This window comes from Oncorhynchus tshawytscha, linkage group LG12 (genome assembly GCF_018296145.1).
Source record: "Oncorhynchus tshawytscha isolate Ot180627B linkage group LG12, Otsh_v2.0, whole genome shotgun sequence".
Taxonomy (NCBI): Eukaryota; Metazoa; Chordata; class Actinopteri; order Salmoniformes; family Salmonidae; genus Oncorhynchus; species Oncorhynchus tshawytscha.
Genome location: NC_056440.1, coordinates 6,182,846 through 6,254,934, shown reverse-complemented (window position 1 = coordinate 6,254,934; position 72,089 = coordinate 6,182,846). Strand labels below are relative to the sequence as shown.

The 72,089-nt window shown below is 42.1% G+C and overlaps 2 protein-coding genes across 5 annotated transcripts in view; one reads left to right on the top strand and one right to left on the bottom strand.

Annotated features, from left to right (window-relative positions):
- The first annotated feature begins 18,576 nt into the window (after positions 1 to 18,576).
- Positions 18,577 to 59,153, top strand: LOC112262502. 2 transcript variants are annotated; one of them, XM_042331242.1, is made up of 20 exons: positions 18,577 to 18,727; positions 21,313 to 21,426; positions 27,039 to 27,155; positions 29,787 to 29,903; positions 31,583 to 31,687; positions 38,627 to 38,743; positions 40,560 to 40,655; positions 45,683 to 46,244; positions 46,385 to 46,439; positions 46,541 to 46,633; positions 46,886 to 49,171; positions 49,343 to 49,499; positions 52,616 to 53,047; positions 53,314 to 53,565; positions 53,677 to 53,931; positions 54,745 to 54,990; positions 55,106 to 55,402; positions 55,573 to 55,833; positions 58,493 to 58,573; positions 58,760 to 59,153. In XM_042331242.1, the coding sequence occupies exons 2-20, from the start codon at positions 21,386 to 21,388 to the stop codon at positions 58,809 to 58,811; spliced, it is 5,622 nt and encodes a 1,873-aa protein (XP_042187176.1). In that variant the 5' UTR covers positions 18,577 to 18,727; positions 21,313 to 21,385; the 3' UTR covers positions 58,812 to 59,153. The 2 variants fall into 2 exon arrangements, with proteins under 2 accessions (XP_042187176.1, XP_042187177.1); XM_042331243.1 differs by lacking the exon at positions 27,039 to 27,155.
- Positions 59,154 to 63,087: 3,934 nt separating this feature from the next.
- The window catches only part of LOC112262501 (interferon-induced GTP-binding protein Mx2-like), a 12,897-nt gene continuing 3,895 nt past the window's right edge, over positions 63,088 to 72,089 (bottom strand). For 2 of the 3 annotated variants that reach the window (XM_024438117.2, XM_042331241.1), the window contains 11 exons: positions 70,998 to 71,132; positions 70,319 to 70,473; positions 70,003 to 70,141; positions 69,666 to 69,864; positions 69,494 to 69,572; positions 68,156 to 68,278; positions 67,858 to 67,990; positions 67,437 to 67,595; positions 65,252 to 65,328; positions 64,836 to 65,045; positions 63,088 to 64,444 (listed from right to left, as the gene is read on the bottom strand). In XM_024438117.2, the coding sequence (XP_024293885.1) occupies positions 64,208 to 64,444; positions 64,836 to 65,045; positions 65,252 to 65,328; positions 67,437 to 67,595; positions 67,858 to 67,990; positions 68,156 to 68,278; positions 69,494 to 69,572; positions 69,666 to 69,864; positions 70,003 to 70,141; positions 70,319 to 70,473; positions 70,998 to 71,132 (1,646 nt within the window). In that variant the 3' untranslated portion in view covers positions 63,088 to 64,207. The remainder of the gene's footprint in view (positions 64,445 to 64,835; positions 65,046 to 65,251; positions 65,329 to 67,436; positions 67,596 to 67,857; positions 67,991 to 68,155; positions 68,279 to 69,493; positions 69,573 to 69,665; positions 69,865 to 70,002; positions 70,142 to 70,318; positions 70,474 to 70,997; positions 71,133 to 72,089) is intronic. The other variant, XM_024438118.2, reaches the window with a different exon arrangement.

Genomic DNA, 72,089 nt, shown 5'->3' with positions numbered 1-72,089 from the left:
GACTCTGACCTGGTTTATGAACTCTCGCCTGACCCCGACCTGCCTTTGCCTACTCCCTTGTTATAATAAATATCGGAGCTCAACAATCTGCCTCCTGTGTCTGCATTTGCGTCTCGCCTTGTCTCCTTATGCTGCATTTGTGGACTTACTAATGCCTCTTGACCTTAGTTCAACTGTCGTACCCTATCAGAACCCACCATATAAGCTTGTTTTACTCCAATGTTTGTAAATAACCTAAATGTAAAAATAAAGAAAATAATTAAAACGCTGTAGAAGATGAAACCATTGTTAAAACTGTATGTTGACGTCGTGGTGGACAGTCCTTCCATGCATAGTATAGTCTAGGGATTTGACCTCCCTCTTTCGTGTAATTTTCCATATCTTTGATTATGTTACTCTGTCCTTTGCTTTCACTGGCTTCTCTTCTCTTCTCTCAGTTTTGGCACATTCATAACATTAACATAACAACCTGCGTCCCACAGCTGGTTTGCCTCTGAAGCTAACCAGGGTTGGTCCTAGTTGGTCCCTGGATGGGAGACCAGATGTAGCTGGTGGGAAGAAAGACAAAAAAAAAAACATGTGAAGAATTTTTTTTATAAATTAAAAATGTCCATGTAAAAAGCATTTTAAAAAATGGTTACTCGTTTTTTTTTTTAAGTGATTGTTTCACACGTGTACTAAAAGGTCAGGGTCTGTCTCCTTGTCTATATGTCTTCATGTGCTGTTAACACTGTGTTTGTAAACCTGTAGTGGTGGAAGGAGAGGTTGTATTCTATGTACTTTCCCCACTGTGGGTGTGTGCATTTCCATCAAGTTGACGTACTGTATACGTGTGCTCAGTTTCCTCACTACACACAGGGAACTGACCCTGAATAGTAGCTAACATTTGAACCCTAGGATAGTAGGGCATGTGCTGACCAACTGGCAGGTGTCTTCACTGACATTTTCAACATGATTGAGTCTGTAATACCAACATGTTTCAAGCAGACCACCATAGTCCCTGTGCCCAAGAACACAAAGGCAACCTGCCTAAATGACTACAGACCGTCCGTAGGCATGAAGTGCTTTGAAAGGTTGGTCATGGCTCACATCAACACCATTATCCCAGAAACCCTAGACCCAATCCAATTTACATACCGCCCCAACATATCCACAGATGATGCCATCTCTATTGCACTCCACACTGCCCTTTCCCACCTGGACAAAGGGAAACACATGTGAGAATGCTGTTCATTGACTACAGCTCAGCGTTCAACACCATAGCGCCCTCATAGCTCATCATTAAGCTAAGGACCCTGGGACTAAACACCTCCCTCTGCTACTGGATCCTGGACTTCCTGACGGCATGGGAAACATGTCTTAACATTGCCAAAGCAAGTGAGGTAGACACAATACAAAAGTGAAATAAACAATAAATATTAACAGTAAACATTACACATACAGAAGTTTCAAAACAATAAAGACATTACAAATGTCATATTACGTATATATACAGTGTTGCAACGATGTACAAATGGTTAAGGGTACACAAGGGAAAATAAATAATTATAAATATGGGTTGTATTTACAATGGTGTGTGTTCTTCACTGGTTGCCCTTGTCTCGTGGCAACAGGTCACACATCTTGGTGCTGTGATGGCACACTGTGGAATTTCATCCAGTAGAGTTGATCAAAATTGGGTTTGTTTTCAAATTCTTTGTGGATTTGTGTAATCTGAGGGAAATATGTCTCTCTAATATGGTCATACATTGGGCAGATGGTTAGGAAGTGCAGCTCAGTTTCCACCTCATTTTGTGGGCAGTGAGCACATAGCCTGTCTTCTCTTCAGAGCCAGGTCTGCCTACGGCGGCCTTTCTCAATAGCAAGGCTATGCTCACTGAGTCTGTACATAGTCAAAGCTTTCCTTAAGTTTGGGTCAGTCACAGTGGTCAGGTATTCTGCCACTGTGTATTCTCTGTTTAGGGCCAAATAGCATTCTAGTTTGCTCTGTTTTTTTTATAATTCTTTCCAATGTGTTAAGTAATTATCTTTTTGTTTTCTCATGATTTGGTTGGGTCTAATTGTGCTGCTGTCCTGGGGCTCTGTGGGGTTTGTTTGTGTTTGTCTCTCTCTCACACAGAGACACACACACTTCACACAGTAACTCTGCCCATGTGTGTACCCACCCACTCCCACTCCCTGCAAACATCAGACCACCCTACTCCGTGCTGTGTGTCAGGGTTCTCCAGTGACAAAGGTTGTGTGTGGGGGTGTGAACATGGCCTTTGGGTGGTTTAGGGTTTCATCCACTATGTGGGGGAGGGGGGAGATTAAGTTTTCCTCTCTGGGGAGAGGGTGAAAAGGACGGGGGAGGGGGAGAGGGCGGAAGGGTTAGTGAACTCTGTAGAATGAGCACAGAAGTCTCTGCTACTGAAGTTCTCGCAGTAGATACCATACTGCTACTGTGTCAATAATCAAATCAAATCAAATGTTACTTGTCACATGCTTTGTAAACAATAGGGGTAGACTAACAGTCTAAGTCTAGGGTAACAGTGTAATGCTTACTTACAGGTCTATTTCCAACAGAGCTACAGATAAATATAAAACATATAAAATAAAAACAGAAATAGTGACACGTAGAAGAAATACACAGTAAATAACAAATAACAATGATGAGTCAAAATAACAACACGGCTATATACAGGAAGTTAGATAACAACGTGGCTATATACAGGAAGTAGATAACAACGTGGCTATATACAGGAAGTTAGATAACAACGTGGCTATATACAGGAAGTAGATAACGACGTGGCTATATACAGGAAGTTAGATAACAACGTGGCTATATACAGGAATTAGATAACAACGTGGCTATATACAGGAATTAGATAACAACGTGGCTATATACAGGAAGTAGATAACAATGTGGATTTATACAGGAAGTAGATAACAACATGGCTATATACAGGAAGTAGATAACAACATAGCTATATACAGGAAGTAGATAACAACATGGATATAAACAGGAAGTAGGTAACAACATGGCTATATACAGGGAGTACCAGGTAATAACATGACTTCATACAGAAAGTAGATAATAACATGGTTGTATACAGGGAGTACCAGGTAATAACATGGCTATATACAGGGAGGTAATAACATGGCTATATACAGGGAGTACCAGGTAATAACATGGCTATATACAGGGAGTACCAGGTAATAACATGGCTATATACAGGGAGTACCAGGTAATAACATGGCTATATAAAGGGAGGTAATAACATGGCTATATACAGGGAGTACCAGGTAATAACATGGCTATATACAGGGAGGTAATAACATGGCTATATACAGGCAGGTAATAACATGGCTATATACAGGGAGTACCAGGTAATAACATGGCTATATACAGGGAGTACCAGGTAATAATATGGCTATATACAGGGAGTAGATAATAACATGGCTATATACAGGGAGTACCAGGTAATAACATGGTTATATACAGGGAGTACCAGGTAATAACATGGCTATATACAGGGAGTACCAGGTAATAATATGACTATATACAGGGAGTAGATAATAGCATGGCTATATACAGGGAGTACCAGGTAATAACATGGTTATATACAGGAAATACCAGGTAATAACATGGCTATATACAGGGAGGTAATAACATGGCTATATACAGGAAGTACCAGGTAATAACATGGCTATATATACAGGGAGTACCAGGTAATAACATGGCTATATATGCAGGGAGTACCAGGTAATAACATGGCTATATACAGGGAGTACTAGGTAATAAAATGGCTATATACAGGGAGTAGATAATAAAATGGCTATATACAGGAAGTACCAGGTAATAACATGGTTATATACAGGGAGTACCAGGTAATAACATGGCTATATACAGGAAGTACCAGGTAATAACATGGCTATATACAGGAAGTACCAGGTAATAACATGGCTATATACAGGGAGGTAATAACATGGCTATATACAGGAAGTACCAGGTAATAACATGGCTATATACCGGAAGTAGGTAACAATGTGGCTATATACAGGGAGTCCCAGGTAATAACATGGCTATATACAGGAAGTACCAGGTAATAACATGGCTATATACAGGGAGGTAATAACATGGTTATATACAGGGAGTACCAGGTAATACCATGACTATATACAGGGAGTACCAGGTAATGACATGACTATATACAGGGAGTTAATAACATGGTTATATACAGGGAGTACCAAGTAATAACATGACTATATACAGGGAGTACCAGGTAATAACATGGCTATATACAGGAGTACCAGGTAATAACATGACTATATACAGGGAGGTAATAACATGACTATATACAGGGAGTACCAGGTAATAACATGGCTATATACATGGTTATATACAGGAAGTAGGTAACAATGTGGCTATATACAGGAGTCCCAGGTAATAACATGGCTATATACAGGAAGTACCAGGTAATAACATGGCTATATACAGGGGAGGTAATAACATGGCTATATACAGGAAGTACCAGGTAATAACATGGCTATATACAGGGAGGTAATAACATGGTTATATACAGGGAGTACCAGGTAATGACATGACTATATACAGGGAGTTAATAACATGGTTATATACAGGGAGTACCAGGTAATAACATGACTATATACAGGGAGTACCAGGTAATAACATGACTATATACAGGGAGTTAATAACATGGCTATATACAGGGAGGTAATAACATGACTATATACAGGGAGTACCAGGTAATAACATGACTATATACAGGGAGGTAATAACATGGTTATATACAGGGAGTACCAGGTCTATCACCTGGACTTAAGGTGATCTAGAGTTGTGTCACCTCGGGTTGCACAGGTGCCATGCTGTTCTTTTCAAGGTGTAAATAGAATGTGTCAATCTACATTTTCATAATCTATGTATGACATGGGATAGACTATTGTGTAATATTAAAGAAAGTATAATTTGTTTCCCCCTATTCCATTTTCTGCACCAACAGGTGAATACTGCGTTGCTATGGAAACCGTCCATCACACCATATTCAGCGGCGCCGTTTCCATGGATACACCATAGGGTGAGGTTGCGGTATGATTGATAACCTCACTGGTCTGCAACCACCCCACCGGTCAGATGACTGGGCACCTTTTCCGATCCTGTTCCCGTTCCACGTAACCTTTCCAAAGAAGCACTTAGTGAACTGGAATATTTACTGCGATTCAGTTTCACTAATGACGACTAGAATTTTCTCTGGACGCAGTTTAAAATGAAACCCTTTGGCACTGACTGCTCTCTATCTTTACCTCTGTGAAGACCAACCATGATTCCCAAATGGCACCATAGCCCCTACATAGTCCACTACGTTAGACCAAGGCCCATAGTAGTGCAGTATGTAGACAATAGGGTTCCATTTGGAATGCAATAGAGTTCCATTTGGAATGCAATAGAGTTCCATTTGGAACTCAGTAGGGTTCCATTTGGAACTCAGTAGAGTTCCATTTGGAACTCAGTAGAGTTCCATTTGGAACTCAGTTGGGTTCCATTTGGAATGCAGAGCAACAGAGAGTTAGGGTGCAGTTTGAACCTGATACAGTTTGGAATGAGGCCCTGTAATTGCTTTACCGTTTCCATGTCTCAACTGGCACTGCAGTTTGCGTGTGTGTGTGGGGGTGTGTGTGTGTGTGTGTGTGTGTGTGTGTGTGTGTGTGTGTGTGTGTGTGTGTGTGTGTGCGTGCAGTGGTGGAAAAAGTACCCAAATGTCATACTTGAGTAAAAGTAAAGATACATTAATAGAAAATGACTCAAGTAAAAGTGAAAGTCTCCCAGTAAAATACTACCTGAGTCTAAAAGTATTTGGTTTTAAAAGTAAATGTAATTTCTCAAATATACTTAAGTATCAAGAGTAAAAGTATCAAAAAATTCAAATTCCTTATATTAAGCAAACCAGACGGCACGATTTTAGTTTTTATTTATTTGTATTTATTTGGTTTGACATAGCTTTGTTTTCCTGTGGGACCAGTGAAGTTCAGGAATGACTTCTGTAGTATATATAGTATTGACAGGAATGACTTCTGTAGTATATATAGTATTGACAGGAATGACTTCTGTAGTATATATAGTATTGACAGGAATGACTTCTGTAGTATATATAGTATTGACAGGAATGACTTCTGTAGTATATATAGTATTGACAGGAATGACTTCTGTAGTATATATAGTATTGACAGGAATGACTTCTGTAGTATATATAGTATTGACAGGAATGACTTCTGTAGTATATATAGTATTGACAGGAATAACCTCTGTAGTATATATAGTATTGACAGGAATGACTTCTGTAGTATATATTTATAGTATTGACAGGAATTACTTCTGTAGTGTCACGCCTTGGTCTTAGTATTTTGTGTTTTCTTTAATTATTTGGTCAGGCCAGGGTGTGACATGGGTTATTGTGGTGTGTTTTTGTCTTAGGGGTTTTGTGGGGTGTCTACGTAGTCTATGGCTGTCTGAGGCGGTTCTCAATCAGAGTCAGGTGATTATTGTTGTCTCTGATTGGGAACCATATTTAGGCAGCCATATTCTGTGAGTGTTTTCGTGGGTGATTGTTCCTGTCTTTGTGTTTGCACCAGATAGGCTGTTTCGGTTTTCATTATTTCATTTCGTTAGTTTTGTAGTTTCTGTATGTATAGGTTTTCCTTCATTAAAATATATCATGAATCATCATCACGCTGCATTTTGGTCCGATCCTTGTTCTACCTCTTCGTCAGAGGAGGAGATAGAAGAGAGCCGCTACATGTAGTATATATAGTATTGACAGGAATTACTTCTGTAGTATATATAGTATTGACAGGAATGACTTCTGTAGTATATATAGTATTGGCAGGAATGACTTCTGTAGTATATATAGTATTGACAGGAATGACTTCTGTAGTATATATAGTATTGACAGGAATGACTTCTGTAGTATATATAGTATTGACAGGAATGACTTCTGTAGTATATATAGTATTGACAGGAATGACTCCAGTGGGATACAGTGCAGCATTCAGTATTCAGACCCTTCACTTTTTCCACATTTTGTTCATTTCAGCCTTATTGGGTCTCCTGAGTGGCGCAGTGGTCTAAGGTACTGCAGTGCTAGCTAGAGATTCTGGGTTTGAGTCCAGGCTCTGTCGCAGCCGGGCCGCGACCGGGGGAGCCATGGGGTGGCGCACAATTGGATTAGGGCAGGGTTCGGGCCGGCAGGGATGTCCGTCTCCCATCACGCACTAGCAACTCCGGCGGGCCGGGCGCAGTGCACGCTGACACGGTTCGCCAGGTGTTGCCTCAGACATATTGGTGCGGCTGGCTTCCGAGTTAAGTGGGCATTGTGTCAAGAAGCAGTGCGGCTTGATTGGGTTGTGTTTCGGAGGACGCACGGCTATCGACCTTCGCCTCTCCCGAGTCCGTACGGGAGTTGTAGAGATGGGCGATGGGACAAGACTGTAACTACCAATTTGGATACCACGAAAAAGGGGTACAGGGGTAACAACAACAAAATAATTTTGTACAGATTCTGCCTTATTCTAAAATGCATTAAATTACAAAAATATCCTCATCAATCTACACACAATACCCCATATTGACAAAACAAAAACAGATTCTTTGAAATGTTTGCAAAACCCATGTTGCGTTTATATTTTGTTCAGTGTAGTGCATAGTATTGGCAGAAATAATTCCTGTGGGACACACAGTGCCTTTGGAAATACTTGAAATTGAGCTCAGGTGCATACTGTTTCCATTGATCATCCTTGAGATGTTTCTTCAACTTGATTGGAGTCCACCTGTGGTAAATTAAGCTGATTGGACATGATTTGGAAAGGCACACACCTGTCGATATAAGGTCCCACAGTTGACAGTGCATGTCAGAGCAAAAACCAAGCCATGAGGTTGAAGGAATTGTCCGTAGAGCTCCGAGACAGGAATGTGTTGAGGCACAGATCTGGAGAAGGGTACCAAAACATTTCTGCAGCATTGAAGGTCCCCAAGAACACAGTGGCCTCCATCATTCTTAAATGGAAGAAGTTTGGAACCACCAAGACTCTTCCTAGAGCTGGCCGCCCGGCCAAATTGAGTAATCGGGGGAGAAGGGCCTTGGTCAGGGAGGTGACTCTGACAGAGCTCTAGAGTTCCTCTGTGGAGATGAAGAACCTTCCAGAAGGACAATCATCCCTGCAGCACACCACTAATCAGGCCTTTATGGTAGAGTGGCCAGACAGAAGCCACTCCTCAGTAAAATGCACATGACCGCCCGCTTGGAGTTTGCCAAAAGGCACCTATAGACTCTCAGACCAAGCGTCATGTCTGGAGGAAATCAGGGACTGGGAGACTAGTCAGGATCGGGGCAAAGATGAACGGTGCAAAGTTCAGAGACATCCTTGATGAAAACCTGCTCCAGAGCTCTCAGGACCTCAGATTGAGGTGAAGGTTCACCTTCCAACAGGACGACGACCCTAAGTGTATTGGCAGGATTGATTCTAGTGGGATATGAACTGTAATTTTGGTAGGAATGATTCCTGTGGGATATGAACTGTAATTTTGGTAGGAATGATTCCTGTGGGATATATATACAGTAATATTGGCAGGAATGATTCCTGTGGGATATGAACTGTAATTTTGGTAGGAATGATTCCTGTGGGATATGAACTGTAATTTTGGTAGGAATGATTCCTGTGGGATATATATACAGTAATATTGGCAGGAATGATTCCTAGTGGGATATATATACAGTAATATTGGCAGGAATGATTCCTGTGGGATATATATACAGTAGAATTGGTAGGAATGATTCCTGTAGGATATATATACAGTAATATTGGCAGGAATGATTCCTAGTGGGATATATATACAGTAATATTGGCAGGAATGATTCCTGTGGGATATATATACAGTAATATTGGCAGGAATGATTCCTAGTGGGATATATATACAGTAATATTGGTAGGAATGATTCCTGTAGGATATATATACAGTAATATTGGTAGGAATGATTCCTAGTGGGATATATATACAGTAATATTGGCAGGAATGATTCCTGTAGGATATTTACAGTCATATTGGCAGGAATGATTCCTAGTGGGATATATATACAGTAGAATTGGTAGGAATGATTCCTGTAGGATATATATACAGTAGAATTGGTAGGAATGATTCCTGTAGGATATTTACAGTAGTATGGGTAGGAATGATTCCTCAGCCTGTCTCTATCATTCAGAGCCAAGAGAACCCACATCCTTTGCGTCATTGCAGTGATTGAGTCATCAGTATAACTTGAGTTGGGGCGTGTGCGTTGGTGCGTGCTTGCATGCGCGCGCGCGTGTGTGTGCGTGTGCGTGCGTGTGCGTGTGCGTGTGCGTGTGTGAAAGCTGAGACAAAGGAACAGTGTGTCTCAAGGTTGGCCTTGGACTAGTTCTTCTGAACTCTTTTCAACTGTGTTACTCTTATCTAGCTGTCAGAACATTTCCATGAATTATAATCCACATAATAATTCACATTTCCTGTTGCTGCAGGATTATTTTCCCTGCTGTGAGAAACTGGTCAAATTATGATAGTACATCTGTATATACACAGTGCTGTTCACACAGCGCAATTGACAGACTGTTTTCTTCAAACATCTCTTGAACAGCACTGTGCATATACAGATGTACTATCATAATTTGACCAGCACAATGAAAGAAACTGTAAAGTAAAGCTGATGTCGGCCCATCTTTTTGTTTCTTCTTCCTTAAGGGAAGAAAAATAACTTCATAATTGAAAATAATGAAACGGTATCAATTTAATAGCATGAGTCCTTTTCCCGGTCATAATATTGAGAAAAGGGAACATACAGAAGTGACTACACGGAGAACGTCCTTTCTGACCTCACGCTGAGAGAGTTAACCCAATGAGTCCTTCCGTAACGTCCGGGTACGTTTTAGAATTCCTCCTTTATTAAAACAGACTGCTGGGTTATATAGTTGGATTCGTCATTCCTTCTTCTGTATCCATAGATACCAACCAGGAGTCTGTGTGATTGACAGGGGGGGCTGGGCTACACTAGCTACATGAGATTCGTTAGAAGGTAAGGGTATAAGAAGCTCACATAGTTGCTGTCACAAAACTCAACATACTTGTTACTGACTAGTTAGATATTAATTCCCCAGTGAGAAAACTATTTATGTACTTAGAGCATTCATATAAATAAAAATTTTATCATGTTTTTGCTTTGACTGAACTTTTTTTTTTTTAAATTGACATTTGTCAATTAAACTCCTGGATGACACTTTTTTTTAATATCAAATACTGTTGTGTTCTACTTGTAGCCCTGGTTGTGCTGAACAGAAAAATGGTGAAACAGTTACTTAATTGTAAGGCTAAATATAATGGCTGGACATGCAGATTAATGGAAGGCAGATAAATGAAAAGCCTCAAGACTGATATGATTAAAGACGAAAAAAGTTTGGCGTCTTGAAAGTGAGGTTCGCGTAAGGAAGATTAAAAGAACGGACGGCGATAGTCTGTTTCTATAATGTGTGACTGTGTGGAAATAAGATTTAGTTTTGTGTGTATGTGTGTATGTGTGTCAAATCAAATTGTATTGGTCACATACACACAATTTAGTAGATGTTAATGCGAGTGTGGCGAAATGCTTGTCAGTGTATATGGAGATATGATTCCAAACCTCTAAGAGACGTTGTGTCACAGCAGAGAGAACCAACCTACCCGTATAAATATGTTTTCGCCTCACCGCGGCTGGGATGGGTAACAGTCTTACTTACAGGAGATCGTAGTAATCTCTTCCCAGGAGCATAATGACCACACACAAAAAGTAGTGTAGCAACACTTGTGTGTATTGCACGATTCTGAGAAATATTCACACTGTGAACTGTGTTGAAAATGGTCAATGGGCAAGTTTGTTCATTTTGTGATGTTTTTGTCACCTGTTTTTAGGGATCTCTGCCTAGTTTAGACTAGCTGAAACCTGGATCTCTGCCTAGTTTAGACTAGCTGAAACCTGGACACAGACGTAGGCCTACTACTTTTAGACTATTGTTGTTAGTAGGAGGTAGTTACATTCTGTAATGTTTAGGGAGGTAGTTATATTCTGTAATGTTTAGGGAGGTAGTTGTTAGTAGGAGGTAGTTACATTCTGTAATATTTAGGGAGGTAGTTACATTCTGTAATATTTAGGAAGGTAGTTGGTAGTAGGAGGTAGTTACATTCTGTAATGTTTAGGGAGGTAGTTGTTAGTAGGAGAGGAGATACAGTTACATTGTCCAGAAGCTGTGGGAGATTCTTGCCTCCTGAAGAGTGCGTTGGCTGGAGAGAGGAGTGACGTACCCAAAGTGGACCTGGACTCTCTCCTTAAGGACCCTGCAGAGCTGGGACTAAAGAAAGACAACTCTGTTACTCTGACAGAAACTCCTAAACACTCTGGACTACATACACACACGTCAACAAGGCACCTAGTTTACGTTTCCTGTTAGTTATCATACCACTTTTTCAAAAGAGTTTGCACAGTAGCATCACCCATCTCTGAAAGGCCTCTTTTCATAAAATCCCCCCAGCCCGACCCACAGAGAACGGCTGCTCTGTTTTCCCAGACATCAATCAGAAGACCCCTGAAACCCGCTTCACGCTCTCGCCGACCACCTCCATCTCTGCTGCTTTCAGCCTTCCGGTACGTGACATCACCCTGCTGTTCTGGACTCCCGGATACCTAAAGGTGAACGCTGGGGTCGCTGCCTGTTTCCATGGCTCCTCCCAGGTCGAAAGGAGGTTCTTTCTGAGAGACCCCACAGGAGCGGTGGTGAATGCTGCTGTAACTGCGGCTGAGATGGGTGCTGTGCAGCGCTGTGGCAGAGGCAAGGAGGGAGACACACACGTTGCACACACGTCGGACGCACACACACAATCACGCACGCACACACATGCAGACACAAACACACACACACAGACAGACACACACACACACAGACAGACATGCAGACAAACACACACACAGACAGACATGCAGACAAACACACACACACACACAGGCAGACATGCAGACAAACACACACACAGACAGAGAGGCAGACAAACACACACAGACAGACATGCAGACAAACACACACACAACCCCCTCACGCTAACAGAAATGTATTTATGTGAAACTAAACATACAGATGTAAGCACATGGACACGTCATATCCGGACACATCAAAAGCAACTTACTGGAAAGCATGCCCAGACACACACACGCACGCACGCACGTGCACGCGCACACACGCACACACAAAGTCTTTGATATGCTAATGTTGGAGGAACTAAACAGTTGGATCCTGGTCATCAAACACACCACCAGTATTGACAGAACAATTACCAGGATTTGTGGGCAACACCGTGCTCTATTGTCTCCTAGACATCGTTTTTCACAACAACCTGTACAAGGTTTTTTTGTTTGAAATACTTTGTGTTGCCTGTAACTATAAGTCCCCCCCCAAAAAAATTACTCATACAAATTTTATCAAATCAAATCAAATTTATTTATATAGCCCTTCGTACATCAGCTGATATCTCAAAGTGCTGTACAGAAACCCAGCCTAAAACCCCAAACAGCAAGCAATGCAGGTGTAGAAGCATGGTGGCTAGGAAAAACTCCCTAGAAAGGCCAAAACCTAGGAAGAAACCTAGAGAGGAACCAGGCTATGAGGGGTGGCCAGTCCTCTTCTGGCTGTGTCGGGTGGAGATTATAACAGAACATGGCCAAGATGTTCAAATGTTCATAAATGACCAGCATGGTCGAATAATAATAAGGCAGAACAGTTGAAACTGGAGCAGCAGCACAGCCAGGTGGACTGGGGACAGCAAGGAGTCATCATGTCAGGTAGTCCTGGGGCATGGTCCTAGGGCTCAGGTCCTCCGAGAGAGAGAAAGAAAGAGAGAATTAGAGAGAGCATATGTGGGGTGGCCAGTCCTCTTCTGGCTGTGCCGGGTGGAGATTATAACAGAACATGGCCAAGATGTTCAAATGTTCATAAATGACCAGCATGGTCGAATAATAATAAGGCAGAACAGTTGAAACTGGAGCAGCAGCACGGCCAGGTGGACTGGGGACAGCAAGGAGTCATCATGTCAGGTAGTCCTGGGGCATGGTCCTAGGGCTCAGGTCCTCCGAGAGAGAAAGAGAGAAAGAGAGAATTAGAGAACGCACACTTAGATTCACACAGGACACCGAATAGGACAGGAGAGGTACTCCAGATATAACAAACTGACCCTAGCCCCCCCGACACATAAACTACTGCAGCATAAATACTGGAGGCTGAGACAGGAGGGGTCAGGAGACACTGTGGCCCCATCCGAGGACACCCCCGGACAGGGCCAAACAGGAAGGATATAACCCCACCTACTTTGCCAAAGCACAGCCCCCACACCACTATCAATTGAATTATCTTAGTATCTTAGTCAGAAGTACGGTGATTGAAGATGTAATTATTTCTTACCACTTCATGAGGTGAAACTTTCAGTTCCAGTTGAACCTTTATTTAACTAGGCAAGTCAGTTAAAACTCTTGGGTGTAGGGGGCAGTATTTTGATGTTTGGATGAAAAACGTACCCATATTAAACTGCCTATTTCTCCGGCCCAGAAGCTAGAATATGCATATAATTGTCAGATTAGGATAGAAAACAGTCTAAAGTTTCCAAAACTGTCAACATATTGTCTGTGAGTATAACAGAACTGATATTGCAGGCGAAAACCTGAGGAAAATCAAACCAGGAAGTGGCTTCTATTTTGAAAGCTCCATGTTCCATAGCCTGTCTTCACTCCATGTAAAGGGTTATCAACCAGATTCCTTTTCCTATGGCTTCCCCATGGTGTGAACAGTCTTTAGACATAGTTTCAGGATTTTTTTTTTTTTAAATGAGTGAGAAAGATCACATTGCGTTATTGTATGGCTGGGTGCCAGCAGCATTTTGTATGCGCAACAGCTTGGAGCAGACATTTTCTCTCTCTCTCCTATTGAAGAAGCTACATTCCCGGTTGATATATTATCGATTATATATTGTAAAAACAACCTGAGGATTGATTATAAAAAACATTTGACATGTTTCCTCGATCATTACGGACACTATTTGGAATTTTCGTCTGCGATGTCATGACCCGAGCCTGTTGATTTCTGAACATAACGCGCCAACCAAATGGAGGTATTTTGGATATAAAAATAATCTTTATGGAACAAAAGGAACATTTATTGTGTAACTGGGAGTCTCGTCAGTGCAAACATCCGAAGATCATCAAAGGTAAGCGATTTAATTGATTGCTTTTCTGACTTTCGTGACCAACCTACTTGGCTGCTAGCTGTTTGTGATATTTTGCCTTCTGAGAGAGATGTTCTTACATAAACAAAAAGCTTTATTTAAATCTGACACCCCAGGTGGATTAACAAAAGCTAAACTGTGTTTTGCTATATTGCACTTGTGATTTCATGAAAATTTAATATTTTTAGTGATTTAATTTGAATTTGGCGCTCTGCAATTCAGCGGTGGTTGACGAAAATGATCCCGCACTAAGAATTTTTAAGAACAAATTCTTATTTTACAATGACAGCCTACTGGGGAAGAGTGGGTTAACTGCCTTGTTCAGTGGGCAGAATGATAGATGTTCACCTTGTCAGCTCAGGGATTCGATCTAGCAACCTTTCGGTTACTGGCACAAAGCTCTAACCACTAGGCTTACCTGCCGCTCTGTTTGTACTGCTGAAATCTAACACAGCCATGTTGGTGATGATGGTGATGATGATGATGGTGGTGTTGATGATGGTGGTAATGATGATGATGGTGATGATGATGATGATGGTGGTGGTGGTGATGATGATGGTGGTAATGATGTTGATGATGGTGATGATGATGGTGGTGTTGATGATGATGTTGATGATGGTGGTGATGGTTGGAAATCGAGCAATCATAAGTCATGAAATGGTGGTCAATCATCATGGAAATGTCCTGCACATTTGTACAGTTGACGGGACAATGACATACACTGTCTGAAAATCCCACGCTATAGGGCAAGGCGCCCTTCGACTGTGACTGGTGGCCGTGTGTTGTCTATTCCATCCAGGATGTGACTGTTTCAATTGGATGGTTATACACTGACCTCTTCAGAGCAGTAAGTACAGTTTGAGCTTATCTATATACAGATGAGTTCTATCGGGACAACAGTTAGAGAGTACATGCTTTTGGTTTTCGTATTGATTAAGGATCCCGAGTAGCCGCTGCAAAAGCATCAGCTACTCTTCCTGGAGTCCACAGGAAACAGGAAACATGACATCATACATAGTACAGAACACTATTAGTCAAGGACTGAAATACAGCAGTTTAAAACATCACACATAGCCTACGTATCAGTATATACACACAATATCTAGGTCTAATTCATAGTTCAATGCAAATTACAATACAAGATATATGAAATGGTGTAACGGATGTGAAACGGCTAGCTTAGTTAGCGTTGGTACTGGTGCAACGGATGTGAAATGCTAGCTTAGTTAGCGTTGGTACTGGTGTAATGGATGTGAAACGGCTAGCTTAGTTAGTGGTGGTGCTGGTGTAACGGATGTGAAACGGCTAGCTTAGTTAGCGGTGGTGCTGGTGTAACGGATGTGAAACGGCTAGCTTAGTTAGCATTGGTTCTGGTGTAACGGATGTGAAACGGCTAGCTTAGTTAGCGTTGGTTCTGGTGTAACGGATGTGAAATGCTAGCTTAGTTAGCGTTGGTACTGGTGTAATGGATGTGAAACGGCTAGCTTAGTTAGCGGTGGTGCTGGTGTAACGGATGTGAAATGGCTAGCTTAGTTAGCGTTGGTACTGGTGCAACGGATGTGAAATGCTAGCTTAGTTAGCGTTGGTACTGGTGTAATGGATGTGAAACGGCTAGCTTAGTTAGCGTTGGTTCTGGTGTAACGGATGTGAAACGGCTAGCTTAGTTAGCGTTGGTACTGGTGCAACGGATGTGAAATGCTAGCTTAGTTAGCGTTGGTACTGGTGTAATGGATGTGAAACGGCTAGCTTAGTTAGCGTTGGTTCTGGTGTAACGGATGTGAAACGGCTAGCTTAGTTAGCGTTGGTACTGGTGCAACGGATGTGAAATGCTAGCTTAGTTAGCGTTGGTACTGGTGTAATGGATGTGAAACGGCTAGCTTAGTTAGCGGTGGTGCTGGTGTAACGGATGTGAAACGGCTAGCTAAGTTAGCGGTGGTGCTGGTGTAACGGATGTGAAACGGCTAAGTTAGCGGTGGTTCTGGTGTAACGGATGTGAAACGGCTAGCTTAGTTAGCGTTGGTTCTGGTGTAACGGATGTGAAACGGCTAGCTTAGTTAGCGTTGGTTCTGGTGTAACGGATGTGAAATGCTAGCTTAGTTAGCGTTGGTTCTGGTGTAACGGATGTGAAACGGCTAGCTTAGTTAGCGTTGGTTCGCGCTAAATAGCGTTTCAATCGGTGACATCACTTGCTCTGAGACCTTGAAGTAGTAGTTCCCCTTGCTCTGCAAGGGCCGCGGCTTTTGTGGAGCGATGGGTAACGATGGGTGTCAGTTGTTGATGTGTGCAGAGGGTCCCTGGTTCGCTCCCGGGTATGGGCGAGGGGACGGTCTAAAGTTATACTGTTACAATGGCTGTGTCTCTTCACTGTGTACAGTGGACTGGACAAGACACGCACTAACGACCCCACATTTCCCCATCACAAGCACTTTTCAGAACCAAAGTACGATAGGTACCATCAAGTACCAGGGAAACCCATTAAACCTTGGTTCTCCACGTCAGTCAATAACATGGTTGACACTGGCTCCAGCTTGGTGCTCCGACCGCGAAGAGGAAAGCCCTGACGGTGCTCTTGCTCCAGCCGAGGACTCTAAGAAGCGTTAACACTGCGGCTTCTGAGAAAACCACCTGGGACTCCCCCACGTCGCAAACAGATGGGCGAGCAACCCAACCTTCCTCCCAGTTAGGGACGGAACAGTGCCCTGAGGAGCCAACCATAACAATAACCCCAGGTTCAGCATCTGCCAGCAGAATGTCTCCTCTCCACTTACACAGAGTTCATATAAGGCTTTTGGCTCCGCTAGGAGATATAAGGAATAAGTGAAGTCACAGTGATTTCATAGACAGAAAGACATGTCAGTGAATATGGTTATATATGTGAATATTAACATATGTGAATATATTAACGTTGAGCTTAATCTGAGCGGCTATAATAGCTTTGGATCCCTGGTATTGACAATGTGACAGCTTCCTGTGACAGCTTCCTGTAACAGCTTCCTGTGAAAGCTTCCTGTGACAGCTTCCTGTAACAGCTTCCTGTAACAGCTTCCTGTGAAAGCTTCCTGTGAAAGCTTCCTGTGACAGCTTCCTGTGACAGCTTCCTGTAACAGCTTCCTGTAACAGCTTCCTGTGAAAGCTTCCTGTGAAAGCTTCCTGTGATAGCTTCCTGTGACAGCTTCCTGTAACTGTAGGTGGCAAGAATCAGACTTCTCCTTGATACTGTCCTAACTTTACTCTCACAATTCAGTTTTTTAAAGCATTTGCACCCAAGCAACGTTTGTATCGGTTTTTCTCTTTATTCAGCCTCTATATCATTTAACATTATAAAATCCCTTGCCATGGCTTCTAGCTCTTGTCCTGATCTAGTCCTAAAGATTGACTGCTGCAGTAGTTTATGTGTCGGGGGGCTAGGGTCAGTTTGTTATATCTGGAGTACTTCTCCTGTCCTATTCGGTGTCCTGTGTGAATCTAAGTGTGCGTTCTGTAATTCTCTCCTTCTCTCTTTCTTTCTCTCTCTCGGAGGACCTGAGCCCTAGGACCATGCCCCAGGACTACCTGACATGATGACTCCTTGCTGTCCCCAGTCCACCTGGCCGTGCTGCTGCTCCAGTTTCAACTGACCTGAGCCCTAGGACCATGCCCCAGGACTACCTGACATGATGACTCCTTGCTGTCCCCAGTCCACCTGACCGTGCTGCTGCTCCAGTTTCAACTGTTCTGCCTTATTATTATTTGACCATGCTGGTCATTTATGAACATTTGAACATCTTGGCCATGTTCTGTTATAATCTCCCCCCGGCACAGCCAGAAGAGGACTGGCCACCCCTCATAGCCTGGTTCCTCTCTAGGTTTCTTCCTAGGTTTTGGCCTTTCTAGGGAGTTTTTCCTAGCCACCGTGCTTCTAAACCTGCATTGCTTGCTGTTTGGGGTTTTAGGCTGGGTTTCTGTACAGCACTTTGAGACATCAGCTGATGTACGAAGGGCTATATAAATAAAATTGATTTGATTTGACTCGCTGCGATTTCAACATGTGCTCCATCCATTCTGTCACAGATTGGCAGCAGTCTGTTTTTCCTGTCTTTACGGTAGTTTACAGACCCAGGGACCTGCCAGCTCTGCGGCAAATCATTGACAGAAGTCTAGCTCCCTCTGCTGGACACATTTAGCACACGCAGATAGTGACAAGACATCGTGGTATTCCAGATGAGTCCACTACTACCAGTTTACCGCTGAGTGGGTGGATCCTTTTTCAATGAGTTGACACGCGTAACAATAAGGAAATCAAAGGTGAAAGTAAAGTTTCACATCTGCCATTTTAGCACACAAAAGGCACATCGGATTCAATACATTACTTTGATTAAGTACATTAAAACTAGATTTTCTTTCTCCTGCGTTAACCTAAATTCAGAGGTAAGTTAAATGAGCGGAGGAAGTGCGTTCACTCTAAGACTATATATTTATATGGATTTCTTCTGAATTAGGTTCCATTGCTTCGTGTTTAAGTGTTGAGACGTCGAATTCTACGCCTCTAGTTGTGTTCAAGTTCGAAAAAAAAAACATATCACAGTCGTGGCTTATTTAAATAACTCAATGATTTCTCCAAAAACACGTAATTGTTCCGTAGCCAGTGATGTAGTTGTAAATCGTGAGGTACCAGAACACAAGGTGAGTGTGAGAGGGGAGTGACCTGGGGAGTTTTGAGGTACCAGAACACAAGGTGAGTGTGAGATGGGAGTGACCTGGGGAGTTTTGAGGTACCAGAACACAAGGTGAGTGTGAGAGGGGAGTGACCTGGGGAGTTTTGAGGTACCAGAACACAAAGTGAGCGTGAGAGGGGAGTGACCTGGGGAGTTTTGAGGTACCAGAACACAAAGTGAGTGTGAGATGGGAGTGACCTGGGGAGTTCTGAGGTACCAGAACACAAAGTGAGTGTGAGAGGGTGTGACCTGGGGAGTTTTGAGGTACCAGAACACAAAGTGAGCGTGAGAGGGGTGTGGGTTCTGAGGTACCAGAACACAAAGTGACGTGAAAGTGACCTGGGAGTTCTGAGGTACCAGAACACAAAGTGAGTGTGAGAGGGGTGTGACCTGGGGGTGTGGGGAGTTCTGAGGTACCAGAACACAAAGTGAGCGTGAGAGGGGTGTGGGGAGTTTGAGGTACCAGAACACAAAGTGAGCGTGAGAGGGGTGTAGGGGAGTTTTGAGGTACCAGAACACAAAGTGAGCGTGAGAGGGGTGTGGGGGAGTTTTGAGGTACCAGAACACAAAGTGAGCGTGAGAAGGGTGTGTGGGAGTTCTGAGGTACCAGAACACAAAGTGAGTGTGAGAGGGGAGTGGGGGAGTTTTGAGGTACCAGAACACAAAGTGAGTGTGAGAGGGGAGTGACCTGGGGAGTTTTGAGGTACCAGAACACAAAGTGAGTGTGAGGGGGTGACCTGGGGAGGGGTGTGGGGAGTTTTGAGGTACCAGAACACAAAGTGAGCGTGAGAGGGGTGTGACCTGGGGAGTTCTGAGGTACCAGAACACAAAGTGAGCGTGAGAGGGGTGTGGTACCAGAACACAAAGTGGGGAGTTCTGAGGTACCAGAACACAAAGTGAGCGTGAGAGGGGTGTGGGGAGTTCTGAGGTACCAGAACACAAAGTGAGTGTGAGAGGGTGTGGGGAGTTCTGAGGTACCAGAACACAAAGTGAGCGTGAGATGGGAGTGACCTGGGGTGTTCTGAGGTACCAGAACACAAAGTGAGCGTGAGAGGGGTGTGGGGAGTTCTGAGGTACCAGAACACAAAGTGAGCGTGAGAGGGGAGTGACCTGGGGAGTTTTAAGGTACCAGAACACAAAGTGAGCGTGAGAGGGGAGTGACCTGGGGAGTTCTGAGGTACCAGAACACAAAGTGAGCGTGAGAGGGGTGTGGGGGAGTTCTGAGGTACCAGAACACAAAGTGAGCGTGAGAGGGGTGTGGGGGAGTTTTGAGGTACCAGAACACAAAGTGAGCGTGAGAGGGGTGTGACCTGGGGAGTTCTGAGGTACCAGAACACAAAGTGAGCGTGAGAGGTGAGTGACCTGGGGAGTTCTGAGGTACCAGAACACAAAGCATGGAAAAAATAACAATTTTTACAATAACATTGCATGCATATCATCGCATTTGCGTAGCGGCATAGAGCAGTAGAGGAGAGACACTTACTGAAGATGCATATATGGGGAACATTTATAGGATCTGAGGAAAATCTGGCCTTTTATAAACACATTTCATGCAATTCTACATCATTTTACATGACTGGAGACTTTGGCAGAATCTTGTTTAATACCGCACAAGTGATCGAAATGGCAGGCTACTTTGACACCGACAGGACTGAGAATCTGACATCAATAAAAACGACCTGGCTTGAATCCATTAATAGCTTAGGTGTGTGGAGACACATATTGTAGGCTACAATATGAGGAGGAAATTATAGTCCTGAACATGCTTTCTGGTCAAACCCCACCTCAGATTTGATTTTAACAACGAGTAGGCTCGATGTATGTGTTGTTGCATAAAGTAATAAATAAGAGCCTTTTCACGGATCCTATTTTTCCTACTACAGTGTCCTGTCAGACACTCAGCTGTCAATCGGAAAATAGTAGCCTGGACACAAACAATAATAATAACGGTACCTTATTTACAAGTACAACATACTTTTTTAAACCAGTTGCTATTGTGGATTATGTGATGTCTTGCTCCAGATAGATGTCATAATTTGACCAGCTTCTCAACAGGAAAATAATTACTGCAGCAACAGGAAATGTGAATTATTATGGTCATTTTTGTAGGAGCTGATACATTTTTTTGTTAGGATAAATCAAGTCTTACATTTTAATGTGGAAATTACAAACTTTAGAAGGCTTTTTAAAAACTCGAATACACTGCAATTTGCATTTGTTGCTTCCCAGGAAATGTATATTTGACAACAGAGTGATCAAATTAACACAGTACACCTGTATCTTGTATCCTCCCTCTAGAATAGATAGACTAGACAAAAAATGTCTAGACCACAAAGACTACGCTGAGTGTCCCGTATCACAGCCCTCAATCATGAGTTCCTCACAGGAAGATGAGGGTGGTGTGGAAAGCAGGTAGGCCCCTACATGCTTTTTCAATTGTAATTTTTTTGCATACCCGTTGTTAATTAAGGCAAACTGAATTGATGATGGCTTACTGGCATGTCACAGCCTCATTCATATCTGGTAATATATTAACAGGAATATTAAATAAAACATGATTGTTATAATTTGTCCGTTTAACATAATGAAAAATACATCTTATGTTTCACAGTTGCAGTAAATAGTAATATTGCAATAATAAGTAATTAACAGTTTATAAACTAGGCCTATATACGGTACCAGTCAAAAGTTTCACAACACCTACTCATTCAAGGTCTTTTCTTTATTTTTTCTATTTTCTACATTGTAGAAAACTATGAAATAACACATATGGAATCATGTAGTAACCCAAAAAATTGTTAAACAAATCAAAATATATTTTACATTGTTCAAAGTAGTCACCCTTTGCCTTGATGACAACTTTGCACACTCTTGGCATTCTCTCAACCAGCTTCATGAGGAATGCTTTTCCAACAGTCTTGAAGGAGTTCCCACATATGCTGAGCACTTGTTGGCTGCTTTTCCTTCACTCTGCCGTCCAACTCATCCCAAACCATCTCAATTGGGTTTACATTCTACATAATCTACATAATAGTGAAGACATCAACACTATGTAAATAACCCATATATATGTTTTATTATATTATTTTATAATGTATATTTTAAACTATGCTGCACCAGATGACCTGGCTTCCACAATCACCTGACCTCAACCCAATTGAGATGGTTTGGGATGAGTTGGACTGCAGAGTGAAGAAAAAGCAGCCAACAAGCGCTCAGCATATGTGGGAACTCCTTCAAGGCTGTTGGAAAAGCATTCCTCATGAAGCTGGTTGAGAGAATGCCAAGAGTGTGCAAAGTTGTCATCAAGGCATTTCAGGTGAAGCTGGTTGACAGAATGCCAAGAGTGTCCAAAGCTGTCATCAAGGCAAAGGGTGGCTACTTTGAAGAATCTCAAATATAAAATATATTTTGATTTGTTTAACAAGTTTCTGGTTACTACATGATTCAAGGTGTTATTTCATAGTTTTGATTTCTTCACTGTTATTCCACAATGTAGAAAACAGTAAAAATAAAGAAAAACCCTTGAATGAGTAGGTGTGGCCAAACTTTAGACCTGTAATGTACATTATAAACCTTTCAGAAATTATTGTAGGTAAACCTTAATAGAAAATTTAACTTAAAAACTATATTTTTCTATTTGTTTCATTAGTCCATTGTTGATAAAACACCCAAAATGTTTTGCACGTCAGCAATCAAGTTTTCAAGATATATAACTTTCAAGATGGCGTAGCAGACAGACATTTGTTTTGTCTTGTCCCGTTCTGTGTATATATAGTTTTCTTTGTATATATTTCATATATTTTTCATATTTTTTAATCTCAATTTCCATCTACGGACTAAACATACTCTCCTGCAACCCGCCTCACTCAATGTGGTAAGGGTCTGCGATTTTTTTATACTTTAGAACCGGAACCCCCATCAGAAGCTAGCCAGCTAACTAGCTAGTAGACAGTCACTGCTAGCGGTCATCACCGTTAACTCGGACACCAGCGCTGCACAGCGCGATATCAACCCAGAGCATGTCCGATTGCTCTTTCTCTACCACATCTCCGGATTCCTACCGCAAGCTCTGAACCTTTACACTGGATCATCGCAGCTAGCTAGCTGCTATCCGAGTGGCTACTCCTGGTTAACGTCTCTGTACCAAAGCAAGCGCCAGTTAGCCTGGAGCTAGCATCGAGCTAGGCCCATCTCCCGGCTATCCGAAGAGATCCATCAGACAATTCTTGGGCTTCGATACCTCTTTTGGCAATTGGCCTGGACCCTTTTCTGCCTTGGGCTTCGATACCTCTTTTGGCAATTGGCCTGGACCCTTTTCTGCCGACTGGTCTGCCCATGTAACTGTCCGAGGGGGTTTCAACAGGCTGTTCTGCTGCAATGTCCCCCGCAGGCCCATCTGCTAGCCTGCTTGCCCCGGCCCGCTAGCAGTCTGATTCGCCGTGTCTCCAGCTTGCCTAGCTAATCACTGGACCCTATGATCACTAGGCTACACATGCCTCTCTCTAATGCCAAAATGCCTTGTCTATTGCTGTTTTGGTGAGTGATTATTGTCTTATTTCACTGTAGAGCCTCCAGCCCTGCTCAATATGCCTTAGCTAGTCCTTTTGTTCCACCCCCCCACACATGTGGTGACCTCACCTAGCTTAAATGGTGCCTCTAGAGACACAACCTCTCTCATCGTCACTCAATGCCTAGGTTTACCAACACTGTACTCACATCCTACCTTACCCTTCTCTGTACATTATGCCTTGAATCTATTCTACCGTGCCCAGAGACCTGCTCCTTTTACTCTTTGTTCCGAACGCACTAGACGACCAGTTCTAATAGCCTTTAGCCGTACCCTTATCCTACTCCTCCTCTGGTGATGTAGAGGTTAATCCAGGTCCTGCAGCCCCCAGCATCACTCCCATTCCCCAAGCACTCTCATTTGTTAACTTCTGTAACCGTAAAAGCCTTGGTTTCATGAATGTTAACATTAGAAGCCTCCTCCCTAAATTTGTTTTATTCACTGCTTTAGCACACTCCACCAACCCGGATGTTCTAGCCGTGTCTGAAACCTGGCTTAGGAAGGCCACCAAAAATCCTGAAATTTCCATCCCTAACTATAACATATTCTGACAAGATAGAACTTCCAAAGGGGGAGGAGTTGCAATCTACTGCAGAGACAGCCTGCAGAGATCTGTCATACTATTCAGGTCTGTTCCCAAACAGTTTGAGCTTCTACTTTTAAAATCCACCTTTCCAGAAACAAGTCTCTCACCGTTGCCGCTTGTTATAGACCCCCGTCAGCCCCCAGCTGTGCCCTGGACACCATATGTGAATTGATCGCCCCCCATCTATCTTCAGAGTTCGTATTGTTAGGTGACCGAAACTGGGACTTGCTCAACACCCCGGCTGTCCTACAATCTAAGATAGATGCCCTCAATCTCACACAAATTATCAAGGAACCTACCAGGCACAACCCTAATTCTGTAACCATGGGCACCCTCTTAGACATCATCCTGACCAACTTGCCCTCTAAATACACCTCTACACCAAGGCTTTTGACTCTGTCAATCACCGCATTCTTATCAGCAGACTCAATAGCCTTGGCTTCTCAAATGAATGCCTCGCCTGGTTCACCAACTACTTCTCTGATAGAGTTCAGTGTGTCAAATCGGAGGGCCTGTTGTCCGGACCTCTGGCAGTCTTTATGGGGGTGCCACAGGGTTCAATTCTCGGGGCGACTCTTTTCTCGTAATATATCAATTATGTTGCTCTTTCTGCTGGTGATTCTCTGATCCACCTCTATGTAGACGACACCATTCTGTATACATCTGACCCTTCTTTGGACACTGTGCTAACAAACCTACAAAAGAGCTTCAACGCCATACAACACTCCTTCCATGGTCTCCAACTGCTTTTAAATGCTAGTAAAACTAAATGCATGCTCTTTAACCGATTGCTGCCCACACCCTCCCGCCCGACTAGCATCACTACTCTGGACGGTTCTGATCTAGAATATGTGGACAACTACAAATACCAAGGTGTCTGGTTAGACTGTAAACTCTCCTTCCAGACTCACATTAAGCATCTCCATTCCAAAATTAAATCTAGAATCGGCTTCCTATTTCACAACAAAGCCTCCTTCACTCATGCTGCCAAACATACCCTCGTAAATCTGACTATCCTACCGATCCTTGACTTCGGCGATGTCATCTACAAAATAGCCTCCAACACTCTACTCAGCAAACTGGATATAGTCTATCACAGTGCCATCCGTTTTGTCACCAAAGCCCCATATACTACCCACCACTGCAACCTGTATGCTCTCGTTGGCTGGCCCTCACCACATATTCGTCGCCAAACCTGCTAGCTCCAGGTCATCTATAAGTCTTTGCTAGGTAAAGCCCCGCCTTATCTCAGCTCACTGGTCACCATAGCAACACCCACCCATAGCACGCGCTCCAGCAGGTATATTTCACTGGTCATCCCCAACACTTCCTTTGGCCACCTTTCCTTCCAGTTCTCTGCTGCCAATGACTGGAACGAATTGCAAAAATCACTGAAGTTGGAGTCTTATATCTCCCTCACTAACTTTAAGCATCAGCTGTCAGAACACTGTACCTGTACACAGCCAATCTGTAAATAGCACACCCAACTACCTCATCCCCATATTATTACTTAACCTCTTGCTCATTTTGCAGTGTTAACCCCATGGACTATTTAGCTCTACTACATTTGCACTATTGTGTTGTTGATGTAACTCTGTGTAACTCTGTGTTCTCAACTAGCCTACCTGGTTAAATAAAGGTGTTCTCAACTAGCCTACCTGGTTAAATAAAGGTGTTCTCAACTGGCCTACCTGGTTAAATAAAGGTGTTCTCAACTGGCCTACCTGGTTAAATAAAGGTGTTCTCAACTAGCCTACCTGGTTAAATAAAGGTGTTCTCAACTAGCCTACCTGGTTAAATAAAGGTGTTCTCAACTGGCCTACCTGGTTAAATAAAGGTGTTCTCAACTAGCCTACCCGGTTAAATAAAGGTGTTCTCAACTGGCCTACCTGGTTAAATAAAGGTGTTCTCAACTGGCCTACCTGGTTAAATAAAGGTGTTCTCAACTAGCCTACCCGGTTAAATAAAGGTGTTCTCAACTAGCCTACTAGCCCCGGTTAAATAAAGGTGTTCTCAACTGGCCTACCTGGTTAAATAAAGGTGTTCTCAACTGGCCTACCTGGTTAAATAAAGCCTACCCGGTTAAATAAAGGTGTTCTCAACTAGCCTACCTGGTTAAATAAAGGTGTTCTCAACTGGCCTACCTGGTTAAATAAAGGTGTTCTCTACTAGCCTACCTGGTTAAATAAAGGTGTTCTCAACTAGCCTACCTGGTTAAATAAAGGTGTTCTCTACTAGCCTACCTGGTTAAATAAAGGTGTTCTCTACTAGCCTACCTGGTTAAATAAAGGTGTTCTCAACTAGCCTACCTGGTTAAATAAAGGTGTTTCTCTACTAGCCTACCTAGTTAAATAAAGGTGTTCTCTACTAGCCTACCCGGTTAAATAAAGGTGTTCTCAACTGGCCTACCCGGTTAAATAAAGGTGTTCTCAACTAGCCTACCCGGTTAAATAAAGGTGTTCTCTACTAGCCTACCTGGTTAAATAAAGGTGAAGTAAAATAAAAATACAGAAATACAACCAGTATGATGCAACTTCAGGATGCAAAATGCATTATTCTGGCTGTATTAATATATTTTGAAAGTTATATATTTTAACTTGATTGCTGATATGCAAAACATTTTGGGACTATATCAACTAATGGACTAATGACACAAACAGCAAAAGATAGTTTTCCTTTGTTTTCCTACAATGACACAAACAGCAAAAGATAGTTTTCCGGTCTCACTTTTCCTTTAATGTGAGTGCTACCCAAACTACACATTATTGACTGTACCTGAGAAACATGAGGTTTGTTCTTCATTTATTTTTCTTTACAATGACTGTGTTCACCAGATTCATGTTTTCATTTATACAATTTATATTACAGCCCCCAGTCTGTGCAGTCAGCAGCATCTCCAGCGCGCAGCTATCTGTCCATGAAGAGTGACCAGTCAATGGGTCAGCCCATTAATTTCAGATATAGAGCTTTGGATGGAGGGTTTAGGTGAGTTTAACATGTTGCACAGGGATGTGGTAATAGAAAGGTCTGAATACAGTTTAGATTCAACTGAAAATGCAAAACAGGAAGATTTGTTTTATAGAATATTACTTTCCCTCTCAATACAAACACTGTTAGGAGGAGCACCATCTGCTTTTAATATTATATTTGTTATTTGTTATTGGCTTTGGTTCTAATTAAGCCATTTCTATTAGACAAGTATTCAGACCCCTTCACTTTTTTCCACTTTGTTATGTTACAGCCTAAAATTAATGAAATTAAACATACAATATAGAAACAATTCTCATCAATACACCTCACATCAATACATAAATAAAACAATACACAATACACCATAATAAATAAAACAATACACCATCATGACAAAGCAAAAACTGGTTTTAAGAAATGTTTGCAAATTTATTTAAAAAAATTAATAAAATGAAATATCACAGTTACATATGTATTCAGACCCTTTACTCAGTACTTTGTTGAAGCACATTTGGCAGCGATTACAGCCTTGAGCGTTCTTGGGTATGACTACAATCTTGGCACACCTGTATTTGGAGAGTTTCTCCCATTGTTCTCTGCAGATCCTCTAAAGATCTGTCAGGTTGGATGGGGAGCGTCGCTGCACAGTTATTTTCAGGTCTCTACAAAGATGCTCGATTGGGTTTAAGTCCAGGCTCTGGCTGGACCACTCAAGGACATTCAAAGACCTGCGTCTTCTTGGCTGTGTGCTTAGGGTTGTTGTCCTGTTGGAAGGTGAACCATCGCCCCAGTCTGAGGTCCTGAGCGCTCTGGAGCAGGTTTTCATCAAGGATATATCTGTACTGCTCCATTCATCTTTCACTCGATCCTGACTAGTCTCCCAGTCCCTGCCGCTGAAAAACATCCCCACATGCTGCCTCCACGCTTCACATGATGCTGCCACCACAGGTTTCCTCAAGACTTGACGCTTGCTTGGTTTGATTTGTCATTCAGGCCGGAGAGTTCGATCTTGGTTTCATCCGACCAGAGAATATTGTTTTTCATGGTCTGAGAGTCCATTACGTGTCTTTTGGCAAACTCCAAGAGGGCCTTTTACTGAGGAGTGGCTTCTGTCTGGCCACTCTGCCATAAGGGCTTTTTACTGAGGAGTGGCTTGCTTGGTTTGCATTACGTGTCTTTTGGCAAACTCCAAGAGGGCCTTTTACTGAGATAGTGAGGAGTGGCTTCCGTCTGGCCACTCTGCCATAAGGGCCTGATTGGATTGAGTGTTGCAGAGATGGTTGTCCTTCTGGAAGGTTCTCCCATCTCTAGAGCTCTGTCAGAGTGACCATTGGGTTCTTTTAGTTTTTACATTTTTGCCCCTTTTTCTCCCTAATTTCGTGGTATCCAATTGTTTTAGTAGCTACTATCTTGTTATCTCGCTACAACTCCCGTACGGGCTCGGGAAGGTTGAAAGTCATGCGTCCTCCGATTACACAACCCAACCAAGCCCCACTGCTTCTTAACACAGCGCCATCCAACCTGGAAGCCAGCCGCACCAATGTGTCGGAGTAAACACCGTGCACCTGGCAACCTTGGTTAGTGCGCACGGCCCGCCACAGGAGTCTCTGGTGCGCGATGAGACAAGGATTTCCCTACCGGCCAAACCCTCCCTAACCTGGACAACGCTAGGCCAATTGTGCGTCGCCCCACGGACCTCCCGGTCGCGGCCGGTTACGACAGAGCCTGGGCGCGAACCCAGAGTCTCTGGTGGCACAGCTGGCGCTGCAATACAGCGCCCTTAACCACTGCGCCACCCGGGAGGCCAACCATTGGGTTCTTGGTCACCTTCCTGACCAAGGTCCTTCTCCTCCGATTGCTCAGCTTGGCTGGGCGGCCAGCTTTAGGAAGACTCTTGGTGGTTCCAAACTTCTTGCATTTAAGAATGATAGAGGCCACTGTGTTCTTGGGGACCTTCAATGCTGCAGAAATGTTTTGGTACCCTTCCCCAGATCTGTGCCTCGACACAATCCTGTCTCCTCAACTCCAACGTCATGGCTTGGTTTTTGATCTGACATGCACTGTCAACTGTGGGTCCTTAGTGTGTACCTTCCCAAATCATGTCCAATCAATTGAATTTACCACAGGTGTACTCAAGTTGCAGAAACATTAAGGATGATCAATGGAAGCAGGATGCACCTGAACTCAATTAAGAGTCTCATAGCAATGGGTCTGAATACTTGTAAATAAGGTATCCTGTTTTTTATTTTGAATACATTTGCAATCATTTGTAAATACCTGTTTTCACTTTGTCATTATGGGATATTGTGTGTTGACCGATGAAGATAAAATGTATTTAACCCATTTTAGAATAAGGCTGTAACGTGACAAAATGTGGAAAAGGGGAAGGGGTCTGAATACTTTCCAAATGCACCGTATGTCAGCTCAATCTGAAATTACTTCTGAAAGACACATTGTTGAGGTCTAATAGAATTCCATCAAAAGCTTAGTTACATTCTAAACCTTTTTATAAATCATTGCAGGTAAACCTTAATGTGAAAGTTACCCACATTAGTTACCCACATTAGATATTATTGACTGTACCTGAGAAACATGAGGTTTGTGTTCACCAGATTCATGTTTTCATTGATGCGATTTATATTACAGCCCCCAGTCTGTGCAGTCAGCAGCATCTCCAGCACGCAGCTATCTGTCCATGAAGAGTGACCAGTCAATGGGTCAGCCCATTAATTTCAGAGATTTTGCTTTGTTTGTAGACCACAGGTGAGTTTAACATTCAAAGGGAAGTATTGATAGATAGAAGATGGGAATATAGTTTAGTTCAAATGGAATATGCAAAACAGGAAGATTTCATGACTGAGAATTATAAGGTTCTTTCACCAAAAAGATGACTGAAATAATTGGCTTAAAGTTCCAACCCCTCATTGGTTTGAATAGTGTGAGCACCATATAGGTAGAGAATATTGTACAGAACAACGCTATATCAGCAAAATTTGGACAAAAATGCAGATAGAACCGCTCTCGCTTTGGTGAAGAACTGTTGCTTGTATCCTGTCCATACAAAGGATGCTTCGCCTGCTTCCTCACACCTCAGTGAAAGTGAGAGTTCCATGGATCGTCCAATGACATTCCAGGAGGCTTTGCCCCATCTAATCCATCTTTAAGAGCTTTTTTTGATTTTGCGTTCATGTTGTATGACAGTAATGTAAATTCACCACACAACAGGAATCTGATTTCAGGAAGTTCTGCTTTACATGGCCATTAGGAATTATTATTATTTTTTAAATTTATTTTACCTTTTATTTTACTAGGCAAGTCAGTTAAGAACAAATTCTTATTTTCAATGACGGCCTAGGAACAGTGGGTTAACTGCCTGTTCAGGGGCAGAACGACAGATTTGTACCTTTTCAGCTCGGGATTCGAACTTGCAACCTTTCGGTTACTAGTCCAACGTTCTAACCACTAGGCTACCTTTCGGTTACTAGTCCAACGCTCTAACCACTAGGCTACCTGCTGGTTACTAGTCCAACACTCTAACCACTAGGCTACCTGCTGGTTACTAGTCCAACACTCTAACCACTAGGCTACCTGCTGGTTACTAGTCCAACGTTCTAACCACTAGGCTACCTGCTGGTTACTAGTCCAACGCTCTAACCACTAGGCTACCTGCTGGTTACTAGTCCAACACTCTAACCACTAGGCTACCTGCTGGTTACTAGTCCAACACTCTAACCACTAGGCTACCTGCTGGTTACTAGTCCAACCCTCTAACCACTAGGCTACCTGCTGGTTACTAGTCCAACGTTCTAACCACTAGGCTACCTGCTGGTTACTAGTCCAACGCTCTAACCACTAGGCTACCTGCTGGTTACTAGTCCAACACTCTAACCACTAGGCTACCTGCTGGTTACTAGTCCAACACTCTAACCACTAGTCTACCTGCTGGTTACTAGTCCAACACTCTAACCACTAGGCTACCTGCTGGTTACTAGTCCAACGCTCTAACCACTAGACTACCTGCTGGTTACTAGTCCAACGTTCTAACCACTAGGCTACCTGCTGGTTACTAGTTCAACACTCTAACCACTAGGCTACCTGCTGGTTACTAGTCCAACGTTCTAACCACTAGGCTACCTGCTGGTTACTAGTCCAACGCTCTAACCACTAGGCTACCTGCTGGTTACTAGTCCAACACTCTAACCACTAGGCTACCTGCTGGTTACTAGTCCAACGCTCTAACCACTAGGCTACCTGCTGGTTACTAGTCCAACGCTCTAACCACTAGGCTACCTGCTGGTTACTAGTCCAACGCACTAACCACTAGGCTACCCTGCCGCCCCATGAAATGATGGCAAGCCATTAGGAAACAGCAGGGACATATAGAACAGGGTACATATATTTCACCTACAGTAAATAACACATCCCTATTTCCTCTTTTATAGAAGGGCTAAGCAGAGGAAAATGTCTGCCTCCACCTCATGCCTCTCCATGAAGAGTGAGAATATAACAGATCACCCATGTACCTTCAATGGAAGGCCGTATCACTGGTAAGTCCTCCACATTGACCAGCTGTGTCTATGGTGGAATATCAAACTGAACTCTTGGCCCCTCAGCCCTTTATTGAGTGGCCACTTGGCTCATACTGTATGTTCGATAGTGGTGTTTGTCAAAATTAGCATTGAGAAGATGTACTCGACATCCCAACTACCAATATTCAAAAATGTCAAATGTATTTGCGAGCCTGTCTTGTAGCATGACTCACTCGTGATCGGAAAAACACACGTTTTTTAATATGCCTAAATACATTTAGGCAAAATTCCTCCCTGCATGTTCTCACTGTGAAACTGCCCCGATGGTCAAGCAAAGGATGATTCAGGCCCAGTGGGAGTGACATTTTTTTGGGGAAATTGGATTCCTGTCTTTTGGCTGATCCATATGTAGTATCAGACTGGGTAGAAAAGAAGTTTGATACTGTTTAAATTGGTGAAGGTAGCTTGAAGTGGACTTCGCGTCACGTGACTAGGGACAAGATCTGTGACTTGCTTTGCTCTTTCGGAGCAGGGCATTACTGCGGTGGCGTTAAGTGTTGAGGTGGAGCAACTGAAATGGAAGATTCTCTGTGACGCCCACCGTTTAGTGCGATGCAGACTCTGTGTCGAGCGTGGTGAAACTGAGAAGATATTGTCTGTCCTTTTTGAGGTTTGAAGCAGAGTGTTTACCTGATAGTCATGTTAGGATATGTCAATTATCCCATTACAGCTTTTGTGCAGAACTCACTAAGGTGTTTCAGATACCAAGCTTATGGTCATGTTGCAGTATTGTGTAGGAGGGAGATTCAGAGATGTGAGAAGTGTGTATGAGGGCAATGGGACAAAGGAATGTATAATATAGGTGGAAAAAAACTGTCAATTGTGGGGGTGTCCATGTTGTTGGGGATCAGAAGTGTCCGGCGCGAGAGAGACAGGTTGAGATTGCCACGGTCAGAGTAGAACAAAAGGTGCCATAGGCTGAGGCAGTGAAGAGAGTAGAGAATGATTGGTCAAGGCTAAGTAGTAGGTCTAGGACAGTTGTCGTGTCTTTGGCATCATTAAATCGATGAATGTTATTTTATCAAATCAATTCTCTGTAATTATTATTACGTGATTAAACTAATCATGTAAATGTAATTAACTAGGAAGTCAGAGCACAAAGTAAAATCTTCAGATTACAAAGTTATAATTTTCCTATTATAACTTTTCAGATATTTTAATATCTGATCAATTAGTCTTCTAATTAATGAATTATTCTTTACCTCACGTTAGTCTCATTCCAAACGTCAGAAATTGTTGGTTATCTGCACGAACCCAGCCTTCACTATGAATCATCTGTACATCAATTGTCTTAATCATTTATTTACTAACTAAATAATAACAGAAATGCATAAACAAACAAACAAACAAACAGTAGATATGGTTACAAGGAAATGATAGGGGATTTTCCCTTGTGAGCTAAGCCGATATGATAAGCTGATATGGCGGCTTGGTGGACAAAAGGAAGTGGGTGTGTACTGAGAAGGGCGCAAAAGACAAAAGTCACTACACAGTTGATAATTATTATAATTGAAATGCTAATCCTTTACACATGAACGCTCACTCATTCGGGAATAATTGCAATCAATATATATATTTACGCTCAGTGTGTCGTCGTGATCTCTGTTTGAATCGTCCGTCTTTCTGTTGCAAAGTTCAAAGTCTCTCTCTCTCTCTCCCCTGAAGTCTTTTGTGGTTAGAGTGGATACTTCAGAGACCCATCCAGAAATGTTCTTATAGAATAGATGTTTTGGCGGTTGTCGATCTTCGCATTCAATGGTACATAATTTCTAGCTGCAGACTAGTAATTCGTATTGAAGAGTTGCTCTTATTCTGTCAGATCTATAGTGTCAGAGTTTAACCACGTGGTATGGTTAAGAATTCAGCAACCATTACAACCTTAGCTTATCTTGTGGTTTTTGTGGTCTCTTCTCAAACTTTAACTCCTCAGCTGACCGAGATAGGCATGGTCTGAAGGGAATTCTTTCAGGTGGGGGTTATATTCGTAACAGTAGGAAAGAGCTGTCCCATGTCGCCAGATCGATGTCTGTGCTCATGGGGGCGGGCCAATGACTTAGTTAAACTTTAAACAGAAATACAATTGTTTCACATTAAAGGTTCAACATCACCTCACATAATTTCACAAATAGTTTCATCTTTACTTTCATTTTATACAGTAATTAGATGCAAACCTCAGAACGGAGGCTCCTGTATAAACAGAGTTATGGTAATGTGGCTACATTGTCTTTCCTGAGGTCACAATCATAAAACAAAACGGACTGGTTGTAGCTGGTTTCTCCACCGACCGTTTACACATTCTCCAAAACATGGATATTGTTCAGTTCTCAGGTTCTGTGATGTAGAAGAAGTTCCTTTGTTCTACTGGGAAACCCCTCTCTATACTGCCTGGCCCTGAGGAAAGTCTCCTCATGGAATTTACGACCTGAGATAACAGAACCTGGGTGTAGGCCGGAGAGAGGTGGTGAGAGACAGGGGGAGGGTACTAGCTATACCCAAAGAGGGCCACGTCATGACACAGTGATATGAATTTGAGCTTCATTAAGGTTGGCTTCTTAGCGTTCATTGCCATGGTTATCAACTGTACTGCAGAAATGTAAATCACAGCGAAAATATGTTGTGGTGGCCAGCTGCAGAGAAGTACTTGAGTGTAAGAGGTTTTACTGCGGAAGAGTTACAATGAATGAATGAATGAAAGAGTCCCGTCCTCCCAGGTCATTAGCCTGGTGTAGTATCAGTAAGGGTCAATGTACTATGGTGGAATGGGTTGGTGGTTTTTATGAAATAGTGTTTTTTATGAGATAGTGGTGGTGGATATATATATATATATAAATATATATATATATATATATATATACATATATATATATATATTATATATAGTTGTAGGGTTAGTTGGTTGTGCAATGTTTTCCTTTAACCCTTTCCTTTTTGTATCACAAAATGTAACATGATTGAACACACACTACTGCACAGTAGGTGGCGGCATGCACAAACTAAATGTTCGTACGCCATGATACCAAAGCAGAAGAAGACTCCACAACCAGCATTTGAGGTTGACTCAATGCTTGCGTTTAAAACTCAAAGTAGACATCCCTCGGCCCTAAACCGTCAGCCCTTGAATGACGTTTTACATCGTCACATGTGAGTGTACCTTACATGTCCCTTGCCCATCGAGGGAGAGTGATGATCAGAGGCAACGTCCTTGGTGGAAATCTTGAAGTTGAGCTTAAAAACAACCAACCTAAAGCTATTAATGTACCTAGTAAGCTAACGTATCCAGCTAGCACTCCTGTCAGGTAGCTAGCTACAGTATTAATGTACCTAGTAAGCTAACGTATCCAGCTAGCACTCCTGTCAGGTAGCTAGCTACAGTATTAATGTACCTAGTAAGCTAACGTATCTAGCTAGCACTCCTGTCAGGTAGCTAGCTACAGTTACCCATAGCTGGCTAGCTAGTTTTATAGTTTGGTAATTTATTCCAATACATTTCAGAATTGCAAAAAATATGTTTATGAATCTAGCAATGTTTTATAGGCTCCTCACTATGAGACTAAGCCAATTTGACAATGGTAAAATCAATGTACAGTGGGGCAAAAACGTATTTAGTCAGCCACCAATTGTGCAAGTTCTCCCACTTAAAAAATGAGAGAGGCCTGTAATTTTCATCATAGGTACACTTCAACAATGACAGACAAAATGAGAAAGAAAAATCCAGAAAATCACATTGTAGGATTTTTTTATGAATTTATTTGCAAATTATGGTGGAAAATAAATTCCAAAGTTGTGGCAAAATGGCTTAAGGACAACAAAGTGAAGGTATTGGAGTGGCCATCACAAAGCCCTGACCTCAATCCCATGGAAAAATTGTGGGCAGAACTGAAAAGGCGTGTGCGAGCAAGGAGGCCTGCAAACTGACTCAGTTACACCAGTTCTGTCAGGAGGAATGGGCAAAAATTCACCCAACTTATTGTGGGAATGTCACGCCCTGACCTTAGATGTCGCTTTTTTTCTTTATATTTTGGTTAGGGCAGGGTGTGACTAGGGTGGGTACTCTCGTTTTTGTATGTCTAGGGTTATTGTATGTTGTCTAGGGATTTGTATGTCATCTAGGGTTTTTGTATGTTTATGTTGGCCTGATATGGTTCCCAGTCAGAGACAGCTGTTTATCATTGTCTCTGATTGGGGATCATATTTAGGTAGCCTTTTCCCTTTTGTGTTTGTGGGTTCTTGTCTATGTGTAGTTGCCTGTCAGCAGTCATTTTGTATAGCTTCACGTTCGTTTTGTTATTTTGTTAAGTTTGTTCAGTGTTTTCATTCTTAAATTAATAAGAATGTACGCAAACCACGCTGCGCCTTGGTCCGATCCTTACAACAAACGTGACAGGGAAGCTTGTGGAAAGCTACCCGAAATGTTTGACCCAAGTTAAGCAATTTAAAGGCAAAGCTACCAAATACTAATTGAGTGTATGTAAACTGCTGAGCCACTGTGAATGTGATGAAGGAAATAAAAGCTGAAATAAATAATTCTCTAGTATTATTCTGACATTTCACATTCTTAAAATAAAGTGTTGATCCTAACTGACCTTAGACAGGGAATTTTTACTAGGATTAAATGTCATGAATTGTGAAAAACTTGGAGTTTAGATGTATTTGGCTAAGGTGTATGTAAACTTCCAACTTCAACTGTAATTAACACTTTATAGAAAATAAAATACAAAATAGAAACAATTCTCATCAATCTACACACGATACAATACAATGACAAAGCAAAAACTGGTTTGAAGAAATGTTTGCAAATTTATTTTAAAAAATTAATAAAATTAAATATCATATTTACATATGTATTCAGACTCTTACCTCAGTACTTTGTTGAAGCACATTTGGCAGGGATTACAGCCTTGAGCTGGGTATGACTACAATCTTGGCATACCTGTATTTGGGGAGTTTCTCCCATTGTTCTCTGCAGATCCTCTAAAGATCTGTCAGGTTGGATTGGGAGCGTCGCTGCACAGTTATTTTCAGGTCTCTACAGAGATGCTCGATTGGGTTCAAGTCCAGGCTCTGGCTGAACCACTCAAGGACATTCAAAGACTTGTCCCGAAGCCACTCCTGCGTCTTCTTGGCTGTGGGTTGTTGTCCTGTTGGAGGTGAACCATCGCCCCAGTCTGAGGTCCTGAGCGCTCTGGAGCAGGTTTTCATCAAGGATATCTCTGCACTCTCTGCTCCGTTCATCTTTCACTCAATCCTGACTAGTCTCCCAGTCCCTGCCGCTGAAAAACATCCCCACAGCATGATGCTGCCACCACCCTTCACAATAGGGATCGTGCCAGGTTTCCTCCAGACTTGACGCTTGCTTAGTTTGATTTGTCATTCAGGCCGGAGAGTTCAATCTTGGTTTCATCAGACCAGAAAATATTGTTTTTCATGGTCTGAGAGTCTTTACGTGGCTTTTGGCAAACTGTCATGTCTGTCTGGCCACTCTTCTGTCTGGCCACTCTACCATAAGGGCTTTTTACTGAGGAGTGGCTTCCGTCTGGCCACTCTACCATAAGGGCCTGATTGGTGGAGTGCTGCAGAGATAGTTGTACATCTGAAAGGTTCTCCCATCTCTAGAGCTCTGTCAGAGTGACCATTGGGTTCTTTTATTATTAATTTTTTTTTTTACCCCTTTTTCTCCCCAATTTCATGGTATCCAATTGTTTTAGTAGCTACTATCTTGTCTCATCGCTACAACTCCCGTACGGGCTCGGGAGAGACGAAGGTTGAAAGTCATGCGTCCTCCGAAACACAACCCAACCACCCCACTGCTTCTTAACACAGCGCCGTCCAACCCGGAAGCCAGCCGCACCAATGTGTGGGAAGAAACACCGTGCACCTGGCAACCTTGGTTAGCGAGCACTGCGCCCGGCCCGCCACAGGAGTCGCTGGTGCGCGATGAGACAAGGATTTCCCTACCGGCCAAACCCTCCCTAACCCGGACGACGCTTGGCCAATTGTGCGTCGCCCCACGGCATGGCTGGCGCTGCAATACAGTGCCCTTAACCACTGCGCCACCCGGGAGGCCAACCATTGGGTTCTTGGTCACCTTCCTGACCAAGATCCTTCTCCTCCGATTGCTCAGCTTGGCTGAGCGGCCAGCTTTAGGAAGACTCTTGGTGGTTCCAAACTTCTTGCATTTAAGAATGATAGAGGCCACTGTGTTCTTGGGGACTTTCAATGCTGCAGAAATAATTTGGGACCCTTCCCCAGATCTGTGTCTCGACACAATCCTGTCTCCTCAACTCCAACCCCATGGCTTGGTTTTTGCTCTGACATGCACTGTCAACTGCGGGTCCTTAGTGTGTACCTTCCCAAATCATGTCCAATCAATTGAATTTACCACAGGTGGACTCCAATCAAGTTGCAGAAACATCAAGGATGATCAATGGAAGCAGGATGCACCTGAACTCAATTAAGAGTCTCATAGCAATGGGTCTGAATACTTGTACATAAGGTATCCTGTTTTTTATTTTGAATATATTTGCAATAATTTTTAAATACCTGTTTTCACTTTGTCATTATGGGGTATTGTGTGTTGATCGATGAAGATAAAATGTATTTAACCCATTTTAGAATAAGGCTGTAACGTGACAAAATGTGAAAAAGGGGAAGGGGTCTGAATACTTTCCAAATGCACCGTATGTCAGCTCAATCTGAAATTACTTTTGAAAGACACATTGTTGAGGTCTAATAGAATTCCATCAAAAGCTTCGTTTACATTCCAAACCTTTTTATAAATCATTGCAGGTAAACCTTAATGTGAAAGTTACCCACATTAGATATTATTGACTGTACCTGAGAAACATGAGGTTTGTGTTCACCAGATTCATGTTTTCATTGATGCGATTTATATTACAGCCCCCAGTCTGTGCAGTCAGCAGCATCTCCAGCACCCAGCTATCTGTCCATGAAGAGTGACCAGTCAATGGGTCAGCCCATTAATTTCAGAGATTTTGCTTTGTTTGAAGAACACCGGTGAGTTTAACATTCAAAGGGAAGTATTGATAGATAGAAGATGGGAATATAGTTTAGTTCAAATGGAATATGCAAAACAGGAAAATTTAATGACCGAGAATTATAAGGTTCTTTCACCAAAAAGATGACTGAAATAATTGGCTTAAAGTTCCAACCCCTCATTGGTTTGAATAGTGTGAGCACCATATAGGTAGAGAATATTGTACAGAACAAAGTATTGATGACGTCTATCCATTACGTACATACCCCAACCAGAAGCCATGGATTACAGGCAACATCCACACTTAGCTTAAGGGTAGAGTTGCTGTTTTCAAGGAATGGGAGTTTCAATTGGAAGCTTATAAGAAATCACACTATTTATATATATATATACTATCACGACGACAAACAGACAAAGCGTCAATACAGGACCAAGATTGAGTGAAGTTCCTTCTATGCTCGATTCAAGGCAAGCAATACTGCCCCTGCATGAGAGCACCAGCTGTTCCTGACGACTGTGTGATCTCACTCTCCGTGTGAGTAAGACCTTTTAAACAGGTTAACATTCTTATTACCAGGACGTGTGCTCCGGGCATGTGCTGACCAACTGGCAGGTGTCTTGACTGACATTTTCAACATGTCCCTGACCGAGTCTGTAATACCAACATGTTTCAAGCAGACCACCATAGTCCCTGTGTCTAAGAATACTAAGGTAACCTGCCTAAATGACTACTGACCCGTAGCGCTCACGCCTGTACTCACGTCTGTAGCCATGAAATGCTTTGAAAGGCTGGTCATGGCACACATCAACACCATCATCCCAGACACCATGGACCCACTCCAATTTGCATACCCCCCAACAGATCCACAGATGACACAATCTCTATTGCACTCCACACTGCTCTTTCCCACCTGGACAAAAGGAACAACTATGTGAGAATGCTATTCATTGACTACAGTTCAGCGTTCAACACCCTAGTGTCCTCAAAGCATATCACTAAGCTAAGGACCCTGGGACTAAACACCTCCCTCTGCAACTGGATCCTGGACTTCCTGACGGGCCACCCCCAGGTGTTAAGGGTAGGTAACAACAAATCTGCCACGCTCATCGTCAACACAGGGGCCCCTCAGGGGTGCGTGCTTAGTCCCCTCCTGTACTCCCTGTTCACCTATGACTGCATGGCCAAGCACAACTCCAACACCATCATTACGTTTGCAGATGACACAATGGTGATAGTCCTGATCACAGACACCGATGAGACAGCTTATAGGAAGGAGGTCAGAGACCTGGCAGTGTGATGCCATAAAAATAACCTCTCCCTCAATGGGAGCAAGACAAAGGAGATGGTCATGGACTACAGGAAAAGGAATGACGAGCACGCTCCCATTCTCATTGACGGGGCTGTAGTGGAGCAGGTTGAGAGCTTCAAGTTCCTTGGTGTCCACATCACCAACAAACTATAATGGTTCAAACACACCAAGACAGTTGTGAAGACGATTGTCTAGAGCCAAACGGAGAACACCGTATTGTTCGTGAGAGTCCCATCTTTCCATAGAGGGGTCATAATAGTTTGTAGGCCAAACCGTTTGAACACTACAGATAATTTTGTGAGAAGACCGATCTCATGGTCTAACAAATACAGCTCTAGCTCTGTCACCTTTCGCTAGATGTGGAAGTGTTCAGATGCGGTGGATTGAGATTCATCCAATGCAAAAAACAGACAGATTTTTATGGGGATTGTTTTATTATGCTAATTAGATGTTCGCGCCGACATTGACTTTAGGGGGTTAATGCAGTAGGTGCTTGAATGTATAAATGTATCCCACTTTGTTTCAGTCAATTTAACCGCTCACCGTCTCCTTGTTGGTCAATGAAGAGTGACCAATCCATGAACATTAAGTTTGGAAGAGATGCCTCCATTCTAGATGTCAGGTGTGTATCAGTGTCTGAAAATGTCAGGCCACATTTTCCTAATTATATGAACCATGTGTACATACAGAGAGCTCCAACAGTGACACATTGTTTGGTTGTTTTGGCTCTGTACTTCAGCACTTTGGATTTGAAATTACACTATGATGTTAAAGTGCAGAATGTCAGATTTAATTTGAGGGTATTTCCATCCATATCGGGTGAACCTTTTAGAAATGACAGCACGTTTTGTACATAGTCCCCCCCCCCCAAAAAAAAAAAGTATTGTGATTTTATAGTAGTAAAAAGTTACATATTCATAGTACACGATGACTACATCAAGCTTGTGACTCTACAAATTGGTTAGATGCATTTGCTGTTTTGGTTATGTTTCAGATCATTTTGTGCCCAATAGAAATTAATTGTAAATAATGTATTGTGTCATTTTGGAGTGTTATTGTGAAAAATGATGACTGAGAAAGTTATAGAATCACAAATATCATACCGCCATCGGTAAAAGACAGTACTGTGCAGCCGTCTTTATCGACCTGGCCGAGGTTTTCGACTCTGTCAATATTCTTATTGGCAGACTCAACAGCCTTGGTTTCTCTAATGACTGCCTCGCCTGGTTCACTAACTACTTCTCAGATAGAGTTCAGTGTGTCAAATCGGAGGGCCTGTTGTCCGGACCTCTGGCAGTCTCTATAGGGGTGCCACAGGGTTCAACATTCTGTATACATCTGGCCCTTCTTTGGACACTGTGTTCATAAACCTCCAAACGAGCTTCAACGCCATACAACACTCCTTCCGTGGCCTCAAGCTGCTTTTAAATGCTAGTAAAATTAAATGCATGCTCTTCAACCGATCGCTGCCCACACCCGCCCGCCCGACTAGCATCACTACTCTGGACGGTTCTGACTTAGAATTTGTGGACAACTACAAATACCTAGGTGTCTGGCTAGACTGTAAACTCTCCTTCCAGACTCACATTAAGCATCTCCAATCCAAAGTTAAATCTAGAATTGGCTTCCTATTTCACAACAAAGCATCCTTCACTCATGCTGCCAAACATACCCTCGTAAAACTGACCATCCTACCGATCCTTGACTTCGGCGATGTCATCTACAAAATAGCCTCCAACACTCTACTCAGCAAACTGGATGTAGTCTATCACAGTGCCATCCGTTTTGTCACCAAAGCCCCATATACTACCCACCACTGCGACCTGTATGCTCTCGTTGGCTGGTCCACGCTACAAATTTGCCGCCAAACACACTGGCTCCAGGTTATCTATAAGTCTTTGTTAGGTAAAGTTCAGCTCCCTGGTCACCATAGCAACACCCACCCATAGCACGCGCCCCAGCAGGTATATTTCACTGGTCATCCCCAAAGCCGCCTTTCCTTCCAGTTCTCTGCTGCTAATGACTGGAACGAATTGCAAAAATCACTGAAGTTGGAGACTCATATCTCCCTCACTAGCTGTAAGCATCAGCTGTCCAAGCAGCTTACTGATCGCTGCAGCTGTACACAGCCCATCTGTAAATAGCCCATACAACCAACCACCTACAGTGCCTTGCGAAAGTATTCGGCCCCCTTGAACTTTACGACCTTTTGCCACATTTCAGGCTTCAAACATAAAGATATAAAACTGTATTTTTTTGTGAAGAATCAACAACAAGTGGGACACAATCATGAAGTGGAACGACATTTATTGGATATTTCAAAAAAATTTAACAAATCAAAAACTGAAAAATTGGGCGTGCAAAATTATTCAGCCCCTTTACTTTCAGTGCAGCAAACTCTCTCCAGAAGTTCAGTGAGGATCTCTGAATGATCTAATGTTGACCTAAATGACTAATGATGATAAATACAATCCACCTGTGTGTAATCAAGTCTCCGTATAAATGCACCTGCACTGTGATAGTCTCAGAGGTCCGTTAAAAGCGCAGAGAGCATCATGAAGAACAAGGAACACACCAGGCAGGTCCGAGATACTGTTGTGAAGAAGTTTAAAGCTGGATTTGGATACAAAAAGATTTCCCAAGCTTTAAACATCCCAAGGAGCACTGTGCAAGCGATAATATTGAAATGGAAGGAGTATCAGACCACTGCAAATCTACCAAGACCTGGCCGTCCCTCTAAACTTTCAGCTCATACAAGGAGAAGACTGATCAGAGATGCAGCCAAGAGGCCCATGATCACTCTGGATGAACTGCAGAGATCTACAGCTGAGGTGGGAGACTCTGTCCATAGGACAACAATCAGTCGTATATTGCACAAATCTGGCCTTTATGGAAGAATGGCAAGAAGAAAGCCATTTCTTAAAGATATCCATAAAAAGTGTCGTTTAAAGTTTGCTTTTCTGCTTTTCTTCAGCAGGGACAGGGAAGATGGTTAAAATTGATGGGAAGATGTATGGAGCCAAAAATAAACATATCCAGGTGTTAGAATGGCCAAGTCAAAGTCCAGACCTGAATCCAGTCGAGAATCTGTGGAAAGAACTGAAAACTGCTGTTCACAAATGCTCTCCATCCAACCTCACTGAGCTCGAGCTGTTTTGCAAGGAGGAATGGGAAAAAATTTCAGTCTCTCGATGTGCAAAACTAATAGAGACATACCCCAAGCGACTTACAGCTGTAATCGCAGCAAAAGTTGGCACTACAAAGTATTAACTTAAGGGGGCTGAATAATTTTGCACGCCCAATTTTTCAGTTTTTGGATTTGTTAAAAAAGTTTGAAATATCCAATAAATGTCATTCCACTTCATGATTGTGTCCCACATGTTGTTGATTCTTCACAAAAAAATACAGTTTTATATCTTTATGTTTGAAGCCTGAAATGTGGCAAAAGGTCGCAAAGTTCAAGGGGGCCGAATACTTTCGCAAGGCACTGTACCTCATCCTCATATTTGTTTTTTGTTGTTTTGCTCTTTTGCACACCAGTATTTCTACCTGCACGTCCTCATCTGCACATATATCACTCCAGTGTAAATTGCTAAATTGTAATTACTTCGCCGCTATTGGCCTATTTTTTTTGCCTTACCTCCTTACTTCATTTGCACACACTGTAAACAGATTGGTCTATTGTTATGGACTGTACGGTTGTTTATCCCATGTGTAACTCTATGTTGTTTTTATTGTCGCACTGCTTTGCTTTATCTTGGCCAGGTCACAGTTGTAAATAAGAACTTGTTCTCAACTGGCCTCCCTGGTTAAATAAAGGTGAAATAACCCCCCCCCTCCAAAAAAGAAATACTAACCTCTCCTGTTATTGTAATGGTGAGAGGTTAGCATGTCTTGTGGGTATGATATAAAATGCTAACCTCCCCTGTTATTGTAATGGTGAGAGGTTAGCAGGTCTTCGGGGTATGATATAAAATGCTAACCTCCCCTGTTATTGTAATGGTGAGAGGTTAGCAGGTCTTGTGGGTATGATATAAAATGCTAACCTCCCCTGTTATTGTAATGGTGAGAGGTTAGCAGGTCTTCGGGGGAATGATATAAAATGCTAACCTCCCCTGTTATTGTAATGGTGAGAGGTTAGCATGTCTTCGGGGTATGATATAAAATGCTAACCTCTCCTGTTATTGTAATGGTGAGAGGTTAGCATGTCGGGGTATGATATAAAATGCTAACCTCTCCTGTTATTGTAATGGTGAGAGGTTAGCATGTCTTGGGGGTATGATATAAAATGCTAACCTCCCCTGTTATTGTAATGGTTAGAGGTTAGCATGTCTTGGGAGTATGATATAAAATGCTAACCTCCCCTGTTATTGTAATGGTGAGAGGTTAGCATGTCTTGTGGGTATGATATAAAATGCTAACCTCCCCTGTTATTGTAATGGTGAGAGGTTAGCAGGTCTTCGGGGTATGATATAAAATGCTAACCTCCCCTGTTATTGTAATGGTGAGAGGTTAGCATGTCTTCGGGGTATGATATAAAATGCTAATCTCCCCTGTTATTGTAATGATGAGAGGTTAGCATGTCTTGGGGGTATGATATAAAATGCTAACCTCCCCTGTTATTGTAATGGTGAGAGGTTAGCATGTCTTGTGGGTATGATATAAAATGCTAATCTCCCCTGTTATTGTAATGGTGAGAGGTTAGCATGTCTTGTGGGTATGATATAACATGCTAACCTCCCCTGTTATTGTAATGGTGAGAGGTTAGCAGGTCTTCGGGGTATGATATAAAATGCTAACCTCCCCTGTTATTGTAATGGTGAGAGGTTAGCATGTCTTGTGGGGTATGATATAAAATGCTAACCTCCCCTGTTATTGTAATGGTGAGAGGTTAGCATGTCTTCGGGGTATGATATAAAATGCTAATCTCCCCTGTTATTGTAATGATGAGAGGTTCGCATGTCTTGGGGGTATGATATAAAATGCTAACCTCCCCTGTTATTGTAATGGTGAGAGGTTAGCAGGTCTTGGGGGTATGATATAAAATGCTAACCTCCCCTGTTATTGTAATGGTGAGAGGTTAGCATGTCTTGTGGGTATGATATAAAATGCTAATCTCCCCTGTTATTGTAATGGTGAGAGGTTAGCATGTCTTGTGGGTACGATATAAAATGCTAACCTCCCCTGTTATTGTAATGGTGAGAGGTTAGCATGTCTGATATTTGTGCTTCTGTAACTTTCGCACTCATTATTATTCACAATTTATTCAGGATTATCCGTAGTCATGGTAGCATCTACATGAATTTAGACGTGTTTTAGAAACATCATATCTTCCTATTTATATTAAAAGTGACTCCAAAATGACACAATACATTATACTGGAGTACAGAGCCAAAACAACCAAACACTTTCCCAATACTGTTGGAGCGTACTGTGAGTTAGGAAACCTCTTGTCCATTTATCAAGGTACCCTTTAAGACCTAAAACTAAGGGGTATTCAGGTACTTTTTTCAGTCTTGAAAGTTGCTGCACAAAGTTTTAAATTTGAGGTGGTACGTGTTATATATGCTACATATATATATTATTATTATTATTTATTATTATTACTATATTGCTACCAGCTAGCATAATCTCTCCCCCTTTGTGCAGTGCACTGACAGCCAGTCTGCTGGCAGAGGACCACTTCAGATGCTCAGTGTGCACAGAGGTTCTTAACGAGCCAGTCTCCATCCCCTGTGGACACAGTTTCTGCAGGCAATGCATTGAGACCTATTGGAACAAGCCAGCGAAGAAACAAGTATACGACTGTCCCGGGTGCCAACAGAGATTCAGAACATGTCCCCATCTCTCCAGAAATTCAGCCTTGGATAAGGTGATCCGGAAACTCCGGCAGACAGGATTCAAGGTCCCTGCACTTCCCCCTCACCGCTACGCTGGACCCGGAGATGTGGCCTGTGATCTCTGCACTGAGAAACAGCTCAAAGCTGTGAAGTTCTGTCTGACCTGCGCTGCCTCTTACTGTGAGAGCCACGTTAGGCAGCACTACACTGTAGTGGCACTGCAGAGACACACACTGGTGGAGGTGACTGGAAACCTGGATCAGAAACTCAGCGTCGAAGAACAACAGATTGCAGTAAAGCTGGAAGATAAATTGGCACAGATGAATACAGTGTTTGCTGAGGAAAAAACACAAATAAATAAACTGACGCAGGTACACTTTACTTTATTAACTAGAGGAAACTAATAACTAATACTAATAGTATTTCCTCTCTGTACTAGGCCGGATTAACTAGATAATCAGTATCCCACTTATACAGTACAGTTGCGATTATGATTTGATTTTCTCCCCAGAATGTAAATAATCCAACCACTGAGTTAACCTGTTATGCAAAGAGGTCATCCAAAGGTAAGATACAATTCTGCTGTTGAATGATAGTACAGTTATTTGTATTTTCTGCAATAGCACGATAGTGTTGTGTTTGTGTTTCTCTCTCCTGTGATCCTCAGATTGGGCAACCGACTGTTTTGTGCTGGCTGCCCTTGGTCGTCCCCTAGACCTTGGGATGATGTATGACTGCTGCAATGATTGTCTTTGCTCAGGTACACTTATTGTGTTTTTGATATATATATATATGAAATAATATGTTTAGTAATAAAGCAAAGGTCTTTACAGACAGCTGGATTTGCTGATTATCTCTGCGACTTTTCTCTGACCTTGATTTAGTTGGGTTGTGGGGTTTTATTTTGAAGGGAAATAACTTGAATTATTTGAGAACATTGACCCAGATGATAAAAAAAAAACTGGAATTCTGTCAATTCTGCTGTGAAATTAATATCATTTTATCTCCTAAGATGTCGGTCTATGGGATGAGAGCACAATAGCCAACATGCGTCAGTCTCTGCCTCGGCCTCACACAGAGGTGACGTGTATTGAAGGAGACTCCCTACAGGACAGATTCAGGGCTCTGGATGTTTCCATTTCTCTAAGGGCCAGTGTCTTGTCTGGGCTGGTGGAGGTTGGTGGTGCTGCTGAATACCTGAACCATCCTGTTCAGTCCAAAAACAAGGACCGGGTCACTCTACAGTACAGAACCACTACCAGGCTGGACATGCTCAGTCACAGGGTATTTGAAGAAACCGTCCAAAGGGAATCAAAGGCAACACACGTGGTGATGGCTGTTCTCTATGGAGCTCAAGCATTTTTTATCTTTGACAAACGCGTCAGTGGAGAGAAAAGGGCTGGTGGAGGAGAAGCCGATATGCACAGTGTTATCAAGAAGATGACGCCCTCCTTCAGTGCAGATCATATGTTATCCAGCTTGAGTGACAATGAGAAAATAAACCGTTTGTTGTATCAGTGTACACTCCACAGTGATGTAGACCATATCAATGGCTCCATGACTTATGGCCAAGCAGTACAAGCTCTTGAAACTCTCCCGAAGCACCTTGGACAACAGGGAGAGAAAGCAGTGCCTCTGTACGCATGGCTCTATCCTCTGAGGAATCTGGACACTTCAATTCAGATCACTCAAGGCTTTCTCTCCGAGGCCGAGGACGTGGTGGAGCATCTGAGGCAGGTCACCATGAGATGCCAGGACACGATGACATTATTACAACTCAACGATGACGTGATGAAATGGTTCCCCAGTGTGAAGGAAATATTTGCAGAATTTTCTGAGCTGCTGCAGACGTACCAGTCTGAGTTTAAGAGAGGGCTTGCTATGGCAGTAAAGACTGTGAGAGAGAGTGAAGAGATGGATGAAAAGAGCCTGAGAGACATTCTCCAGAACCATGACCAATCACCATTCTGTTCTCAGCACACACATCAGTGGCTTAACAACAAAGAGGAGGAGATAAAAGCTCTGCTTATCTGCAAAGAAAAAAACATCCCCATTGTAAAGAAGGTCCAGGAGAAAGCAAACAACATCCCCATGGGGCGGGAGGTCCAGGAGAAAGCGAACAACATCCCCATGGGGAGGGAGGTCCAGGAGAAAGCAAACAACATCCCCATGGGGCGGGAGGTCCAGCAGAAAGCAAACAACATCCCCATGGGGCGGGAGGTCCAGCAGAAAGCAAACAACATCCCCATGGGGAGGGAGGTCCAGCAGAAAGCGAACAACATCCCCACATGGGAGAAGTTCCAGGACAAAGCAAACAACATCCCCACATGGAAGAAGGTCCAGGAGAAAGCAAACAACATCCCCACATGGAGGGAGGTGCAGACCCCAAACAGGACGCTGTGCTTCACGCTCACCTCACTGAGGGGTGAAGATCCATACCTTTCCACCATGAAGCAATACATACATTCTGCACTAGAGACCACCACAAACCAATCAGGGATCACCAGACAGCAGCAGACACAGCATGCCTTCAAGCCTCCAGATTTAACTAAAAAAATACAGTCTGACCTCCACTTGTTCACCACATCCAATGAAGACAGAAGAGATGGAGAGAAATTCAATTTTATTGTTGCAGTTATACCAGATGTCACCTTTCCTGGATCCCGCATTGGTCTGTATCAAAATGGTCGTCTTATCGGCCGCAATTTCAAGCTTGGATCAAAGCCAAATCCAGCCGAAGTAACAGACATAAAACAGAACAGCTTCAGTCTGAAATTTCCTCAGTCAAAGGTCATGAGTCCTGTGAAATACAGAATAGAGTATACCGCAGAAAGTGATATTCAATGGACTGTTGGATATTTACCATCTGGTCCTGGATCTGTGGGTCCTGACCAGTGTAACACTTGTAAGTTGCCCGGTTTGAAACCTGACACTAAATACCAGGTTAGATACAGTGCTGTGGACAGCTCTAGTATGAGTGACTTCAGCACGGTCACCATGGTAAAGACAAACCCAAGGTCCACACCTGGACAGCCCTGTGTGAAACTGCTGGACGGAGAAGACGTCAGAGTCACATGGCAGATGGCGGAAGAGGAAGATGGTGGTCCCGTGCTACGTTATACCGTGGAGTTCAAAGAGGCAGGGCTTGAAGGCTGGTCCCGTGTGTCAACAACGGGGCCTGAACGTACATGCACTTTATCTCAGACCTCCAGTACTTGCTACCGTGTCAGAGTCTCTGCAGTCAATGGAGAGGGGGACACGAGTAAACCCAGCACAGAAACAGACATCCCTGTAAATGGTGAGTAATCACTATGGATTTTATAACTTAATATTTGTCATTAATTCATAAGACGTGATCATTCTCGAAAATCCATTACTATAATCTGTAGCATTACCCATCTGGCAAACATTCTCCATGCATTAAATTGAAGCAATTTAAGTCCATATAATATTGATTTATCTTTTTCAGCCTGGTCCATAGACCTCTCACAAAGGAAAGCCTCCCTCCTCCTAGAAGTGCTGAAACTCCAACCAGAGAAGAAACCAGTTGAGCTGAAGGGCTGGTCAGATGACAAGAGTGAAGTGAGGAGTTTCCTTCAGTGTCTGCCCTACATCTCACAGCTGAGGTGAGTGTTTTCCCTGCAACTAGAAGATCATCATTGTTTTACTAGTGAGCGACTCTTCCTTTTGTGTTCCTGTCGTATAAAATCTCCCTCTAAGAGCTTGTCATTGGCTTAACCATTTCTGACTCAGAATTACTCGCAATATGACGTTCATTTGAGAAGCTCTGGGAAGGTATTTCTTGACAAAACAAAGGGGTGTAATGGGTTTGCACTCAAAAAGATGTCGCATAAAAATGCATTATTTTGTGTTTTTAAATACATTTTCAATGCATCAGGGATAGCGTACACAGACGTTGTGGCTTTATACAGCCTTCTTCAGGGTGTAGGTATAATTGTATTTTAATTTAATTTAAAACAGCATTTGTGAAGAACAACACAAAAACAGCAGATGATTCTAATCAGGGTTGTCAGTCATCTGCCAATCAGGGATGTGGCTTTTCCCGATCTACCGGTGTACAAATTAGTTACAAAGAAATACAGAATTATAGAGTATGGGAGCAGGCATGAAGGCCAATTCACAAATCAATCGTCCCAGGTGCCCGCTCACCTAAATAGATCACATCAATTCATGAGATAGCCCACCACAAAGAACCTCAGGCATATCCATTCATAAATATATGGGGCCAACTCATAAACGATATTAAAAATCTGATATGCACAGTGTTCTTGTATAACAGTCTAAATGTTACTCATAGGAAGGAGGTGAAATCAAATTATTTCTTTAAACCGTGTGGAAATACATAATTCTATTTATATCCACATGGCTGCTCTTTGGAAATGATGGTAAATTATGGCCATAGTCATAAATCCACTATTGGAAGTCAAGATAATCGCCTCACCAAAATGCGAGACCCTTTATAGAACAAAATAATTGTATTCAAGAATTTTTATTTATTTTATTATTATTTTATTTCACCTTTTATTTGACCAGGTAGGCCAGTTGAGAAACAAGTTCAAGTTCTCATTTACAATTGCGACTTGGCCAAGATAAAGCAAAGCAGTTCGACACATACAACGACACAGAGTTACACATGGAATAAACAAAACATACAGTCAATAATACAGTATAAACAAGTCTATATACGATGTGAGGAAATGAGGTGAGATAAGGGAGGTAAAGGCTAAAAAAGAGACTTAAAGACTTTAATTTAAAGACCCTCGCGCCCTTCTGTCTCAATGTAGACTTTGATCTGAAGCCATTCTTGTGATTATTGTGACTTTGCCATTGTAATTGTTTTGTAAACTTGTGTAGTCAAATGAATCTATGATCGTATGCTATCCATTTGTTGTTTGTATGCTGTTCTTTGTATAACATTTTAATATTTGATAATTAACCAATGATATTAGGCCACTCTTGGCCATGATTACAGACACCTGTGTATTTTGACACTATATAAACGAGTCATCCCGATGTGTTTGTGATTACACCCCGATGAAGACAGCTTGGCTTTCGAAACGTTGGTAATTAAATGTTTGCATCTGAGCTCCTAGAGTGTGTGGCTCTCTTTTATTATCTAGTTTTCTACTCCGCTAGCCAGCACCTCTAGTCAGCACCGCTAGCCAGCACCTCTAGTCAGCACCTCTAGTCAGCACCGCTAGCCAGCACCTCTAGCCAGCACCTCGTCTTAATAGGTGTGCGTTTCTTTTTCTTCTAAAAGGCAAAAAAAAGGCCATGGTGGAAAAGTAAATACAATATAGCAAGTAAAACACTGGAATGGTAGATTTGCAGTGGAAGAATGTGCAAAGTAGAAATAAAAATAATGGGGTGCAAAGGAGCTAAATAAATTAAATAAATACAGTAGGGAAAGAGGTAGTTGTTTGGGCTAAATTATAGGTGGGCTATGTAGAGGTGCAGTAATCTGTGAGCTGCTCTGACAGACAATTGCGTCGCGCTGGGATTGAAAAAGGTTCATCCACCCGGTGGAGGTGACCATGTGAGAATGTTCATTGACTACAGCTCAACGTACAACACATCACTAAGCTAAGGACCCTGGGACTAAACACCTCCCTCTGCAACTGGATCCTGGACGGGCTTCCCCCAGGTAGTAAGGGTACCGGTACATAGCCTTGTTATTGTTATTTTTTTGTTTGTTTAAGTAAATATTTTCTTTAAAACTGCATTGTTGGTTACGGGCTTGTAAGTAAGTATTTCAATGGTATTCGGCACGTGACAAATAAAATTTTATTTGATTTAAGCATTATGCAACAACTTGAGTGCAAACCCATTACTCCCTGTGGCAGACCAGGGGGTTTTGGTCGATGTTTACACAGATCGGACACGGACAGAGTAGGATTAGCTCGGTTTCAAGGGTGTTTTATTTAAATAATAAATCAAAAAAAGAAAAGGTCTCCCCGGTGAGACCCTCTCCTGGACACCGTCTTCTGGGCCCCCGTTCTTGCTGTATCCTGTCGGGCACAAAAAAAAAAACTGAACTCCCTCCTCATACCTCTGCAAGCGTCCCCAACTATACTGGAGTCCTTTCCTCCCCCCCCCAGTCTCTCCCCTGTGTGCTGCCCTTCTGGCAGCTTTATGGGCCTCGCACGGCTGGTGAGCAATCAATCCTTGATTACTCACGAACTCCCAATCAGCCCCAATTAGTTCTGGCCGGAGAGCCCATCGAGACCGGGCGAGTCCAGCAGATGGAGACATCGCCAGGCCTCGACGAGTCTCCCCCTGGTGGCTGAGTAGTATACATCTGAAATGCCTTACCTGACGAAATGTCTCAGAATCATATCATTTCTATTTGTTCCCGGATGTAAGAATGTATTAATGAGTTAGGGATTTATTTAGTGATATAAAAATGTTTATCAGTGTTTTAAATGGCCTAATAAACATTTGCCAATAAATGACAGTTCTAACATCCTAGTTTTGATTTACATTTGGTTGAGTTGTCAACTAACTAAATGTAATTGGATTTGGGTTAAAAGTTGAGTTATTTAAAATAATAATAATACATTATATACCTTACGTAGATGACTTTCTGCAAATCTAATCAGTTTCCCGTGTTGATTTAATCACAGATTTTTGTTGGTTAAAATGACGTGGGAACAAAATGGATTGAATCTGTTTTTGAACAGTGGGTAATGATATTAAAATGTGTTTCTTTGCTTAAAATGAGGTTTGTGAACAACAACAACAACGCAGGCGTTATCCAGTTTGTGCTCAATCTGAGTGTCGCAGCAGCAGACCACGATGCAAGGACAGGATGGAATTGGTCGAAGTTCCTATCCCTGGTATGGAGCTACAGCTCCTTCCCATTCAATGAAGATGTTCATCCTTCAGATCAATGTCACTTCCTTCTGGATCTTTACTCGTGTGCAACGGCATCTGGTATTAAAAAGGGCAGGAGTCTCATTCCATTACTTCGGCCAGTTTACCAGTCAGCTCCAGCAGTCTGGTACGTGAATCTGGCTAGAAGAAAGGCCTCCGTCTTCCTCGAAGTTCTGAAACTCCAACCAGTGAAAAGGCCAATGCAGGTGAAATGTTGGTCAGATAAAGAAAGTGAAGTGAGGAGTTTCCTTCAGTGTCTGCCCTACGTCTCACAGCTGAGGTGAGTTATCTACCTCAAACAAACACTGGTATCTACAAATAAACATCGATAATAAAACTACACACACAATCAGTGAAATTACCATGTTTAATGAAAGTAGTGCCCAGGGAATATCTGTAGCAATACACATCATCAAGACAGACGAGAGTGATCATTTCAATTCGCCTGAAGTACAAAAATGTATATTGTGTGCAACAAAACTTAACATCTTTGCTTCCAGCTTTCAACATGTTTTAATATTGTGTATTTTATTTTGTGTTTTTCAGTTTTAACGACAACAGTCTTGTGTACTTCCTACGGAAAAATAGAGAGCAGGCCGAGCAGTTTGCCGCTCTCTTCCAAGCTCATGGCTTTACCTTGTCATTGGGAGGAGAGTTACCCAGGCAAACCTGCACTTCTGTGGGGAGAATCTTGGCCCTCTGTACCTCAGGAGTGAAACTCGGTCTCACACCCAGCAAGATTTCTCTCCGAGGAGCTTCGATTCTCTTCAGACATCCGTTGATGCTACACAACCTCATGTATGCAAATGTATCAATACTTCAACAAACACAAATCTATACATTTAATTGATTTTCCCTCAAGTTTTCATTGCTAATCACAGTTTTTTTTTTTTATATTACAATTTTCAGACTAAATGAGATCATGACAGTGAAACTGACCAGACTGCTTGCGACTGGTAGAGTCAGTGCTCCAATGGGGGTTGAGGAGATTTCGCTGGTTATTGAGAACTCACAACTATCGGAGGATGTGCTTTCTAGGGTCCTGAGTAGTGTGGCGTCCCTGCTGAGAGTCTGGACTGTGCAGCGTCTGGACCTGACGAAGTGTACTATCCACGGTCACTCTCTCATCCTGTTGCTGGGTCACCGGGGCCCTCTGAAACTCAAGTGAGTCTGCAGAATACCGTTATTGCTGTAGTCTGGTGAAAGGTTTATGTTTTACGATTTATATGTGTGCATGCTCTTATGTATGTGGGGCGGCAGGTAGCCTAGTGGTTTAGAGCGTTGGGCCTGTAACCGAAAGGTTGCTAGATCGAATCCCCGAGCTGACGAGGTAAAGTCTGTCGTTGTGCCCCTGAACAAGGCAGTTAACCCACTGTTCCTAGGCCGTCATTGTAAATAAGAATTTGTTCTTAACTGACTTGCCTAGTTGATAAGAGAATTTCCAATCCCAATGATAATAACAATCAATCAATAGCTCTGACCAATCTCTGAGGTTTGTAAGACCATGGGTATAATAATAATCAATCAATAGCTCTGACCAATCCCCGAGGTTTGTAAGACCATGGGTATAATAATAATCAATCAATAGCTCTGACCAATCCCGAGGTTTGTAAGACCATGGGTATAATAATAATCAGATGCACATATGCACGCAAACAGACGCCCACACATGTCCTGCTACGCACACACTGTCTGTCTCACTTCCCAGCCGACAGAGATAGTGACCTTGTCCTTGAGACGTACTCCCAAGTCAGGTCGGCACAGAGCTCAGACAGTCTGTGTTTTAAAATACCATAAAGGCATATTGTTTTACCCTAATTCTGACGTGGACTACACATTTATTGATTATGATTTCATACATTCTAATCAATTCCATACAATTATATGTTTCAGGGCGGAATATTCTAATCATTCAATTAACAGACAATTTTCACCTATCACTAGTAAAATACAAAAATGTATGTTCTCACCTGACAGACTGTGTCCAGACACTCTTCAGCAGCTGGCTGTAGTTGTGCATGAAGCTCGGGACAAGGACCTGACTCATTCATTCTTAAAGAAAGTTGGTGGAGACCTGACCTCTTGCAGGCTGGACTGGGAAGTGCTTCTTTCTCTGCTGCAGTATTCAAACCAACACATCACAGTGAATCTCAGAGAGAACAGGATTTCAGAGAGAAACATCACAGATCTTCGTCCCTTTCTGGGCAGGATTATTTTAAAGAGGTATTTCCTGTTTGACACCTTTATATCCTAGTTTATCTTAAGAAACTAAATACATTGGTTTTCGTGTAAAGAACCGTCATTTTAAAAGGGAAGTGACTTGTTTCCCATGATGCAGTGTTGAGAGGAATCTGCTGCTGCTGTTCCTCCACTGCTACTCTGCCTCAAAGATCCAGCCAGGGGCAACAGCCCTGCTTGGGGCTCTGCAGCACAGACTGGACTTCTCCTCCTCTGTGGACCTGTCAACAAAGGACCAGGGGAAGGCTCTGTGTCTGAGCTCTGCTGACTGCAAGGTCATCGCTAGAGTCCTGAAGCATAGCCGTTACGTCACAGAGCTGATCCTAAGCGATTGTGAGATTTCAGACAGAGCACTCAGGAAGCTGCTGCTGAAAATCCCACGCAGAGTTAATCTCAGGTTAGAGACACATCTGTTCAATAGATCAGTCCAGGCTAATTTGTTGTTTTTAGAATCCCAGACTTTAGCTTTTCAGGCTTGGTTATGAATGACATTTTGCCTTTTCAGAAACGTTGCATCTCTCCATCTAAACTGGCTGACCTTGTCTCTCTCGTTTCTCTCTGACTCAGCCCCAGTAAAGCCATATTGGTTCAACTTGTACAAACTTGTAACAAGAATAATGCAGTGCATCATGCAGGATCTCTGATCAGAGCCCTGGGCGGGGAGATGGACCTCAGTGAGACCATGCTGGATCAGAAGGCCTGTAGTTCTCTGGCCCTGGTTCTGGAGCATTCAAAGGGGCTATCAGAACTGGACCTCAGCCGCTGCCAACTCACAGACCACCACCTACAGCCTCTGCTCGCACACCTGCACAAAGTCCAAGTCCTGGAGTGAGTGTTTTTGAAGATCATAATGAAAATCAAACTCATATACATATTACTAGTTTAAAAAAAAAGAAAGCATATATTTTGGGAACGTCAATAGATTGTGATGTTGGGTATATAAAAGATTACAATGCGAATGTGGTTTTAACATTTTATAAAAACACAACGTTGCACTCACTGCTTGTGCATCTTTTAAGAAAATGTTATTTGCTCCAATCATCAGCATAATGTGGCGCATCCAAAAAGACTCTGTTGCTAATTCACTATGCACATTCTGCTAGGGTTTAGTAGTTCTCCTTCCCTAATGAAGACCTGTTCTGTTGCTAATTCACTATGCACATGCTGCTAGGGATTAGTAGTTCTCCTTCCCTAATGAAGACCTGTTCTGTTGCTAATTCACTATGCACATTCTGCTAGGGATTAGTAGTTCTCCTTCCCTAATGAAGACCTGTTGCTTACTAGTACTACGCTACTGTATGTAAAGAAATTATTATGCAATATATTCCCTGTACTTAATGACATTATTTCCCCCCCCCCTCTTTCTCTCTCTCTCTCTTCTCTCCTTTCTCTCTTTCTCCCCTCCTTCTCTCCTTCCTTTCTCCTTCCTTTCTCCCCTTCCTCCTTCTCCTTCCTTTCTCCTTCCTTTCTCCTTCCTTTCCTTCTCCTTCCTTTCTCCTTCCTTTCTCCCTCTCTCCTTCCTTTCCTTCCTCCTTTTCTCCTTCTCTTTCTCTCCTTCCTTTCTCCTTCCTTTTCTCTCTCTCCTTCTCTCTCCTTCCTTTCCTCCTTTCTTCCTCTCTCCTTCCTTTCTCCTTCCTTTCTCCCTCTCTCCTTCCTTTCTCTTCTTTTCCCTCTCTCTTCTCTCTCTCTCCTTCCTTTCTCCTCCTTTCTCCCTCTCTCCTTCCTTCTCCTCCTTTCTCCCTCTCTCCTTCCTTTCTCCCTCTCTCCTTCCTTTTCTCCCTCTCTCCTTCCTTTCTCCTTCCTTCTCCTTCCTCTCTCCTTCCTTTCTCCTTCCTTTCTCCCTCTCCTTCCTTTCTCCTTCCTTTCTCCCTCTCTCCTTCCTTTCTCCTTCCTTTCTCCCTTCTCCTTCCTTTCTCTCTCTCCTTCCTTTCTCCTTCTTTCTCTCTCTCCTTCCTTTCTCCTTCTTTCTCCCTCTCTCCTTCCTTTCTCCTTCTTTCTCTCTCTTCTTTCTCCTTCCTTTCTCTTCTTTCTCTTTCTTTCTCTCCTTCCTTTCTCTTCTTTCTTCTCCTTCCTTTCTTCCTCTCTCCTTCCTTTCTCCCTCTCTCCTTCTTTCTCCTTCCTTTCTCCCTTTTCCTTCTCCTTTCTCTTTCTCCCTTTCTCCTTCCTTTCTTCTTCCTTTCTCCCTCTCTCCTTCCTTTCTCCTTCCTCTCTCCTTCCTTTCTCCTTCCTTTCTCCCTCCTTCCTTTCTCCTTCCTTTCTCCTTCCTCTCCTTCCTCTCTCCTTCCTTTCTCCTTTTCCTTCCTTTCTCCTTCCTTTCTCCTTCCTTTTTCTCTCCTTCCTTTCTCCTTCCTCTCTCCTTCCTTTCTCCTTCCTTTTCCTCTCCTTCCTTTCTCCCCTTTCTCCTTCCTTTCTCCTTCCTTTCTCCTTTCTCCTTCCTTCTCCTTCCTTTCTCCTTCCTTTCTCCTTCCTTCTCTCCTTCCTTTCTCCTTCCTTTCTCCCTCTCCTTCCTTTCTTCCTTCCTTTCTCCTTCCTTTCTCCTTCCTTTCTCCCTTTCTCCTTCCTTTCTCCTTCCTCTCTCCTTCCTTTCTCCTTCCTTTCTCTTCCTTTTCTCTCTCCTTCCTTTCTCTCTTTCTCTCTCCTTCCTTTCTCCTTCCTTTCTCTTCCTTTCTCCCTCTCTCCTTCCTTTCTCCTTCCTTCTCCTTCTTTCTCCTTCCTTTCTCCTTTCTCCTTCCTTTCTCCTTCCTTTCTCCTTCCTTTCTCCTTCCTTTCTCCTTCCTTTCTCCCTTTCTCCTTCCTTTCTTCCTCTCTCCTTCCTTTCTCCCTTTTCTCCTTTTCCTTTCCTTCCTTTCTCTCCTTCCTTTCTCCTTCCTTTCTCCCTCTCTCCTTCCTTTCTTTTCTCTTTCTCCTTCCTTTCTCCCTCTCTCCTTCCTTTCTCTTCCTTTCTCCTTTCTCCTTTCTCCTTCCTTTCTTCCTTTCTCTTCCTTTCTCCCTTTCTCCTTCCTTTCTCCCTTTCTCCTTCCTTTTCCCTCTCTCCACCTTCCCCTCTCCTTCTCCCTTTATCCTTCCTTTATCCTTCCTTTCTCCTTTCTTCCTTTCTCCTTTCTCCTTCCCTTTCTCCTTCCTTTCTCCTTCCTTTCTCCTTCCTCTCCTTTCTCCTTCCTTTCTCCCTTTCTCCTTCCTTTCTCCTTTCTTTCTCCTTTCTCCTTCCTCTCTCCTTCCTTTCTCCCTTTTTCCTTCCTTTCTCCTTCCTTTTCCTTCTTTCTCCCTCCTCCTTCCTTTCTCCCCCTCTCCTTCCTTTCTCCTTTCTCCTTCTTTCTCCTTCCTTTCTTTCTCCTTCCTTTCTCCTTCCTTTCTCCTTCCTTTTCTCCTTCCTTTCTCCTTCCTTTCTCCCTCTCTCCTTCCTTTCTCCCTTTCTCCTTCCTTTCTCCTTCCTTTCTCTCTTCCTTTCTCTCTTTCTCTCTCCTTCCTTTCTCTCTCTCTCTCTTAGTCTAAGTCATAATGCAATTTCCAACTGTTTGAGTAAGAAAATACTGAAAGCTGTCTCCACCAGCAAAGGCCACACAGTTTGGTGAGTTGGGATTGTTTGTTCACTGTATGTCCTCTGTGTAAATCTTTCTCCATTAGAATTCAATATTTTTTAAAAATTAATTCATGATTGGGAAGTGAGAACAATGTGTTTTTAAGGTGATTTAACATTTAACAGGGTGGTAGGCTACTCTGTTTTTGTAATATGCAGTATTTTGTATTTTTACAGGCTCACAAACAACAGGATGAAAGCCAAACCATGTTCCTGTCGGCATCGTTAATATGACAGAATCTTTCTCCATGTAATCTTGCACACACACGTTTGTGGGGGAAATTGTCATTCATACCAATATTCATAAAATGTTGGAGGGCATTTTTATTATTGAGAGCTATGTAAAGAGACTTTCCCAAAAGATTTGCCTATTTTTTTAGTGAGTTGTTCTGAAAGTAGCGCCCAGGAGACAAAATGGGTCCCCAAAAATGTACACTATGTCATATACTATGTTAGAACACCTACTCATTCAAGGTTTTATTTATTTTGACTATTTCCTACATTGTAGAATAATAGTGAAGACATCAACTATGAAATGGCACATATGGAATCATGTAGTAACCAAAAAAGTGTTAAACAAATCCAAATATATTTGAGATTCTTCAAATAGTCACAATTTGCCTTGATGACAGCTTCGCACACTCTTGGCATTCTCTCAACCAGCTTCACCTGGAATGCATTTCCAACAATCTTGAAGTAGTTCCCACATATGCTGAGCACTTGTTGGATGCTTTCCCTTCACTCTGAGGTCCGACTCATCCCAAACCATCTCAGTTGAGGTCGGGTGACTGTGGAGGCCAGGTCATCTGATGCAGCACTCCTCATCTCTCTCCTTCTTGGTAAAATATCCCTTACACAGCCTGGAGGTGTATTGGGTCATTATCCTGTTGAAAAACAAATAATAGTCCCACTAAGCCCAAACCAGATGGGATGGCGTATCGCTGCAGAATGCTGTGGTAGCCATACTGGTAAAGAGTGCCTTCAATTCTAAATAAATCACAGACAGTGTCACCAGCAAAACACCTCTGCACCAACACGCCTCCTCCTCCTTGCTTCATGGTGGGAACCACACATGCGGAGATCATCCGTTCACCCACACCGCGTCTCACAAAGACACGGCGGTCGGAACCAAAAATCTCACATTTGAATTCCAGACCAAAGGACAGAGTTCCACCAGTCTAATGTCCATTGCTCGTGTTTCTTGGCCCATTCAAGTCTCTTCTTCTTATTGGTGTCTTTTAGTAGTGGTTTCTTTGCAGCAATTCGACCATGAAGGCCTGATTCACGTACTCTCCTCTGAACAGTTGATGTTGAGATGTGTCTGTTACTTGAACTCTGTGAATCATTTATTTGGGCTGCAATTTCTGAGGCTGGTAACTCTAATGAACTTATCATCTGCAGCAGAGGTAACTCTGGATCTTCCTTTCCTGTGGCGGTCCTCATGAGAGCCAGTTTCATCATAGCGCTTGGTTTTTGTGACTGCACTTGAAGAAACTTTAAAAGTTCTTGACAATTTCCGTATTGACTGACCTTCATGTCTTAAAGTAATGATGGACTGTCGTTTCTCTTTGCTTATTTGAGCTGTTCTTGCCATAATATGGACTTGGTCTTTTACCAAATAGGCCTATATTCTGTAATGGCTGTTGGTGGAAGAAGGTGAGGACCAAGGTGCAGCGTGGTACGTATTCATATTTCCTTTAATTAACTGAACACTAAATACAAAAGAACAAGAGAATAAATGAAAACCGAAACAGTCCCGTATGGTGCAAACACTGAAACGGAAAACAACTACCCACAACCCATAGTGGGAAAACAGGCTGCCTAAGTGTGGTTCTCAATCAGAGACACCGATTGACAGCTGCCTCTGATTGGGAACCATACCAGGTCAAACACCTAGAAATATAACAGAACAAAACAGAATGCCCACCCCAACTCACGCCCTGACCAAACTAAAACAGAGACATAAAAAAGGAACAAAGGCCTGGACGTGACAATACCACCCCTACCTTGTCACAAGACAACTGATTGGCTCAAACGCACTAAGAAGGAAAGAAATTCCACAAATTAACTTTTTAAAAGGCTCACCTGTTAATTGAAATGCATTCCAGGTGACAACCTCATGAAGCTGGTTGAGAGAATGACAAGAGTGTGCAAAGCGGTCATCAAGGCAAAGGGTGGCTATTTGAAGAATCTTAAATATAAAATATATTTTGATTTGTTTAACGCTTTTTTTTGGTTGCTACATGATTCCATATTTGTTATTTCATAGTTTTGATGTCTTCACTATTATTAGCTGTTAGATATTGCTGCACTGTCGGAACTATGAGCATTTCGCAATAACATCTGCTAATATTATTTTATTTTATGTAAAAAAAAAAAAAATTTATCAGGAAATACAAACTACCGATCAAAAGTTTTAGAATAACTACTCATTCAAGGGTTTTTCTTTATTTTGACTAGAAAATAGGTATTCTAAAACTTTGAGTAGGTATGCTAATACAACTGCACACAACTGCACACAAATCTAAGTAAAGGAACAGAATAAGAATATATACATATAAATAAATGGATGAGCAATGACAGAACGGGATACGCAAGACTCAATAGATGGTATAAAATACAGAATATACATCTGAGATGAGAAATGCAAGATATGTAAACATTATTAGTGACTAGTAATCCATTTATTAAAGTGGCCAATGATTTCAAGTCTGTATGTAGATTGTATCCTCTCTGTGTTAGTGGTGTGTTAGTGGTGGCTGTTTTAACAGTCTGATGGCCTTGAGATTCTTTGCAACTCTGCCTAGAAGTTTAGCATCCCGGAGTCGCCTCTTTGACTGTTGACGTTGAGACTGGTGTTTTGCGGGTACTATTTAATGAAGGAGCCAGTTGAGGACTAGTGAGGTGTCTGTTTCTCAAACTAGACACTATGTACTTGTCCTCTTGATCAGTTGTGCACCGGGGCCTCCCACTCTTTCTATTCTAGTTAGAGACAGTTTGCACTGTTCTGTGAAGGGAGTAGTACACAGCGTGGTACCAGATCTTCAGTTTCTTGGCAACTTCTCGCATGGAATAGCCTTCATTTCTCAGAACAAGAACAGACTGACGAGTTTCAGAAGAAAGTTCTTTGTTTCTGGCCATTTTGAGCCTGTAATCGAACCCACAAATGCTGATGCTCGAAATACTCAACTAGTCTAAAGAAGGCTAGTTTTATTGCTTCTTTAATCTGAACAACAGTTTTCAGCTGTGCTAACATCATTTCAAAAAGGTTTTCTAATGATCAATTAGCCTTTTAAAATGAAAAACTTGGATTATCTAACACAACGTGCCATTGAGAAACAGGAGTGATGGTTGCTGATAATGGGTCTCTGTACGCCTATGTAGATATTCCATAAAAAATCTGTTTCCATCTACACTTGTAATTTACAACAATGTCTACACTGTATTTCTGATCAATTTGATGTTATTTTAATGGACAAAAAATGTGTTTTTCTTTCAAAAACAAGGACATTTCTAAGTGACCCCAAACTTTTGAACGGTAGTGTATGTGTATATATATATATATATATTCTTAATCGATTCCTTTCTTAGATTTACATGTATTTTGGGTAGATGTTGTGAAACTGTTAGATATTGCTTGTTAGATATTACTGCACTGCTGGAGCTAGAAACACAAGCATTTTGCTACACTCGCAATAACATCTGCTAAAAACGTGTATGTGACCAATAAAATAAAATAATAAAATAAAAAAATAAAAATAAAAAAAAATAAAACTGTACTGCTAACAACAAATACATTGTGTTTTTTTTGCCGACGTTTACCGACACCGGTCATAGTCAACGGCTGTTTGTGTGTTTGTAAATTCTTCAGTTATTCTGCACTCTGGGTGGACACTCAGGGGTGGCAGGTAGCCTAGTGGTTAAAGCGTTGGATTTGTAACTGAAAGGTTGCAAGATCGAATCCATGAGCTGACAAGGTAAAAAATATGTTGTTCTGCTCCTGAACAAGGCAGTTCACCCACTGTTCCTAGGCAGTTATTGAAAATAAGAATTTGTTCTTAACTAACTTGCCTAGTTAAATAAATGTTTAAAAAAAACACTCAGACGAGTATTCTGAAATTGCAGTAGTCAGAGTTGAATTAATGAATGCACCCAAGGTGTATCCTGCTTCTATATGGGAAAAACGGGGTACACTATTAAGCAGATTTTTACAGACAATATATATTTTAATTATTCTGGACACTATATAAGTTTACAAGTTTTTGATTTCAGTGTAACATCAGTGTGACATCAAAAAGTCGATACAATTCAAACTAAATCTGTTTTGTCACTGCCCCCAAAAAATACCCACCATTTTAGAACTCCTAACTGTACTAAGAATACTTAGAATATTTGGAACTTATTGATCATCAGTTGCTATATCCAACAAAGAATCTAAGTGTTCCTACTTCACATATTTGCTAGGACATTGACATTGTGTATCATAGTCACACATATACCATATGGCCTATTTATGTGTTTTATTCAATTGATATAAACAATACATTTGGAAGCAACATCTAATTTTTATATACACATTCACATACTATAATAAATGGACAGGAAATCACACTATCAACCCAGCCTCTCTCAGGTATTACCCACTTCCCTTATAGTTAGTTCCCTGTTTTACAAGTCAATCAGAGCATCCTTTGTGGACTGAGTATTCCAGACCATTTCAAAACATGAGCATATTACCTGATATTTCAGACCCCCCCCACACACACACACACACACCCAAAAAAATCACAACTACGGCAGAGTAGCCCGACTATGTTTCCACAACGAAAGCCAATTGACTAATAATCGATTGTTATTTCATTGCAGTTCACCCAACATTATTAGGCTCTGCTAGAGTCTCCTCTGTTCCTTAAAATCACCCTGGAATAGGTCTGTTTTATAATCAACTGAATACAATTGAATATACAAAAAACAGCAGATATAACTAATGTATACATCTAAACCATTCCAGTTGCAAAGAGGAACCAGACAAGTGTGTCCATTTTCACCGTTGTTATTTACAGGCATCAAGTATACATGATGCTATCATAACATTATTCTCAATGCTGATGCCCCTTCGACCAATTAGAAAAGGACGGGATACAACATTTATTTCCATTCGTTGCTGTCGAAAAAGAAAACCCTGCGACTCTAATTTTTGCCCAATATGTTTACATTAATTATAAGTAGTCCCTTTTCACAGTATGTACTCAAATAGCTTCTGAAGTTTTGTTGCTTGTATGATCATTAATGGTACGGCTGTTTACATTTTGGAGATACAAGGTTTACTTACTGTACATCAGCGATGTTTTTGATATGATTAAAACTGACAAATCAGTCTTAACATCTTTCATTTGTCAATTTTTAGATTAAATATTTTGCGGATATGTGATGATAGTATAACAGGCCAGAGCTTTTGAGAGTATAGCTGTGTTCTGTGACAATGGGCATATCATTTTCAGTGCTCTGAATCCCAAATTTAACAGCACTAAAATGTCCATCTTTTCAAATATTCTGTATGTTGATTAATTGCAGGTAAAATGATTGTGGGACAGTTATTCAGCCCTTGTTGGTTACATCACAATGTCAACCACTCTGATCCCAGAGGCTACTGATCTTGTTATTGGCCAGTCCAAGACGCTTGACTTTTTCCCTCAAGGCTTCACGTTTCCGGCCAATCTCTGATTCCTCCTTCAGCATCTCGTCCAAGTCTTCTCTGTTCAGCAGGCCCAGCATCTCACTGGACAGGATCCTGGCTGACTCCTTCAGGATGAAGTAACGGATCAGCATGGGCACCTGGTCCGCCAGTCGCTGCACCACGATCTGAGAGAGAGGTAGGGCGGGAGGGAGAGGTAATGCGCGAGGGAGAGGACTAACGATTTAGATGTAAACATTAGTTTCGTCAAAGCTAGCGTGTGAACATCAGAACTAGTAAGCGATCGAGTTGTTATGGGTTAACTAGTGGGGGTTAATTAGCGACTTAAGAGTCAGCTATTTTAGCCACTACGGTTAGTAAAATTAAATGGGTTGGCTTAGATTAACAACACGCTGGGATTCGTACTGCTGCCGTCCTTACCAGCTCCACTTTTCATTCAAAATACAATCTGTCATCACTGGCGCTAGAGACGGCTGCCTGGCACAACTCCTCCTGCGCTCTTTAATCTACGTCTACTGACATTTGGATCTCCATGTTGTAACTAGTGTTGCGTTGTACCTCAAAGTATGAATTGAGGAGTTCAGGGTACTTGCTCCTGGTGTCATAACCTGAGCAGTCGGTTTCCCCTGGGGTTTCCTTCTGTGCTGGCGTCAGTGTTCGGGCAAAGATTTCATCCTGTGTGTACATCTGCATCTCCATCTCAAACTGCTCCTCGATCCTGTCCATCACAGTGGTTAACTGCTGTTTCTGGATGTCATCAATGTTGGTCTAGGAGATCAAACAAAGAGTAAGGATGTAGTATATATAAAAAATAAAACCTTTTTTTGGTAAAAACAACTAATTTCACGTAATAGGTGTAGAAACGGTTATTCACAAAATAAAATTACGTTAAAAACAAAAAAAATCATTTAGACGGATGAGCAGTGTGTATTGTGACAGATCATACCACAGTTGTTAATGTACCGTTACATTACCATTGAAAAACGCTGAAGGCAAGGATAATTCTCAAAGCTGTTTTTGGACACAACAAAAAAGTGCTTCTGCACCAGATCTGGAAAAACACATACAAATGCATACGTTAACGACTTAACATGTTTTCCCTTACCTCCACCACTAAGGTACTATTCCATTCCCTTACCTCCACCACTAAGGTACTATTCCATTCCCTTACCTCCACCACTAAGGTACTATTCCATTCCCTTACCTCCACCACTAAGGTACTATTCAATTACACCTTACCTCCACCACTAAGGTACAATTCCATTCCTTACCTCCACCACTAAGGTACTATTCCATTCCCTTACCTCCACCACTAAGGTACTATTCCATTCCCTTACCTCCACCACTAAGGTACTATTATTCCATTCCATTCCCTTACCTCCACCACTAAGGTACTATTCCATTCCCTTACCTCCACCACTAAGGTACTATTCCATTCCACCACTAAGGTACTATTCCATTCCCTTACCTCCACCACTAAGGTACTATTCCATTCCCTTACCTCCACCACTAAGGTACTATTCCATTCCCTTACCTCCACCACTAAGGTACTATTCCATTCCACCACTTACTATTCCATTCCCTTACCTCCACCACTAAGGTACTATTCCATTCCCTTACCTCCACCACTAAGGTACTATTCCATTCCCTTACCTCCACCACTAAGGTACTATTCCATTCCCTTACCTCCACCACTAAGGTACTATTCCATTCCCTTACCTCCACCACTAAGGTACTATTCCATTCCCTTACCTCCACCACTAAGGTACTATTCCATTCCCTTACCTCCACCACTAAGGTACTATTCCATTCCCCTTACCTCCACCACTAAGGTACTATTCAATTCCCTTACCTCCACCACTAAGGTACTATTCAATTACCTTACCTCCACCACTAAGGTACTATTCAATTACCTTACCTCCACCACTAAGGTACTATTCAATTACCTTACCTCCACCACTAAGGCACTATTCAATTACCTTACCTCCACCACTAAGGTACTATTCAATTACCTTACCTCCACCACTAAGGCACTATTCAATTACCTTACCTCCACCACTAAGGCACTATTCAATTACCTTACCTCCACCACTAAGGTACTATTCAATTACCTTCCACCACTAAGGTACTATTCAATTACCTTACCTCCACCACTAAGGTACTATTCAATCCACCCTAAGGTACTATTACCTCCACCACTAAGGTACTATTCAATTACCTTACCTCCACCACTAAGGCACTATTTCCTTACCTCCACCACTAAGGTACTATTCAATTACCTTACCTCCACTAAGGTACTATTCCATTCCCTTACCTCCACCACTAAGGTACTATTCATTCCCTTACCTCCGTCACTAAGGTACTATTCCATTCCCTTACCTCCGTCACTAAGGTACTATTCCATTCCCTTACCTCCGTCACTAAGGTACTATTCCATTCCCTTTCCATTCCATTCCCTTACCTCCGTCACTAAGGTACTATTCCATTCCCTTACCTCCGTCACTAAGGTACTATTCCATTCCCTTACCTCCGTCACTAAGGTACTATTCAATTACCTTACCTCCACCACTAAGGCACTATTCAATTACCTTACCTCCACCACTAAGGCACTATTCAATTACCTTACCTCCACCACTAAGGTACTATTCAATTACCTTACCTCCACCACTAAGGCACTATTCAATTACCTTACCTCCACCACTAAGGCACTATTCAATTACCTTACCTCCACCACTAAGGCACTATTCAATGTTGCTTTATTGGCATGACATTCAGGCATTATGTATTTCCAAAGCATCCAAAACATTTACAATTACAAGACATACAAATGGAAAGAAAAACATGAATGGGAGTGTTTGTTGTCTTCGACTAGCAGGGGGGTCTCTGGACAGCTGTGTCATTCACCTTCTACACCCAAACCCCCCACCACGGAGTGAGGATCAGTATCACGTGGAGGTAATTAAGTGTTTTGTGTGTTTAAAAAAATAAATATATCAAAAGTAAATAATGTAATGATGTACATCCAAAGAATAGCATGTGTGTGTGTTCTATCTAATGGTCACTCACTGTCCCTCAAGCTATGACATGATGAAATATTTTTTGCCAAATATTAGTGTATTAAAAACAAAATCAGTATAGTAAAAAATGAAGTGAAAGTACCTTTGATTTTCTGTAGTGTGTCCATAGCTGGATGTTTCAGTTCCCCCACCAGTTTCTGAACTACACTTTCAAATAAAGTGTAGTTATTGAAACCTGGAAGTTCTCGTCCTCTGTGCTTCTGGTCAAATTCATTGACCACATCTTGGGTCATTTTGTGGTCTAAATTGAGGGAAATGGAAGTTACTCATTTTTTGGGGGGTAAAATAAATTAAATAATGAGAAATAAATACTATTGTGTTACATTACTTATTGCGAATAAGAATTGATTTATGAGGGGGTGCATGCTTACACACTTACCAGCATTACATCTGTTTATAGTATAAGTACAAACCATGAATATTTGTGAAATAAAGTGAAAATAGTTATTCCTGTGCAATATCCCGACAATAACCTGTTTATCGATTTAAAATGGTGTACTTACAACCTGCCCTGGAGTGTCCAAGCTTTTCAAACCATTTTGCAAATATGTTTTGCATGTTAATGAATAGATTTTCATCGTTCTTCAACTCCCCTCTGCACAGCTGATCAATCTTGTAATTGAACTGTTTTATCACCTGAGGGGGGAAACAGACCACAGTAAATAGCCGGTGATGTGTTTTTAAAAAAAACAACTTTACAGACTCAAGCTTTTATTTTATTTGAAAATGAATCGGCTCCTGATTCATACTGATACAACTTTATATTAATGATGACAGCTGATAAGTTGAGTGATTACTCACCTCAATAAGGTACTTCCTCTTCCCTACAGGATCCACGGGAGGACCACCCTCATACTTAGTCAATTCCGTCTGATAAACCCACAGCTGCTGTTTTATCTGATCAGACATCTGTGGCATGGATTTCTGAAAGACAAAAAAAAAAAAACACGGTTTCATCTGATATATAACATTATTGTCATTCAAGAAGCCTTAAAACCTGTTGGTGCTAGGGGATATTTTCATTTTTGGAAAAATAACATTCCCAAATTAAACGGGATATTTTATCAGGACAAGATGCTAGAATATGCATATAATTGACAGTTTAGGATAGAAAACACTCTAAAGTTTCCAAAACTGTAAAAATATTGTCTGTGAGTATAAAGCCTGAGAAAAATCCAATCCGGAAGTGACTCATCTTTTGAAAGCGCTGCGTTCCGATGCGTCCCTATTGAGCTGTGAATGCCCTATCAACCAGCTTACGCTTTCTACGTATTCCCCAAGGTGTCTACAGCATTGTGACGTAGTTTTACGCATTTATGTTGAAGAATACCGGTAGGCGGCTTCATTGGGCAAGTGGTCACCTGATGCTCCCAGAGGAATTCTCGGGTAAAATACAGAGGTAGCCATTATTCCAAACGCTTCTACTGAGAAACCAATTGTCCCGGTTGATATATTATCGAATAGATATTTGAAAAACCCCTTGAGGATTGATTATAGACAACGTTTGCCATGTTTCTGTCGATATTATGGAGCTAATTTGGAATATTTTTGGCGTTGTCGTGACCGCAATTTCCGTTCGATTTCTCAGCCAAACGTGAAGAACAAACAGAGCTATTTCGCCTACAAAAATAATATTTGGGGAAAAAATTAACTTTGGCTATCTACCTGGGAGTCTCGTGAGTGAAAACAACATCCGAAGATCATCAAAGGTAAACGATTTAATTTGATTGCTTTTCTGTTTTTCGTGACAAGGTTGCCTGCTGCTAGCAAGGCATAATGCTATGCTAGGCTATCGATAAACTTACACAAATGCTTGTCTAGCTTTGGCTGTAAAGCATATTTTGAAAATTAACAAAAGGCTAAGCTGTGTTCCAATATATTTCACTTGTGATTTTCATCAATAAGAATATATTCTAGGAAGATTTATGTCCGTTGCGTTATGCTAATTAGTGTCAGATGATGACAACGGTCCCGTTCAAGGGATGGAGTGTCACTAGAGGTTAAGCACCTATTCTGGTTGCTACTGCCCCCTAGGGATGGGATGTGGAAGTGTTCTATCTAACTGTGATCCTAAGCAAATAACTACCTCCATTCCAAACTAGAATGCATGAGGGACAAATGATTAGAAGTTGGCCTAACTTGGATGTGGTTGACCAGGGTTTGGGTGAGTCTAGCGGCTAGGCACTTGGTGGTTACCCTTTCTTCATCCAGGAGGGAGCTATACATTGAAAAAGAGAGAGACAAGATCTAGTGGAAGAACATCCATTGTAACTTGAGTGTCAAGAGGTCGAGAAACAGTTAAACGGTTCACCTGAATTCGTCGTGATTTTCGAAGAAGTCCCTCTCCTCCTCAATGGCGTCATTTATGGTGACGCCATCGTTAATTTGTTTCTGACCACGACATTTCACAATAACGTAGCCCATATTGAGAGGGATGATTTTATTGCGAACAATGTCCAACACGTCCTTCTCTGTTCCCTTGTCAATCAGGTCTGGCTTCGTCAGAATGGCTGTAAGACAGAAAAAGACACAAATAAAGAAAACATTACTCTTAGAACAACAACAACACATTGAAGACATTTCAGTGCAAATAAACCGTCCCTGTAGTATGTTGTTATTATTTAGTCTACTTTATATGATTTCTTTACCCAGAGTTCTTGTGCCTTCAGGATCCACTTCTTTGGCCATTTTCAGAGCTTCTGTTGTTGCTATGTCAACATTGCATGGCACCACCACCAAGTTAATGGTTTTTTGTTTTGATAATATTTTCAGAATGAGATGTTTAATCTAGAGAGAAAAGCCAGAAGACATGACTGGTGTGGTTTTGTTTTATCAATCTTGGTAATGTCACTTTTTATTGATGTTTTAATGTGACAGATGTTTTATGTATTGATATGTCGATCACACTACTTGAATCGAAAAAAGATTGGCTAAAATCCGAAAGTGATCAAAATCAAGTCTCACTTGGGCTCCAATGTCTTCTGGTTGTCCTTGTACTGGTACCCTGGCGATCCCAGGTAAGTCTATCAGAGTCAGGTCACACACTGAAGAGGACATGATCTTCAAACTGATCAGTTCATCACATATCCCCACTCCCTCTCCTGCTAACTCGTTCTGGGCTGTTAAATCATATTGAAGAAATATGTACAGTGGGGGAAAAAAGTATTTAGTCAGCCACCATAATTTGCAAATAAATTCATTAAAAATCATACAATGTGATTTTCTGGATTTTTTTTCCTCATTTTGTCTGCCATAGTTGAAGTGTACCTCTGATGAAAATTTACAGGCCTCTCATCTTTTTAAGTGGGAGAACTTGCACAATTGGTGGCTGACTAAATACTTTTTTGCCCCACTGTATGTACACTAGAACCTCAACGGTACAGTCAGTTATGGATTGACTAGACAAACTAGCAGGCACGATCGAACTGGGACTATTTTTTTATTTTTTTAACTCAACAAAAGCATAATTACTGTCGTCTACAGACCAATGTAAATGTTGTTTACATGTACTAAACACATTGTATATGTTCAAGATCTGGCTAAATGATCAGAAAATGCATGTAAATATGCAATACATCGTTTCTACAAGAGTTTATGCTGTTTTTTTAAAGTAGATTATACAAATAGTAACATTTAATCTAACCTTCTTTAACGTGTCCCGCGACTTCTGAGGGGTCACCAATATTAATACGTTTGTCTCTGTATGAGATGACAGCCTTCCACGCCACACCGCTGACATAACAGAGTCTGAGTTCCAGTGGACACCTGGTGACAATACCTGGAAATTGAACATGAAATTACAATACAACCAACGCTATATATATAAAAAAAAAAGTTTTCTGGTGAGCATTGATCTGTGCAGGGGCAGACTGAAAAAATCATTCAGGCTGGGAATTTGACTCCATCCCAAGCCACCCTGTTCACGCAAACCACCAGAACACTAATTTTGTAGGCTAACCCTATTTGTTGATGTAACGGGTACCAAACTGGTTATACATTTGGCCACTATGTTCATCTGGGAAGAAAGTTATCCACATTACAAAATACAAACATTTGGGACTTACCAACAAGTAGCCTATCTGAACAAGGAGTTTTTAAGGTAATGTATGTGCTATGGGTGCACCCTCATAAACTCTCTAGGAATACACCAATCATAGCACAAGGCTAGACACACAAAACAAATCCTTGGACTGAGGACGGGCAAAATAATGAAATGGATTTTCAGTTCTCTCTCTCTCTCTGCACATCTAGTTTCTCTCTCTCTCTGCACATCTAGGTGCTCACTCTCTCTGCACATCTAGTTGCTCTCTCTCTGCACATCTAGGTGCTCTCTCTCTCTGCACATCTAGGTGCTCTCTCTCTCTGCACATCTAGGTGCTCTCTCTCTGCACATCTAGTTTTCTCTCTCTCTGCACATCTAGTTGCTCTCTCTGCACATCTAGGTGTTCTCTCTCTCTCTCTCTGCACATCTAGTTGCTCTCTCTCTGCACATCTAGGTGCTCTCTCTCTCTGCACATCTAGTTGCTCTCTCTCTGCACATCTAGTTGCTCTCTCTCTGCACATCTAGTTGCTCTCTCTCTGCACATCTAGGTGTTCTCTCTCTCTCTCTGCACATCTAGTTGCTCTCTCTCTGCACATCTAGGTGCTCTCTCTCTGCACATCTAGGTGCTCTCTCTCTGCACATCTAGGTGCTCTCTCTCTGCACATCTAGGTGCTCTCTCTCTCTGCACATCTA

Excerpts from the sequence above, each read along its gene's own strand:
- LOC112262502 (XM_042331242.1), top strand. The coding sequence starts at position 21,386 with ATGAGTTCCTCACAGGAAGATGAGGGTGGTGTGGAAAGCAG. Across the intron at positions 21,427-27,038 it reads GAGGGTGGTGTGGAAAGCAG|CCCCCAGTCTGTGCAGTCAG; the intron begins GTAGGCCCCTAC and ends TTTATATTACAG. Across the intron at positions 53,566-53,676 it reads TTGATGCTACACAACCTCAT|ACTAAATGAGATCATGACAG; the intron begins GTATGCAAATGT and ends TACAATTTTCAG.